Source organism: Brienomyrus brachyistius, chromosome 18 (genome assembly GCF_023856365.1).
Source record: "Brienomyrus brachyistius isolate T26 chromosome 18, BBRACH_0.4, whole genome shotgun sequence".
NCBI classification, from domain to species: Eukaryota; Metazoa; Chordata; class Actinopteri; order Osteoglossiformes; family Mormyridae; genus Brienomyrus; species Brienomyrus brachyistius.
The window spans coordinates 6,953,629-7,024,648 of record NC_064550.1 but is presented as its reverse complement, the minus strand read 5'-3'; the positions used below and the strand labels follow the sequence as shown (position 1 = coordinate 7,024,648).

The 71,020-nt window shown below is 44.5% G+C and overlaps 3 protein-coding genes across 8 annotated transcripts; 2 read left to right on the top strand and 1 right to left on the bottom strand.

Annotated features, from left to right (window-relative positions):
* Positions 1-943: 943 nt before the first annotated feature.
* LOC125713499 (chloride intracellular channel protein 2-like) lies at positions 944-5,379 on the bottom strand. The gene is made up of 6 exons (XM_048984700.1): positions 5,213-5,379; positions 3,896-4,005; positions 3,283-3,408; positions 3,088-3,188; positions 1,928-2,109; positions 944-1,816 (listed from the first exon to the last, which is right to left on the bottom strand). The coding sequence occupies exons 1-6, from the start codon at positions 5,252-5,254 to the stop codon at positions 1,655-1,657; spliced, it is 723 nt and encodes a 240-aa protein (XP_048840657.1). The 5' UTR covers positions 5,255-5,379; the 3' UTR covers positions 944-1,654.
* A 6,862-nt stretch (positions 5,380-12,241) lies between these two features.
* LOC125713496 (inositol polyphosphate 5-phosphatase OCRL-like) lies at positions 12,242-30,696 on the top strand. Of its 6 annotated transcripts, XM_048984691.1 has the most exons (22): positions 12,421-12,816; positions 16,198-16,317; positions 17,809-17,907; positions 18,232-18,421; positions 18,505-18,742; positions 19,551-19,697; positions 19,978-20,079; positions 20,436-20,550; positions 20,941-21,057; positions 21,178-21,359; positions 21,524-21,635; positions 22,060-22,169; positions 22,655-22,790; positions 24,194-24,304; positions 24,590-24,755; positions 24,870-25,105; positions 25,828-25,851; positions 26,701-26,820; positions 26,909-26,993; positions 27,845-27,972; positions 28,208-28,319; positions 28,411-30,696. In XM_048984691.1, exons 4-22 carry the CDS (start codon positions 18,262-18,264, stop codon positions 28,533-28,535), a joined length of 2,526 nt encoding a protein of 841 aa, XP_048840648.1. In that variant the 5' UTR covers positions 12,421-12,816; positions 16,198-16,317; positions 17,809-17,907; positions 18,232-18,261; the 3' UTR covers positions 28,536-30,696. The 6 variants fall into 6 exon arrangements, with proteins under 6 accessions (XP_048840647.1, XP_048840648.1, XP_048840651.1 ...); XM_048984690.1 differs by lacking the exons at positions 12,421-12,816; positions 16,198-16,317 and adding an exon at positions 12,242-12,404; XM_048984694.1 differs by lacking the exon at positions 16,198-16,317 and having other exon boundaries at positions 18,544-18,742.
* Positions 30,697-31,705: 1,009 nt separating this feature from the next.
* Positions 31,706-42,581, top strand: vimr2 (vimentin-related 2). Its single transcript, XM_048984695.1, has 10 exons — positions 31,706-31,955; positions 32,498-32,633; positions 32,822-32,968; positions 33,400-33,519; positions 35,103-35,198; positions 36,124-36,252; positions 36,572-36,706; positions 38,350-38,460; positions 38,630-38,754; positions 40,964-42,581. Exons 1-10 carry the CDS (start codon positions 31,852-31,854, stop codon positions 41,034-41,036), a joined length of 1,176 nt encoding a protein of 391 aa, XP_048840652.1. The 5' UTR covers positions 31,706-31,851; the 3' UTR covers positions 41,037-42,581.
* Positions 42,582-71,020: the final 28,439 nt, after the last annotated feature.

Sequence of the window (71,020 nt, the reverse complement as noted above, 5' to 3'; positions counted from 1 at the left end):
ACAAGATGCTGTCTATCAAATACGAAGTAAACGAATTAAGGGCAGTGTCTGATGCCAAAGTTTTCCAGACACCTTATCATTGAGTTATGGTGCGCTGTGTCAAAAGCCGCACTTAGGTTCAGAAATAATAAGAACAAACAGTTACCAGAGTCTTCTGCTGAAAGTGTATCACTGAACACCTTAAAGAGGGTAGTATCTGTGCTAGGAAGTGACCAAAAACCAGATTGAAAAGGCTCCAAGATGTCATAGCTGAGCAGAAGAGATGATAACTGGTGAAGAACTACCTTTTCTAAAGTTTTGATATAAACATTATTATTTGTGCAGGACAGGGTTCCGCTAACCATTATTTAGTGAAGGTTGTGCACATCTGCCCGGGAGGTCAGCTCTGCCTAAAAGGGCTACGTTTAAGCCACAGCGATCGATGCATGGAGGACCAAGCAAGTTCAGTCCACCCACTTTCTGCTTCCAAAATCCGAAATTCAACTTCATATTCGGCTCCAACAGGATTGCTTTGCCAGATTTCCAGGGATCTGTTGTGCAACATCAATATGGGATATGAATGCCTTTAGAAATAAAAACTTATAGAAAGGTTGGCATCTTGTCCAGGGTATTCTGCTGCCATTTGCCTGATGCTGCCTGGGATGTGATTCAGGCCCCAGTTACCCTGTGCTGGGTAGGTAGTTGGAAAATTGATGTTAGTGTAATTTTACACCAAAAAGCAACTGCCTTGAGACAATGTAGATTTAGAAAAGTAAAGTACTGATTTTAAAGGTTGATACATTAGGAAAAATTGGACACAAAAAAGAGGAAAATTAAATTGAAAGAATATTTTTAAACCCAGAGAAATTAACAAATATCCATGGGTAAAAAATATGCCCCCAACCCTATACTGGATAAGTGATTGGAAGAAGGATGGATGGATGGATGAATGATACTGGGGCAGTAACAGCATTGCCTATGATTTTATTGAAAATTAAATTCAGAATCTTTAACATTAAATCAAACAGGCTGTAATTTAAATATCCCAAAAATATTATTGCAATATAACATGAGAAATTCACAAAGCATTTAAAAAATGTAAAACATGTTTAAGAAAATGTTCATACAAGGTCAACAACTTCATGGTCACTGCCATCATTGTCCAGACCTCCGAAAATACTTTAAAAAAAAAAAAAGGTTTTAAAGTATTTCATCATCTGTCTAAGACCAGACTAAATACTAGGCTTTCGAAAAGCTGCTTATTCGATATTAATTGCAAATCATAATGTGTAAGCATACAAGTAAATATTAAGAGACAAAGATAACTGTCTGTCTACAGCATGGATAGACCATTTTTTCATACAGAAAAATGTGTATCTGTTATGTTGTAATAGTAAAGTATGCTGTTGATGGAGAGCATAAAATAAATGGGAATTGGCTCCTTGCAAATTGTGGGCTCAGGACAGCTACCAACATATGAGAGTTGACACAGAATAAGATTTGCTTTTAACCAGGACAATTGAAATTTATATAGTTTATGTCATGGGGCCACATTTTTTAATATTTCAGTTAACTGTAAATAACATGGCCAATCAAAGAGTCACACCCAAGGTATGGTAGCGGTATATGGTAAGTTGTAATTCTGCTGGCATCTGTAATGGTTTGATAATTCGTATCATTTCTGCTTGCCAGCCACATTCAGATAGGTCATCTCAATCTCGACGTCAGCAGGGCAGGTTTGTGTGAACTCGTCCCTCTCGTAAGCATTCTTCAGGTATCGCCACACGCCTGTGAACTGTGTGGGGATTTCAAAGCCACAGAATTTCTTGGAAGCAATCTGCAAGAGGAAGGTGGTGGGATATTAAGCATTTCTCTATTTATGTTGTTCCTACTCATAGCTGTTCCAATGGGGAATATGAAGAATGCTTTTTGTTCCACGTTGACCCACCTTAATGACATGGAGTTTGGGCAGTAGGTTGCAGTCAGCCAGGGTTAGGCGGTTGCCATCCAGGAACTTCCTGTCGGAGACTACGATGTTCTTGGTGGCATTTTGGTGAATCTCTTCTGGGAGGGGCGTGTTCAGATAGTCGTCCAGTCTCTTGAACTCCCGTAAAAGGGCTGTCTCTTGATCTGGTGGGAAACGAAGAAAAGATTAAGAATGATATCTGAGAATGCGATAATGCTTCTCGTTAACTGCACCTTCACCATGCCTTTATAATGCCTTTGTAGGACATTCAGTGAACCTTCATAATACATTCATAGAACATTCATAGGCAGGACGTAAGTATGGATTACAATGCATTCGTAGAACATTAAGTTAATCTTCATAACGGATTCATAGAACACTCATAAGCACAATGTAAGTACACCTGAATATCTCAAAGAATTGCATTCATAACACACAGTATCACGTTACTTGTGGGGCCACAAATAATGGCCCCTCAAGTAAATGAACAAGACATGACAATTATAAACGTGTTATGAAGATGCACTGAATGGTCTCTGAATGCATCACGAATGCACTATAACAGAAATTTCTGATGCTGGGATGCTTTCAATGATCCTGCCAAATAATTTTTAATGTGTGAAGATTATTAAGATAAACGCACATATTTTTCAGTTCATCATATTTATGCGAACAACCCAGCTAGTACGATGAAACCATTACGCGATATTTGATGTGAACCTCACAATAACAAACAGGGAATTTGCTCCTGTCTGTTTTCCATTCATCACTTTTCAATAGCTATTTATTGCATTGGGTCACTGGTTAAAGCAGAGTACACCTTTCTTTTAATCCCCACACAGTGCGAACCGTCAGACTCTGATGTTACAAACAAGACAGAGGTATAATTACCCTGATTTCACTTAAATATTGAATGTACTTAATGTACTATATATATTGTGTGAACACTCTAACACTGTACACATTGGACAGGTGGAGGATACTATACTTGCCTGTTTTCCCAACCCAGTGCCTGGGGACTCACAGAGAGTACAGGTTTTTGCTCCCTTCCAGCTGAGCGAATCTGAGGACTGTCTGCAGGCCCCCAAGGACTGGGCTAGGAAACACTGCTCTGTAGAATTCTGTCGCTCATTGTCACTCACATTGGTTGCTGGGACTGTTCTTGATATAAGCAGAAAACTTGGCAAAGATGTCTGCGCCTACATCGAAGGATTCCTTGTTCTGGGGGCTGAGGTGCGGGTACCTAACAAGCAGGAGGGTATGATGGGAAAATGAGGTGGGTGCCGTAGAGACCAGAAGGAGGACGTGGACACGTAGCTGCAATGCACCTGTTCTACCTCGGGGGGGCTAGCATTGTCTCCAGGAAGTCCTCGATTTTGATGAAGTCTGTCTTCAGCTCCCCGTTGTACAGCAGAAAGGGTGGGTTCGTCCCGGGGGCCAAGTCTTTCAGTTCTGTGGGCTTCCTACAGGGCAGAGGAGAGGGAAAGAGGTGGGGAGGGGTTGTCTCACTGGCAGCAGAGTGCTAACATGTGACAGTATGCCAGGATGATTAATGATTCCCATTGAGTCACTATATTAATATAAAATATAAAGGCCATGGGTGTAACCATCGTGGCGAAGGGTGTGTATGTAATGCATCACTTTTAAATGCTTTCTGCTTATTTGTTCAGTGACAGAATGGCTCACAATAATGGGGAACAAATACTAGCAGGATTAGATTAGATGAGTATTTATCCAAAACTTCTATGAAGTCTCTATTCTTTTCCAGCAAGGGCTGGTGTTTATCCGAAGCCGTTTTGTTTCGTGTGGAATTGTTAGCCTCGTCGCTTGTTCTTAGGAATATTTTCTGTGGAATTGTCTTTGAGACGGAAAAGGGAACCGTGACGGTCTCTGCGCTGATGTGCAGACCTCATCTCCTCCTCCTTTCCGGTGAGCGGCTCACACGCTTACTTTTTCATGTCGACGGTGGTCACCGTGAACTTGACTCCTTTCAGCCAAAGCACCATGAAAAGCCTTTGGCAAAATGGGCAGTTCCCCACCTTCTGGCCGTCATGCCCAGCCTGGGAAGGAACACAAATGCTTTTACCTCCTGAAGACTATTGTCAGTCTTCCCCGTAGTTCATCTTCACCCATATTAAAAAAAGACCATGTGAGCCATCAATGTTTCTTACGTTTTGAGTTCGACTTGCTGTCATTTGCGGTCTGAATGACTCCTAACCCTAACCTAACCCTAACACTCCCCCATTAGATGTATAGCTGCTGAAACATTTTATGGACAAAAACTGGGGAAGATAAGCAGGGATGTAGCCAGAAATTCTGCCAGGGTATCTGTCCCCCTCCCTGATCATAACACACAGAAACCCCACACTGCCCTATTCCCGCCTCTGGACAGATAACATTGATAAAACTGTGATGCTGCAACTGCAAAGTTAATCATTGCTGAGACGGAGAGGCGGGGAATTCAGATTATGTTTCAAAAAGGGTGTTTTGCTATGGTGTGGAGGATGTAGGGGCTGAAGGGTGGGGCAGGCGTGCGTGTTTGTATCTGTTGGCATGGCAGCGTGTAAAGTGGTCCTTCAGTGTGTCTGTGTGTGTGTGAGTGTGTGTGTAGTGCGCAGCTGCTAAGGCTCATGAAATGTTTACGCCTCTTTCATTTAGGCCTATTACTGCACAAACCTGATAAACATCCGTCCCAATTTAATAAGGCAGATTTCACTGATGCATGTCACATGACAAAATTTTGGGGAAATTCCACAGGCAGGGTTGCCAGATTTCTGGTTTTCACACAACATTTGACTGAATTAGAAAGAAAGTGCTGTGGGTTTTTTTTGGGTGATTTTTGGGCTAGTGCTGGGGACACAGAATAAGATTTGTTTTTAACCAGGACAATCGAAATTTAAAGTAGTTACGGCAAAACCTCATGTCAAGCAAAGGGCAGGGGTAAGTCGTACATAGTATACAGTGTCCCCCCCTAATCATACCAGCTCAGGCTGGAAATTTTGCCATGATCTGGCAATCCAGACGACATCATTCTTAATTCCTGTGTAATCTCTAGCGATCCATTCTGTTATTTGTCTGATAATGTAGCTATTTGTCCTACATTTTTACAGATCATTCACGATAAAAGAACCAGGGAAATTTATGGTGAAATTAAGAAATTAAACAATTCAATAAAAAACATTTTAAGAATAGTAAAACCTTCGGTTAGATTTGCTTCGGGAACTTTTCAATTTCAAAAACTGAAACGACAGATTAGAACAAAGTTACCTTTACGAAGAGCTCAATATTCGGTTCATGTCCCGGGTCCATGGTGTCCTTAGAGATGGTCCGGTAAGTAAGTGCACAGATCGGAGCCCTTGCTCTGGCACCTGGGAGAGAGAGTGAGGTGTTGGGTGTCACTCTGGGGATCTTAGCTGCAGATGGCAGTGGCGGGGGGGGGCGGGGGGGGGGGGGGGGGGGGGCTTCTGGACCGCCTGCGCCTGTGTGTCTGCGTGAGCAGGAGAGCCCAGAGACTTCAGGAAGCACGTGCTTACATCTCGATCGGGGCCACCTCCTTTAACAAGCCGGAGGGGAGGTGCTGGAGAGAGGCGTGGGCCACAGCATATAAACTCACTGCCAGTGTCTAGGGCTGAAAATAGAACCTTTTTAGCAGATATTAATGTCATTCACGACACACAAATGGAAGTTATCGATTCCACTGTGACATGAATCAGATGCAACCCAAACACTTTGTTTGACATGTTTCTTGGGACCTTCAATGCATGTTTTTCAAGGCATTTTTAGCTGGGGACTGAACAAATAGCAAAACTGAAAGGTTAACTTGGTCCTCACGTAACTGAAATAATTATAGTTGGTGATTTCCTAAAATGCAATTGTCTTCCGCTGTACAGGATAAGCAGGTGGAAGCTGGATGGGTGACAGATTGATGTTTATTATCCAAGATAATAAAACAAACTAAAGATAAAACTCTGCAATGAAATAATGCTGAATTGACATGTTTAACCAAATGTTTGTTAGTCAAACAACTTTGAAGAACAAGAAACTATTTGAAATGTATCAATTTACTGAATGATTGATGTAATTTTAAAGAGTTCTACGCCACAATTAAACAATTATAAAATGAATTTGATATCTTTGAAATATTTTAGTATTTCAGAAGAAATAGCTTTCAACCATTTAAAATATTTCTAAATGGGCAACCAGGAATATTGGAGTCAAAATCAATATTGATTAAAACGTATATACTTTATCTTATATTTTATCTTAAAAGGTGGGTTTCTATTTCCAATTAAACTCCACATGAAAATTGCAGTACATTTCCGTAAATCTTTCCTAGATATTTCAGTCTGTTTAAAAATAAAATTAGCAAACGTGAGACCGTTGAAAGATATGATTTTTAACTCCAGTTTCCAATGTGTCTGATTTAACTGCACATATCATTAAAATTCATTGTGAAACATAGATTAAAAGCATTTGTCTCTAAATGCCAGCTCGGCTATCATCATGTTTTCAAAATTTTAAAATTAAAAAATATGCACAGCTAGAAAAGTCAACGTATGCAGTGTTCCAGGCAGGGAATATCCCGTTTAAGGACACTAACGCAACATGGGGTCCACATTATTACTGTTATGCTTGTTTAATCTGAATTTGCTTTTTTCATGTATATGGGAAATTTACAGGGTAATTTTTTTATCATGCGTCTGAGATCAGTCATGGGTGGCAGTGCAAAAAGCATGAAACGCTTGTCTGTGTCCTATGGTTGCCATGTCAAGACTGAGAATTCATCAGTCAATCCATCGTACATCGGCAGACAGCTGAGCCTGGCTCTCACGAGGAAGGCTGCCTTTATATCATGGGAAATGATATAAAGCAGATACTACACCTCATCCTGCAAAGACTGGCTGTGCTGACGCAAACAAAAAAGGATTTACTATGTGAGTGCATTTAAAAAAAAAAGAGTCACTCTTTAAACAGCATAAGTACAGTGTATTTATTAAAACTGACAGTTAATTGTTTCCTATTGCACTCTAGCTTTTTGCATTTACGCTCTGACATAATAATTCTGGTTGTTTTGCTTACATTTTCGTGGGGTGACCAACAACTTTATTTTGAAAACCGAAAGCCAGCACATTCAGAAAATCCTAAAAAATGAGACATCAGGTAGATATTTGTGCAATAAGTCATTAAAAATCTTTGGTAAATACTATTTTCTTATGGGCCCAGATCTGGCACGTAGGTATGGAGTATTTTCCTGTAATCGCACAGCTAGTTTCGGCTGCCTAATAGCAGTTCCATATTAATGTATTTTAATGTTTTATCAAAGCCCCCCAATAACAGGTCTAACGATGCCTCTGGTACTCACCACAGCCCAGTACCTAATAAATGGCTGGAAAGTGGATGGTTGGATGGGGAGGTGGACAGTCAGGGATATCCAAACATCTTCACCTATTGACTGGTTTTAGCTGTGTGTCCAACATTGACAGAGAGCAGAGATGCTGTTTTTGTGTATCATACCAAGTGAACAGATCTGAGCCTTTTTCATTAATGTCCTCAGTGGCCAGCACCAGTTCATGCTTTTATTTACCTCGCCGAGGTGACGCCATGCTTTCATTCAGGCTCGCCTTCTTCCTGACCCTGCTCTACCTCTGTATCTGCACAAGTTGAGTAAAATGATTCCCTGTGACGTTGTTCCTTTTATGAGGTTCACTAGTCATGAAAAGCCCAAACAGACAAAGCAATCTGCTCCAACTGACAAGACCAATCCCACATCTCCATTCATCGCCCTGAAGTACAAACTACTGATTGGTACACGTCTTTCCTGAGAATTTCCTAAGAATGCGAAGCCTATTTTGTTTGAGACAATTGTGCAACATAAGAAAGCAGATAGCTTACAGTGACTCGGTGTCAGCAAATCTCCATCCATCTATCCATCCATGCATCCATCCATCCATCCATTCATCTTCTACCCACTTTATCCTGGTGGAGTGTCTGTTGACGATATTGAACAACCCTGTGTCTGTGCATTTTGAAAAAAAGTACAAAACCACTAAGTGCATGTAATTGTAATTGTAAACTTTTTTTGCGGGCAGCTGTACCTACATAGTAGTGCTATGTAAGTGCTCAGTTTTACGTAGGCATGTTTGTCCTGTTTCATGGACGCCAGCGAGGGGACTGAGCACGGTTACTTTCACAGTGTGGTTTATGCCCAAAAGAAGGACTGGCACAGTGACAAAGCAGAGCAGCCTACAGCATATTGACACACAAGATAAGAGGCGACACAAAGGCATAGGCAGCTCTGCGATGGAAATGTGGTTTGGCTGAAACACCAAGTGCTGCAAAATGCCAGGCGGCACAGGAATAATAAGGCCTTCTGAAGGTCTAGGGCCTCATTTGCTAGTTTATGTTGTTCAAAGACCTTTTAATTCATCCATCCATCCATTTTCCAAATCGCTTATCCTACTGGGTCGCGGGGGGTCTGGAGCCTATCCCGGAAGCAATGGGCACGAGGCAGGGAACAACCCAGGATGGGGGGCCAGCCCATCGCAGGGCACACTCACACACCATTCACACACATGGGCAATTTAGCAACTCCAATTAGCCTCAGCATGTTTTTGGACTGTGGGGGGAAACCGGAGTACCCGGAGGAAACCCCACGATGACATGGGGACAACATGCAAACTCCACACACATGTGATCCAGGCAGAGACTCAAACCCAGGTCCCAGAGGTGTGAGGCAACAGTGCTAACCACTGCACCATCATGCCGCCCCCCTTTTAATTCAATGTCATTTCAACTCATCCATCCATCCATCCATTTTCCAAACCGCTTATCCTACTGGGTCGCGGGGCATTTCAACTCATATTAAAGTAAATAAAAAATGTTAACTAAAAAAGAATGCCAAAGAGGATTGAATTAGAAGCAACTGCAGAATTGGTTGATAAATAATTATTGGTTGATAAATATGAGAGCAGTTGTACTGCAGATGGCATGCTTTAGGATGCGGGCATAGTGGCACAGTGAAGTGTGTTTGGGAACTGCAAGGTTTCAGACTGAAACACAGCTGAGAAGGTCATCGGGGGGCTTCTACCTCCACCGTGGAACATCTACCACAACCACTGCTTCAGCAGCCAGTAACATCATGTAAGACCAATTCCCTCCACTTCAGGATAACAGAATAGCGTTTATACCGATACATGTTTATTATGTGTGTAAAATAAGGTCTTTATTAAAGATTTTTTATAGGAACGAATAACATGTTTGTACTTCCTGTGAGGATTCAAAGCTAAAATCAGACCATTCAGTTTGCGGAATCTTAGGGGGAAGATGAAAGGAGAGGAATCAGCGTTACTTGATTAATTTCATTTTAGAACTTTGTTTAAAATATCACAATTTGCAATATTTGTTTGATTTTGCCCCTTGTGATGGGTTGTTTCCTACTTTACCTGGTGCCCGAAACCCCTGGGTTAGGCTCTCAACCACAAACATTCACCTTATTTTTTTAGAGCCATATCATAAACTGAGAAAAAGTAGTGTTGGGCATGCTGGAGTGAAACCTTATTTCAGCTTAAAAGAAATGACATTGTTTGGCATTGTAACCAATATTAAAATATGTTTATATTAATGAACATCAGCAATTGTTGTCATCGTTTCAGAATACGTACCAATTAACAATATCATACCCTGTGTAGGGGTGCCTGGACGGGATGTGAGTGCATCACAGGACACAAGGCTGGGGGACGCCCTGGACGGGACGTGAGTGCATCACAGGACACAAGGCTGGGGGACGCCCTGGACGGGACGTGAGTGCATCACAGGACACAAGGCTGGGGGACACAAGGCTGGGGGACGCCCTGGACGGGACGTGAGTGCATCACAGGACACAAGGCTGGGGGACGCCCTGGACGGGACGTGAGTGCATCACAGGACACAAAGCTGGGGGACGCCCTGGACGGGACGTGAGTGCATCACAGGACACAAGGCTGGGGGACGCCCTGGACGGGACGTGAGTGCATCACAGGACACAAGGCTGGGGGACGCCCTGGACGGGACGTGAGTGCATCACAGGACACAAGGCTGGGGGACGCCCTGGACGGGACGTGAGTGCATCACAGGACACAAGGCTGGGGGACGCCCTGGACGGGACGTGAGTGCATCACAGGACACAAGGCTGGGGGACACAAGGCTGGGGGACGCCCTGGACGGGACGTGAGTGCATCATAGGACACAAGGCTGGGGGACACAAGGCTGGGGGACGCCCTGGACGGGACGTGAGTGCATCACAGGACACAAGGCTGGGGGACGCCCTGGACGGGACGTGAGTGCATCACAGGACACAAGGCTGGGGGACGCCCTGGACGGGACGTGAGTGCATCACAGGACACAAGGCTGGGGGACACAAGGCTGGGGGACGCCCTGGACGGGATGTGAGTGCATCACAGGACACATACACACTCACAATCATATCATATGGGCAATTTAGAGACACCAGTTAGCTAAATTCATGTCTTTGGACTTTAGGAGGAAACCCATGCAACAGAAGAAAAACTCCAAGAGGAGAGGGATTCAAACGTCCTGCTTCGGAGGCATCAGGTAACAGCACTATCTACTCTTCGGCTGTGTTGCCTATTCTTGATTTAGTGGATGTATTTTTTTGTCAAAAGAACAATGGGGAGGCTTAATGGATGACAGAGTTTGTTGTATGTCTTATATGACTGATGTGAAACCTCAGCGCTTTTGTTTTGCTCTTTCGAACTGGTAAAGCAAGCAGAGTAGGAATTGGATACACATGGCACTGTAATCTTCTTTTAATTATTTTAAAGGAGTGTTTGCCTCTGGTTTTACTTTTACCCAACGTTTACAGTGTATTTGCTTACAGGAACCATCCAGAATTTCATCATGTTTGCACTTTTCTGCTGCGATTCTACCCGTTTGTCTCTTCGACCCGACCGTGCTTCGCAGCGACAGGCCGTAAGATATACTTTGTGCAAGCTGGGTATTGCTGCTGTCAGGATTTCACTTAGAAGAGACACGCATGAATGAACGGGGGCAGCCGTGACCCCTGCCTTTACGGAGAGACGACATGTTGATGGCGACGTGGACAGGATTCCCTCCCAGCACCTCAGTAACCAGTATTTGGCATCTGATGTTTCCAAAGGGAAAGAGAAACTGAGAAACAACAGCATCATCGCATTAGTATTACTACCCATATACTCCGTCCATTGATTGTCTTTACTTCTACTTACTGTTTTGTTGATTAATTCCTGTTATACAGTATTATTTCAAGTCTTTAATTATAGCTTATACTTTAATATATTTTGACCTTCTCATTTTGTTTATTGTATTTTTATTTATTTGTTTGATTTTCTGTTTTTTTTTTTCATTATTAGATCCTTCTTTCTACATTTCTTTGCCCTATACTTTAGTTGTGTATTTTATGCAGCTTCTCTATCTTTGTTTGTTATTTTACTCGCATGTGTAAAGCACTTTGAGCTGCATCTCATGTATGAAAAATGCTATATAACAAAATATTATTATTATTATTATTATTATTATTATTATTATTATTATTATTATTATTATTATTACTGCTAAAAACCAGCTATGTTGACCTCGTGGGGATATTTTTCTGGTACCCACAAGGGGAAAGTAAAAAAAAACTAAGTCAGACAGGCAGCCTGCCAAAGGTGGGTCCCTGTCCTGGAGGCTGAATGTAACATAAAATATGTTTCTGCATTATGAGGCATGTCCTGGTGAGACTGTCAGGATATGGGACACCTTGGACGGGATGTTAGTCAGTCACTTGATGCAAAAACTAAATCACACATACTTTGGGGAACATAAAGGCACCGATCCACCTAATAGGACGTTTCCGGACTATGAGAGGGAGCTGGAATGCCAGCAAGCGGAGCATGGAAACACCACACCCACTGGACTAAAGACTAGGTCAGACTAAAACCCACAGCTTTGGAGACCTGAGGCTACACTTTGAGCCACGCTAGACACATCAGAATGGAGTAGGTTTCATTTCAGTAAAGTAAAAAATAAAAATATATGGAAAACATTGTATACTTGGTGATAATCAAAGGGTAAAAGCCTATAGAATTGTGATGAATTTTACCGCAATATGCTGACCACCAAATATTTCATTTATCTATTTTTGGAAATTCGTTTGGAAACTCTCGTAGTCACAAAAATAACATAGTATTTAACATGTTCACTTTCTCGATGTATTAAAATAATTAAAATACCTTATTATTATTATATAACTGAGTAAGTGGTCGTCCTCACTAGTAGGCGCTGTTTTTCTGCAATACCCTTACACGCTGTCTACGCCTCATGCCAAAGATCGCTGCTTAGCCAAGACCCTTGACTCGTAATTATGTGGCGAGGTCGCCCGTATGCTTGACGACTTGTGAAAGACACGGCGGTGTCTTTTTTTCCAGTATCTCCTTTATACGAGGTAATGAAACGGAGGACCTCGGCAGACGGTCCCAAGGTCAGGTTACGGCAGAAACGCCAAACCCGGAAGTGCGAGTTTAGTCACCGGTCTTGTTTCACGGCAGACTGTCTTTAGTTTGAGTGCGGCGGTTACTACGGCTAACAGGCTAACTGCCTAATGCCGGGCCCTGGGCGGTGCTGTGTGTCTGCGCTGAGAAAAACACGGCGCTAAACAATGTCAGACAAAGCCAAACTGGGCTCCGCTTGACAACTAAAATATGTATGGGTCTTTATTTTAATTTTCACGAGTGACTTATTGATTGCGCCGTCCTTCAGGCTAAGAGCCGCACCGAGGTGTCCGTGTCCACGTCGCCCGAAATCCCTCGCCGCGGCTCCCTTAGTAGCTAACGAGCACTCGGTACTGTGTTGGAAAGGTAGGTTATCGACCAAAATGTTTTTTTTTCGCACCAGCTAGTCAGGACGCCGTCTAATGAAGTTGTTTTGCCCGCATTTAAACTTTTGATTGACGGGCAGCGGTATTGGGACGAGCCCTCAGCGCTGGGGACAGTAACTAGTTTCCGAAAGGCAGTTCACAATTTTAGCTCCCTAACTAGCTAACTAACTAACTAGTATGCCAGCTGTAGCCGAAAGGAGGCTATATTCCAGGGTAGTCATATTTAAAACCACGCAGTAGTCACTTAGCTTAGATGTCATTGTCGACATTGCAGAGTGATGCTGCAGGATAGCTTGTCTGATTTTAAGAGGGTAGCTTTTTGGCCACATCGCTTTCTGTGAACTCGGAGAGCTACTAATGTTCACCATATAATGCACACAAAGTTTGGTAACAAAAATAACATTTAATTTCCCGACATCATTTTGTGTACATTAAAATCTGGCCTTGGTTACATTTTTGTACGAAGTTGCATCGTTTTGCTCTGTACTGCAGTATTTTTTTTCAGTCTTTTATTTTAAAAGACATTAATATGGAAAGACTGCATCTTGTCAACTAGCTGGCAGCGATTTCTTGGGTGACCATGTAAAAGTTGAACAAAAGGAATATTAATATGTGTGTGTTGCTGCTGAGTAAGCATATAAAGTTCATGCTCAGCTCTGTTTACAAGGACACTTTCATTTCATTGTGTTTTTTCAGTTAGAAACTTTCACATGGTGATTGTGCCAGTATAATATAATGGTATTGCTTTGGATGCCTGCATATGCACTGTGTATCTCCATACTGTCATCTACAAGAAAAGTAACAACCAGGGGTACGTTTGCCTCATTAAACATTGCTTTACTGACTCGATACTCTCCAGTCTTAAATCTTGCAAAATATCCAGCCATGCATGCATGCATGCATCCATCCATCCATCCATGCATGCATGCATCCACTGTTTGGTATCAGTGGGTTTGGAGGAGGGGGCAGCAGTCTAAGCAGGGGTGTCCAGACCTCTCTCCCCAGCCAACTCCTACAGCTCCACCTTGGGAATTCCAGGGTTTTCCCTGGCCATCCAAGAGATATTATCTCTCCAGTGTGTCCTGGGTCTGCCCTGGGGCCTCCTCCTGGTTAGACTTGCCCGAAACACCATGGAGAATTCAGGAGGCATCCTAGATAGATGTCTAAACCACCTCAACTGGCTCCTTTCGATGCGGAGGAGCAGCGGCTCTACTTTGAGCCCCTCCCGAATGTCCGAGCTCCTCAGCCTATCTCTAAGCCTGTGCCCAGACACCTGCAAAGAAAACTAATTTCTGCTGGCTCTTTTCTGCAATCTCATTCTTTCGGTCAATCTTCAAAGTTAGTGAGTTTAGGTAAGGGTAGGAATGTAGATCGACCGGTAAATTGAAAGCTTTACCTTCTGGCTCAGTTCTGTTTGCCATGATGGAATGGTACAATGTCTACATTATTGCTGATGCTGCTCCGATTTGTCTGTCAGTGTCCTGCTCTCTTCTTCCCTCACTCCTGAACAAGACCCCAGGTACTTAAACTCTTGCTAAATAATGATACTGTACAGTATTAGTTCAGTCTACCTCAGTGTTTCTTAAAGTTCTTGGGGACCCACAGACAGTCTACGTTTTAGGAAGGAGCAAAAATGTGGCCGGTCTGGGAGGGAGCAAAACCATGGACCGGCTTTGGGTCCCCAAGGACTGGGTTGGGAGACACTGGGTTACCTTAAAGTCTGTTGTAACTACCAATAAAGCTGCAGTCGTGTGATTATTGGTTGTGCCGTCATACTCATACATAGAAATGAGCCCTTCCTGATTAGTGTATTGTGCGTCACATGAGAAATATGTCATTAGTTTTAAGCTTTCATCTTAATTCACTGAGCAGTAGAATGGTGTTTGTGGTTCTTCTGAATGGTGTAGTGTTGGAGTTAACCTGATTTTTTTTTTTCCCCACTTACCTATAGTGTAGACGTAATTTGCCATGTCTGAGTTTAATTTACAGTGGTGTTTTTGCCCAGTACATTGACCAGTTTTCCTGGGCCGGGTGCAGCTATGCGGCCAGCTTATTTAAAATTGAATCAGTCCGGCCTTTTATGTGTTTTAGCGATTTTCTGAACTGGTTCTGAAACTGAAATGCGCGCTGCATTTCAAAATCAGGTGGAGGCAGAAACCCTCTGGTCAAATACTGTTAAGTGCATTTGTGCTAGTAGTTTGTAATGCTCTTACTGTAAAGAATTCTCCATTTTGACTGTTGATTTGAGCTCTGATAAGTTTGAATGTCATCCGAGATGCCTGGTCGATTACTTGGAGCACCTGTTCAGGTGGAGGAAAAAATTGGTTTTTCATGGACTGAATTGTGCCTTGAACCTTGGTGATTTATTCTGAAGCTTTGTGTAGCACCGGGAAAAATAAGATGCCAATGAAATATTTTGGTGACCAGCATCTGAAGGAATGGAAACCTTTTGCTGACTGAGGAATGTGAAGCTCAAAGCTTTGGGGTTTGTTGTTCTCAGGAACGATGATCATGGTTCAGTTGTTAGGGTCATGCTGGCTCAGGTAGGATCCACTGGTTTGCTGACAGCGAATCTCATTGAACTTCTCTCACTTGATCAGTGGTTTTTGCTCCAAGTTTATTAGTTTGTAGGGATTCACCACTGTCAGAAACAAAATGGGACATTCTTATTCTTGTTTGCTATAGGCCAAGTAGAATTTTGGGTCAGTGCTTAAGTATTCACTGTATGGTAGTGTTTTAAATGAAGGAAAATACAGTGACTATATCCACCTCCGTTCTGTGTGCGTGGTGTTTACATGCTTTCCCCTCTGTTGGGTAGGATGACTCTGAATACTCTAGTTTCCACCCACAGTCTACAGACATGCAGTTAGGCTAACTGGGGTCTCCAAATTGCTCAGAATGTTTGTGTATGTTTGACCGTATGCATGCTCCTTGTGATGGTTTGGCATCCCATCCAGGCTGTACTCCAACCTTGTGCCTGGCGCTACTCAGGATAGGCCCCCCTGTGAAATCCAGAAACATGAGGCTAGGTGAAGTGGTCTTTCTATGCTGCCCATAATGTGTGCGTCTTGTGGTTAACTCACATCCTGTCCAGTGTATCCTTATGCTTCCTGGGATACGCTGAGGGCTAAGCATATATTGGCTAAGGAGTTATGGAAAGAGAAAACAGTAAACCTTGAAGAAAATAACTTTAATAGTATTACATACATTGTCCTCACTGTACAGTTTAATACCTCTTGTGGTATAGATTCAGCTCCTGTTTAACGTTGATGTTGTATTGCTGTTTGGCTGCCTCATTAGTCTTGCATTCCACTGACTCACCACAGGACATAATGTCCTTGTCTGGAATGGCTTACCTTAGGAAGGGTTACGCCATGAAGCTGGCTTGAGGTCAATCATGGGTGGGAGTGTCCTGAAACGGCAGCCAGCTGTCCCGAGGAGATCGTTGGATCGGCTGTTTCCTGCTCTATGCTACGTCACTGTGAGTGCCTGATTAGTAGTTGATGTACCTTTTCACTCTGAGAAGCTGCAGCATTCTTATTGGCTCATATTTTGCTCTCTGATAAATTGCGGTGAACAAGCCCTAGGAGTGGTTTGAGGTTTATTCAAGTAGCTCATTAATTTGTACCAGATCCCCCCAACCCCCCAAGGGAAATTACTAGCAAATTAGTTAATAGTTTTTTTTTTTTGCTAACAAAAAATCTTGAACTGTGTTTCCTCCTGGTATATGACATGTTTGTACAAGGGCACTCCCTTCTGCAACTGTTAATATTTTTCAAATTACCTTTTGTTGATAGGAAGTGCTGTTTCCTTGTCCGTTCATCATTGCCTGCAGCCGAAATGTGATATGTGGTCACATCCCAAGTGCCCTTCTGTCATGAACATCCAGACAGATGATATTTAAAAGGAACAAAAGTGGGGTTACTAGTAAAAAAAAAAAAAAGCAGGAATTGCCTGTTGTATAGAAACACAAAAGTAAGAGAAATAAGCCGAGTAGTAAACTTCATAGTAATACACATGTGAACATGAAAAGGTTTTAGGAAGGGCATGTTCTTGCTGATTATCAGGACAAACAAAAATCTATTTGAGATCTTCACAAATAGTCTGTTTGCATATGGAAATGAAGTGCAGGATCAAAGGATGTATGTTAAACATCATGCTTGCTCTTTCATTTTTAGGCTCTGAAGATTTAATCAGCCCCTATGCTTTAGTATAGAAGTCTGAGACATTCGCGTATGGTTCTGCTTTAACTTATTTGCGATGTTTAATAACTCGGAGATGACATTAAAATTGATTGGCAGTCGAAGCAGCATGCACTGCGAAAGTCAGTGAATCGACTGAATGAGAGCTTTCTCTTTGTGGCCGGCGGAGATGGGTAATTCCAGCCATCTCCGTGTGAGTATTTATAAATATTTAATGAAGCTGGTGCTTTGGTCAAAGTGTCAGCTGTCACTCTGGTCGGAATTGGTTTCCTTCCACAGCTACGCAGTGAGCATCCTATCCCTCGCTGTCATTTCCTTTTCTTCCTTCAGCCTGTTTTTTTCCCTACTAATAGGACAGGGTGATTTATCATCTTTTATTGCTTGCAGAGGCTTGTTTAATGTTAAAACGTTGAGCTTCCTTGTGGTGAAAACAGGACTTTGCTATTCTTGTTTGGATTTCGTTATAGTGCACTCAAATTACTGCTGCAGTCTTACTCTCTAATGTTTAGGTTCAAGCAAACTTTTTCAGTCATACTGGAAGGAAAAGCCACTTCTTATGGTCTTTCTGCTTTCTTTATGTACAGCAAAATCAGCTGTTTATTGGTAGAGATGGATTGTCGAAGGCCTTTATCCCTATAGGGGTGTCATCTCAACCTTGGTGCCTTTGTGCTGATTCAGCTGCTGCGAGTCCTGGTGTGATGAACAATGACCCTCTTTTGTCGGAGCTCTCCCAGTAAACGTTGCTCTCCCGCCTCACCTCCTTCCCGCAGGTCCCCTGTTCAGGCACAGGTATGTGGTGAGCACGGAGCTGGACTGCAATGAGCTCGGCATACTTTTCTCCGTTCAGCTGAAGGGGGCCAGGCAACAGTGTGAGTTTTGTGAGTTTTACCAGGAAACTCAACTCTGTTTTAAAGACAGTTTCCTTAAAGTGAATCACATTTGGTAATTGCTGAGTGAGTAGGTTTTGTCACAGTATCGTTACAGCCAACCACATATTGACTGCTGCATAATATCAACCATGTGTGTCTTGTGTGTTTTTAAATATTTGTAGTAGTGATGGGAATGTATATTTGCCCTGTCTTGGGTACACCCTCACAATCCTTTCCTAAGGTGGGTACTCTACTCTAAATACATAACTTGTATTGGATCAGTGACTATTACCTTACAGGACGCCCTCCCCCCTCCCTGTTCAGTTTTCTATGACAGGTAGCCTCTGAGAAAGGATGGATCCTCTGACCCCAGCCCTCCAGAAAGGGCCTTTGCCCCCCGTACCGTTGAGGACTGCCAGCAAACTCCCCAGTGCAGAAGCCCCCCTCACCAAGACTGTCGATGGGCTGCATGTGGCCCAGGACAATAACACAGCAGGAATCAAGTTTTCCTCAGGTGTGCAAAAGTCCAGAAATTGTATAGGTTGTACTTGTTCAGCCAGTGAAGTCTTGCTGCATCGTTTGATGTTCTTTAAATAGATGGTCCAGGACTGACCCTTGCTGTTCTCGGCTTTGAAGACCATTTCAACCATGCAGTGAAGGTGGAGGAGAGCAGAAACCAGCAGAACCGCAGCGCTGCTCCTCGGGAACCTCCTCCACTCCCTCCACTGCCCCCCGGCAAAGGCTCCTGCAATCCCCCCTCCACAGGAGCTGGGGGACTCCTCAAAGACCGGCCGTCGGCGATGCAGGGCAGGAACGGCGTCCCCGCCATCAAAGAGTAAGCGTGTCTGTCTGTGCAGATCGCAGCGGGGAAGAGGAAGGACTGTAATGGTGCATGGTTTAGCTTCTCGCTCTTTAAGTTTTTCTTGCTTTCATTTCATCAGCCATTTTCTGGTCAAATGGATACATTTATTGACATACGCAGAACCTAAATTCACATGTAGAGGTTCCACACGGAATAGATGCTAATTGCGGCTGTGAATTCGTTACGGCCAATGCTGGTTACAGCCAGTCATAATCGCCGGTTTGGGAACCGTTTGGTTTCCCAGTAAATTACACCAGCACCGGAGAGAAAGTAGCTGATAAAACCAAGGCAGTCTGCCGGCCCTGTTATGCCGAGATTGCATATGTTGCTGGAAACGCATCCAACATGCTAACTCATCTGGGGAGTCATCAAGCGAGCGTCTACGACCGGAGCAAAGCAGAATCAGAATCTGCAAGGTGGTCTCCCCGTGGTTTTGTTTGCCTAGAAATTCAAACCAGGCTAAAAAAATAGATGTCATCATACTCTGAAGTAGAAATCTTTGGATTTAGACAGGATTTTAGTTCATTATGATTATGATGTGCAAGCAAGCATCTCTTGGTTTTATTCAGGAACCGTGGACCAAGTTTATAATAAATCGTGGATTTTTCTGTAGCCATACACCCCTAATAACAATGGTATGAGATTCGGCTTTTAACGTAAATCTTTCCTAAGCACAGATATTTTAAAGTTGTATGTAATGAGTTACAGTGTTTGATGAATAGCACCGTGAGGGAAGTGATGAGCTCCTGCTGCACTGATGTAAAAATCTTCTTCCCTCTAGTCAGAGGCCGCCTAACTGGAATTATAGCCCCACCTCCAACACTGTGCGGCAGGCCATGTTCTCCAACCAGGCCGTCCAGAGGGAGGGTCTCATCAAGCACCTCCTCACAAAGAAGGAGAATGACTATGTCGACATACAGAACTTCCGGTGGGCTCTGCTGACCTTCACTTGTATGGTGTTTTGAGTGGAGATTAACTAATTAACTATTAATAAATCATTGGGGAATGCAGCTTATAAATCGTCAGGGAATGTTTAAACTGTAGCCATTGAATCATAGTGAGTGGAGTCTATGAACCTAAGTCAGGAAAATGTAAGGGGTTATTGTATTTTAAAGTTCCATTTTAGCTACCAGGGCATTAGTAGCATTCAGGACATTTTGCAGTTGATTTGCAGCTCAATGGTGAGTTTGTGTGCCTGTGCCGCACAGATTCTTCGTGGGGACGTGGAATGTGAACGGCCAGTCGCCGGACAGCGGCCTGGAGCCGTGGCTGTGCTGTGATGCCGAGCCGCCAGATGTGTATGCTGTGGGGTCAGTATCGGGGGCAGTAGACGGAGGATTGCCGCCTGGGAAAAGCAGCTAAACAGGCAAATTTTTATAAAAAAAAACCAAATAATTTCATTGTCCTGAAATGTTCTGCAGCCTACTTAATTGTCAGTCTTATGGGAAAACAAACTCAACATCTGTGCTTTCTTATTGTAATTCTTTACAGCCTGTGTTATCCAGTTAATGTTATTTCAGTTCACATAAGGCACCGTACTAAGGATTACAGCAAACCGGCCAAATTACGCTTTGAGCCTCGTGTTGTCTAGCATTTCAGTGTACTGGGCTCCTGCTCCTGTAGCCATTTCCGCTCTCATGACTTCCCGGTTCCTCCTCCCCGTCAGTTTCCAGGAGCTCGACTTGAGCACAGAAGCCTTCTTCTACCTGGACTCGGCCCGAGAGCAGCAGTGGATGGAAGCCGTGGAGCGGAGCCTGCACTCCAAGGCCAAGTACAAGCAGGTGACGGCCGTAGCTCAGTGGGGAAAAAAACTGTCAGTTTACGCTTGAAGGATGGGGACCCCACGTCAGTGCCGAGTCGATGACCGTGTCTGTCGTTGTGACATGTATTGACCTCTGGCATGGTGAGCTAAAGGTCCCATATAGTTGAAGCAGAAGATTAACAGCTGCAGACGACTAACAGCTGTTAGTATACAGTCTAAGAATTTTGCAATTTTTGTTTTTTAATTTTTGAGACTAGTTCCAAAGCAAATGTACAAAATTTTCAGTTTCTGAAAAGGTTAGTATCTCTGCTTCATGAATATTTAATCTCATTGTAATCATTTATTTCCTCAATTTCAGTTTAATTACTGCCTAAACTAAAAATCAAGACCCTCCATGTTTGCCCTATAGATCCGTCTGGTCCGGCTAGTGGGCATGATGCTGCTGGTGTACGTCAAGAAGGAGCACAGGAACTACATCAGAGATGTGGCGGCAGAGACCGTGGGTACGGGAATCATGAGCAAAATGGTACGGGCCGGTTGTGGGACTGACCTCGGGAGTCGCCTAACCTCATTGCCCACATCGGGTGCTGGGCCGTCTCCTGCTCTCCTTTCACCAATTAGACCTGAGGTGGCTTTGTGTTTCCAGGGCAACAAAGGAGGTGTGGCTGTGCGCTTCGTGTTCCACAACACCAGCTTCTGCTTCGTCAATTCCCACCTGGCGGCGCACGTGGAGGACTTTGAGCGACGCAATCAGGACTACAAGGACATCTGTGCGCGCATGAGCTTCCACCTACCAGACTGCCCCCCGCTCAGCATCGTCAAGCACGAGTGTGTTGCCCTTACCCTCTTATTCACTTATGTCTCAGACATGACACCTTATCGTACCTCAGCCATGCTGCTGACGACAGAAATATCTTCTGCGCTGCGAATATTATTGCACGATGGAGAAAAAAGCGGTCAGCAGTAGAGATGTTTGTGTTTAACTTTTCCAGCGTAGTAATCTGGCTAGGAGACCTGAACTACCGTCTGTGTATATACGATGCATCTGAAGTCAAGAACCACATCTTCCAGAAGGAACTGAAGAAACTTCAGGAATTTGACCAGGTGAGAAGATTGGTAGGGACATATATTCACCATGCAAGAGACTCTCCAGCAGACCAGGAAGCTGAACGGTGTGGAACAGTGTGCAGGGATGTGCATTTCAGTGGTTATGGGGTGGGGATTGGGTTAGGGATAGGGATAGGCTCTGCACTGGCTCAAAGAGGAGAGCAAACTCATTTCTGAGAGATGGACCAGATTGTCTCGGACAAGCACCTGACCATAGTTGCCTTGAAGCAGAATATCTCACGCTGGTTCCTGCGTCTTGTGGGAATGAGAGGCACATTACCCCGGTCACTTGACTCCCCCAGTTACTGAATTGGAGCATTCACTTCATGGCGACTTTGTGTCAGCAGAGAGATTGAGAAGTCATGCCTACGGGGATGGATTTTGAAGCACAGCTCTCTCTTTGTTTATCTGGCATTCTAAGCTCAACATCCAGAGGCAGACGCGGAGAGCGTTCACCGATTTCATAGAGGGAGAGATCAGTTTCAAACCAACCTACAAATACGACCCTAAAACAGATCGATGGGACTCAAGGTAACCTCTTCAGCTGCATATGACCCTTTCTCCTTTGCCTCTGCCACACAGTAGTGGTTCAGCATTCAAGCACTAATTTCTACTGCGTTCTGCTGTCACCTGGTTGAATTGGGGTCTTTCTAAACGACTTGCGTCTTCCATTTTGTATGGCTAAATGCTTGTAAAATAGGATAGGCTTTAGTATGTCCAAGTATCCTTCTCTACATGGGTATGTTTAAAGTGCTTAGCTTATTTAAATCTTTCACTGTCCATCCATCCATCCATCCATCTTCAATAAGTATTTATTCAAGCAGGACATATAGCTGTTCCAGACCTCTGTACAAAGTACAAAATGCATCTGAGAATCTTTAAAGTGTTAATCAAGCATGTTAAGATGGCCATGATGAAGAGATTGAGGTTGTGGGCGGACTCGTCTTTTCTAAATGCACTCTCCGTCACCCGTCCTACGTTCTTAAATACAGTCTATGTGTTTTGTTTGCTCCTAGCGGAAAGTGCCGGGTCCCAGCCTGGTGCGACCGCATCCTATGGAGGGGCAGCAGCGTGAAGCAGCTGCACTACCGCAGCCACATGGAGCTGCAGACCAGCGACCACAAGCCCGTCAGCTCGCTCTTCAGCGTAGGGGTGAGCCCGCTGACCGCGAAATGCTAATGGATAGCTGCTAACTGCTAATGGCAGTTAGCTGCTAACTGCTAATGTTCCTTTTCCGATTCGATCATTTTTTGGGCAAGAACAAATTAAATTGGATCCTGGGTGTTTTGAAGTTTTCAAAATAGCATAACCTTGTGCGTCCTTTGTTCAAATGCTCTTACCAATTGGTATAACTAAAATAACCTATGGGGCACAGCAGCTAATTGTATTACTGATTTTTTAATACTAATTAATGGGAGATTAGCAGGTCTTGGCTCATGACCTCATCTTGTTCTGCCATTAACCAGACGTCATTCTATTGATTTATGAGGTATTCAATAGCGAAGCTACATCCTCATTACAAACTTAAATATCAACATAATCAACATTTAAAACAAAATTTAAAACTTACTATGAAAGTAGCAGTAAGTCTGCAAACCACACCCCATGTTTCCATCGAAAAATGACACTCTAGGGTGAGAAATAGCTCTTCACTCGCTGCCAAGTTATGCCAGCTAGCCTTTGCATGTGGCGGACGGCGACTTGGCCTCAGTCTCGTGTCTCCTCCTCAGCCTCGGAAATGCTATTCTGTGATCAGTGGGAATGGGAGACCCTCGTCCTACACCCCGTGACTCATGCCCGTTTCGTTTCCTTGGCAGTGGATGACACACACCCTATGAAGTCATTCACCATATGACTGTATAACTTTTTGCAAAATTGCAAGATGCCATTTGTGCTCTGTCATCTCAGTCCTACCCAGCTTCTTTCCCTGGAATTTCATCAGGGGTGGCTCGTTACATTTGATCCTCTTTACGTTGAATATTTGTATGAGGTTGTAAGCTGCGGTATTTAAGGATGGTGTCTGTAGATCCCTTTTGCACTGTGCCGTCTTGCATCAGGTTTTGATAAGATGATGAAACGGCACATTCACCTCCTTAAACTCCAATTCCAGAGCGATTATTCAGATCTACAGTGTCTCCTTTCCAAATCCTTAGTTAGCTTAGGCTACTACGTCATGATGGGTCATGATTAGTCTGTACTATAATGAATATTTCAATTTTATCACTGGAAGTGATAAATGTTGTATTATAAAAATGAATGCCTTTTATAAGGAGTTTCCCAGCCCTACTATGCAACAGGGTCACATCGATATGGAGGCGAGTGACATGCTGTTGCCTTTGCCTTTCTTTGCGAGTGATGCTCTGAGCTCCCACTTTGATGCTCTGCATTCATAAAGTCGCATCTTAGCCCAGTTGTATCTGCTTTCTCTTAAATTTTTAATTTTTTTTTTGCATTAATGCGGCCGGCACAGTGACTCTGCTCGGGCAACGTTAATAGGACCTCGTCCTTTTGCTTGACCCGGTCCTGAGTGTGACCTGCATGATCCCGTCTCCTAGGTGAAGGTGGTGAACGAGCAGCGCTACAAGAAGGTCTTCGAGGAGATTGTCCGCACGATGGACAAGATGGAGAATGACTTCCTGCCGTCCTTATCGCTCTCTCGGAGGGAGGTGAGTGGCATGTCCTCTCTGGCCATATGTTGGGTGCTCGCAGGAGGACTGTGAATCATGCTGCCGTGATTCATAATCGGCTGGGTCACAAAAATAGGGCTTAGCTAGACTGTGCCCTTTTATGTTGGCTTGTCTTGTAGGATACCTCTAAAATTCCGTTTAACTGAACCACACTCGCTGGTTAGACTCTTACTAGGCAGAAGTTGCAGGTGTCTCTTAGCAATACGGGCACTCAGCGTCAGTTTCCGGTGCGACATGCTCTTCGATTTGCTCCCCTTTCTGTAGTTCGCCTTTGAGAACGTGAAGTTCAGGCAGCTTCAGCGCCAGCGCTTTGTGGTCACCAACGACGGGCAGGTCCCCTGCCACTTTGCCTTCATCCCCAAGCTCAACGACTCCCAGTACTGCAAAGCCTGGTTGCGGGCTGAACCCTGCGATGGCTTCCTGGAGCCCTGTGAGTCCGGGATTGCTTAACCGATGAGCAGCATTCGCGTGGATGCTGGTGCTTAATGTTTTTTTACTTGTTCACCATCAAAACCTGAGTGATGCAGTTTCGGCCTCTTTGTAGACGAGAATCTAGAGATCAACCTGGAGGTGTACGTCAGCAAGGACTCCGTCACCCTCCTGAATTCTGGAGAGGACGCCATTGAGGACATTCTGGTGCTGCACTTGGATCGGGGCAAAGACTACTTCATCACCATTTCCGGGAACTACCTGCCCAGCTGCTTCGGAACCTCTCTGGAGGCACTGTGCCGCATGAAGAAGCCCATCCGTGAGATCCCTGTCAGCAAGCTCATCGACCTGGTGAGTGTTAGGGTTAGGAAGCCAACGTAGACATTTTGGGGGGAGGTCTCCAGGCACAGATTGGCTTATTTCTTCTTGAACCATAGCAATATATGCAACCCACAATTAGAAATCAATGCTCCATATCTGCTGCTCTTAAGCAAACGATGACTAGAAGGCTTGGCCAATGTGCCCTTTACCATTGTCTCTGTAGGCTAGAAGTAGACATATTCTGCTGCCATACTTTGTTCTTTTGGCCTGCTGAAAGGAAGTGGGTCTGTTTTTAGGAAGCTGTGGCTAAGTTTTGACTGACGCATCTTTTCTCTCTGACTTCCAACACACTTATTGATCTGAGGAGCTTTTTCCTGAGTGGGGAGTTAAGCATGAAGTCAGGCTGCGCTGAGTCTTGGCTGATCTTCGTCTGCCATGCCTTGAAGCACAGTGGAGAACATATTGCAAAACTGGTTTATTTCATTCGTGACATTCCAGAGCAGCTCACCAACGATGGCCTGTAAAGGCATTTTCAAAGACAGCATCAGATCTCTGCTTTTTTCCCACCTACATCTTTCTTCCTTGTGGTTCTTTTACTGTAATTTAGTGTCAGGGGCTCAAGTTCTGCAGCTGACTTTCTCTGTGGTACTTGATTGTCAGTGACTTTCTTTTCTCTTTTTCCTCGATTTCTTTTCGCTTCCTTTTCCTGTCATGATCACTCTCTCTCACTGTTTGGCCTACGTGGTGCTCAGGGAGAAGACAGCTTCTCAGAGAAGGTAAACAATTTGGTGCAATCCAGTCTAGCTCTGAGTTTTCTATGAACATAAACCTTTTCCGCAGAGCTGAAATAAAATATGTTTGCACATTAGAATTCTATAGACAGGATCATGATGTTCTTTGGAAATGGGTTATTCATGTTACAGGAAATCACCATCGCACTTCTGTTTAGTTCGTTGACCTCTGTCCTCGTTTTTAACTCACAGATATTGATTTTAGGTCTATATATTTTTGCTTAGGTGTAAGCAGGCCTGTTGTAGGTTACACTTTTTATTTCACATAATTGCTGTAGTTTTTGTAGTTGTAAAATAGCTATTCCTTCAGTTTTGGATGGAAAATATTGTATTATATATTTGGTTTTTAAATACAAGAATGGAAACACTTTCTTAGAAGATAGGGTTAGCAGGTGCATTGACTGGCTTAGGAAACGAGGTCAGGAAGTGAGTGAGCCAGCACGTTACATTAGCCCTGACTAGCTATTAGAGTTTCCTTCTATCGGGTTTCTCCTGTGTCTGGGCGGTGGTGCTCCTGGAGTTTATTTTTAGCTCATGCTGTGTTAGCACTCCACTTACAAAATCTGGCAGAATGTGATACTGTGATGTGGTTCTTCTCCAGTGGGCGGTGGTGTGGTCCCTGCATTTAACACTAGCTCTTTGTACTGGCAGTAAAACCTTAACGTTTTTTATATATATATATATATATATATATATATATATATATATATATATATCTCAGTGCAAGCATCCTGCAGAAATATTGCATGCTTTATAATTGCTTTGTAACTGTACGTGGTTAGTTTGGGTCTGGTTTGCATATTCATGATCAAATTTGGAACTCTTTGAAACTAGGAGAGGACCAGGATGAACTCCCTCCTGGTAGACCCCGGTGGGTCCGAGGATAGGCCCCTGAAGATCCCCAAGGAGGTGTGGCTGCTGGTGGACCACCTGTTCACTAAGTCCTGCAACCAGGTGAGCTACAGGGATGAGGCTGACCTTCCAGCACAGAGGGAAGTAGTTTTAAGTTCTTACCTCTGTTCACCGTGCCACCTGCTTCCAGGAGGACCTCTTCCAGACGCCTGGTATGCAGGGCGAGCTTCAGAATATCATTGACTGCCTGGACACCAGCATTCCTGAAACCATCCGTATCCTTTCCAGCCTGAATCTGCTTTCTGTTTGTTTTTGCTAGTGTAGACACATCTACAGATGACTGTGGGGACTTGCAAAGGAAATGTCCTTATCGCTTTATTTCTTAACCTTATTTTACTGAAGCACTATTTAACGTAATACAGAACTATTCCTCTTTCTGTAAGACGGAGAAGAATCCCTGTTTCCAACTTGACCCATTCTTAGTCCATTATATCTGACAGAGAGAGTTGTGTGCAGAAAATGCTTTAATCCAACCGCATGTTCCTTTTTTAAATGGGGTGTGTTTGTAGCACTTTAGGGCTTCCTTATCACCCATCGTGACAGTATGCTGACAATATGGTGGTCTTGTTCTGTGTATTCATAAAGTGCTGTGGTCTTCTGCAGAAAGAGCACCACCAGGATACTATCTATCTGAGCAGCAAATGGCTGCAAAGAGAGAGCTAATCGTTTTGGCATTATAGCTAAGCTCTGAAGCAAACTGCAGTGTATTTAGATGTTGGGTGTTTTGCAAGCATGTTGGGGCTTTTTTGACTGAGAGTGTCTGAGCCTTGAATGCGGCTGCCTCGTTAGCCCCTTGAATGCGGCTGCCTCGTTAGCCCCTTGAATGCGGCTGCCTCGTTAGCCCCTTGAATGCGGCCGCCCCGTTAGCCCCTTGAATGCGGCCGCCCCGTTAGCCCCTTGAATGCGGCCGCCCCGTTAGCCCCTTGAATGCGGCCGCCCCGTTAGCCCCTTGAATGCGGCCGCCCCGTTAGCCCCTTGAATTTACTCCTGCCTCCTTTCTCTCACTCTGTCGGTCATGGCTATGGCTCCTCTGTGGTGCGTTTGCTCCCTGACTAGCTGACCTCAGCCGGCAGTAACCACTCTGTGGCCGAGGCCTTGCTGATCTACTTGGAGGCCCTGCCGGAGCCCGTGGTCTGTTACGAGCTCTACCAGCGCTGCCTGGAATGCTCTCACGACATCCGTCTCTGCAAACAGGTGTGTGGATCCCTGGTCCTCCTCCTCCACACTTCTCTAATGGAAGATCTTTCATATCTTTTAGTGATGTGTGCCACAGGTTAGCCTTTCATCCTATTTTGTGTAGTTCAATGGCATTTTTAAAATACAGCAGCCACTCTGTGTCATTAAAGCTCTCTAAGTGATTGTAGTTTTACTTTGGAAGCGTTCAGTGCTCAGCACTGCTAGCAGATCTGATGGTTGTGTGCCCTGACAGCTGATTTCACAGCTGCCTCGCGCGCACCGTAACATGTTCCGGTACCTCATGGCCTTCCTGCGGGAGCTGCTCCGCTGCTCCCATAGCAACAACCTCACAGCCAGCCTCGTAGGTTAGTGCTCACTTCCCCCCCGCTCTTCTTGAAGGCCCTGTGCGCATGTTCAGAAGTGTCATTAACTCTGGCTCTTCCTGTACCTCTTCAGCAACACTCTTCGCCAGCCTTCTTATACGGCCCCCGCCGAATTTCGTGAGCAGGCAGACATCACAGGACCGCCAGAAAGCCATCAACTTCATCCTGACCTTCCTCATGGGTGGCGATGAAGAGTGAGGGCTCCCTGGGCGGGGCTCTGAGGTCCCTCCCACTTCTCCAGCGGTCAGGACTCCCTCAACTCCACGGAGGGTCAGATGTCCTACTGGTACTTACAACAACGCTCTAGGAAACATTCACATCATATGGATTTTCTGTGCCAAAAAGAAAAACTTTATCATTTGGCCTGGATGTGTGAATGTGCCCTTCATCGATGATGATGATGATTACTATTATTATTATTATTATTATGATAATGATAGTCATTTGTTGAAGCACTAGTGATGAATGACACTAACGACTATGTATAGGGCACTGGTAAGACTTTTTATACTCATGTAATGCATAAACTCAGAATTCCTCATGTATGGACATCAATGTCGAATCACATATCGAACTGCTTACTGAGGTCCATTTGAGGTGAACCAGACAATCCTAAGTCATGTAATGAGTGAAGATCATCAGCGGATGCTGGGATTCTACTTGCCGTTACTTCTCCCTTCTCCTCAAGGGGATGTCATATTTCACTCCTATCTGTAGCATCTTTGTTGCTCTTCTTGCAATGAGAGGAGCAGTTCACCCTTTCAACTTAGTTTTTAACAAGCCAGTTTTAAGAGTATATTTATTTTGATTTGCTTTGTGCGTGTTGGTGTAACACATACCCCTTCATGTTTTATATCTTCAAGAAGTGTAGCCATTGCAGTCGTGTGTTCGTGCATTCGACTGTTTTGCTCTGTGTCGTTGCATCTCTGCGTGAATCCTAACATCACCACGGAAACCCTTCATCACAGTGGCCGTCGAGTGTGTCCACGTACCACTGGCTTTGGCCCTGCTGCTTGTCACAGCGCATGAGATGCGAAGAACAGGAAGCTGCTATTTATCCACCACGATCTGATTACTTATCTATGATTTGTAGAAGTGAGCTCACTTCACCTCTGCCTTCTACATTTGAAAAACCGATCATGCGCACTACAGTCTTGGTGCCGCATAGAGCTGATGTCTCACCTTTCAGAGCAGGTTCTGTGGCCGGTGCCTGTCAGTATAGTGTCTACTGTCATCTCCTAGCTACTGGTGCACGAATGACGTTCTCCCTTCTGTGTATATTTGTATGTAGGATCATGTATTATGTACACTAAGCTCTTTGTTCAAAATGCATTCTTAAGTATTTGCTTTTCAAGTATGACATCACAGAATGCACAAGAAATTCCCAGAATTCTAGCACGTTAGAGCAGCAAAAAAAAAAAAGCTTCCTCTTTCACAGAACAGATGAATATGATTATTGTGCAGACTGGTTGTTGGCCCTGAAGTATATCTTTCTGTAAACATTAATGACAGCTGCATGGCTGTTGCTATACTTGTCATCTCCAGCTTTCAGATGCAGAGAGGGCTACAACCTTGCAGAAGTGTTCCTTGTCTATGTAAAGCAGTCGTGTTTGGAATGTCCCCACAAAAGACTATCAGCGACTCCTGTCCACTCCTCAGAAGCGCTTATGCAATACCCTACTCTGTTGTCATGGCAGCACGCTCCTCACCACAATATTTGAATCTGAGGTGGGACTGTGCCCCATTCTGAAAGCTGTGCGAATCTAAGACGACGGGCTGGTTTGTATCCTGGCAAATGGGGAACCGTGCTCTGCTTATAATCCATAACCTCTGGCGCTTGCTGTCTGCCAAAACAGATTTGCCAAACGGTGACTTCGGTGAAAATAATGGTTTGCTACAGCCACTGCCTGTCTACAGCCTGGAGCCCTGCTTCTATTCAGTCTTTTTCCACAACACTACTCTTCGTAGATGAGATCAATATTGTCCACGTTCCCAGAGACGTTCAGTATGTTGTGTTTCGGTAGTCCTGGCTGTTCAGTGTTAATCCCCTCCATCCATGGTGACGTGCTGCTGGCTGACAGGACCAGTGTTGAAAACAGCCTCTGTTTATGAATCTTTTGGATCGTCGCAAATATCCTTAAGCAGGATGGGAATAATTGTTAAATCAGTTATTACACTGAGATTATCTTTAATACGTCACTAATTTTTTTCTAGGGCTCTTTAGGACCTGTCCTAGCCTACGATTCGCTCTTATGGTACGTCTGCGGTATGTTCTCAATACACACCTATTCAAAAATTTGTCCCAGTTTTGGTAACTTTAATTTATTAAATAGAAATAAAGATTTGTTGCTTTTGCTGAGTTGTTTTCTCTTTACTACCTAACTCACCAGTGAAGTTTCTTCAGGGAAATGCAGAAGGAAATTGATTCCTTTCCTCTTCCTGGAGACAGAGGGCGCACATACTATGGCTATTGTAGAGACACCAAATCACTTAATTCATTGGTGTAGAACAGTGGTCTCCACACTTTTCTGCAGTGAGAGTAAGAAAATGTACAACAGTATATTTGCCAGCCGGAACTTTCTTTGGATCTTGGAGGTTGGAGGGTAGTGAAGGTTCCTGTGGCTTCCATCATAGTCAGGAGTGAGGGACATTCAAGCAGAGGGACGTCCAGGAGATTTGTGGAGAGATCTGGACAGTGGTTTTCAATTTGACAGAAACATAAATGGGAGGTACTGACCAAGTCCAGATGTGTAACAGGTAAAAGGTTACCTGAGAAGACTTGTAGCAATAATCTGTTAAAGGAGTGTGAACGGGTCTGAATACTTAGGAAAATGAGTCATTTCACTTGGTATTTTTAATACATTTACTGAAAAATATTTTTTATGAATGTTTCTGTCTTTTGGGTGGTGTGCTGATGCTAAAAGAGAACCAGTACAATTCTTTATAATTGGGTCTGCAAGATAAAATGTGGAAGAATTTGAGGTGTCTTTTTAAACACGCTGCATATCTCTCGAAATCAAGTTTATTTGACATTATTTACGCTGGGGATTGAAAGCTTTCCAAAATTTATCGAGTACCCATGTTTAGGAATCGGACATGAATTAATATGTAAATATGTTTCTGTTTTGAGTTCTTTACGAGGCGCCCAAAAACAGCCTCACCTGCATGAAGAATACTTGCATAAGTGGTCAATGATGGGCAAAGATTAGTCGGGTTAGAATAAGTAAGGGATCAATGGCATGCGAAATTAAGTCCTGTTGGGCAGTCTCATCGCTGAGAGCTGTCTTTGTCTTTGGACATTTCGCAACTAGCTTTAGCATCATCTATGCATGATGCACTTTGCTTCGTGTGAAATCCCTGTGGGCTGATGCCTGTCCTATAGTTGGCTCTGTCAGCAGTCCGTGAGGCATCCCTCAGCTACATGCGAGATTGCTGCTTCCCTGCTACAAAAACACCCGTCCCACCCAGAACACCTTAGTTTTCCTTGCGGCCAGCTTGTCCTCCACCTACGGCCATGCTGAGGGTGTCTTCCTACCGCCGGCTCTTTGAAGAAGAGCAGTGGACCGGGGCAGGTGTGATCAGCCGGCGCTGTGCAGAGCAATACGGCCCATCTGCCAGGTCGGTGTCCCGCTCTCCCTCTGTCCCCCTTGTCATTGTCTGCGTATCTTGTGATTAAGGACGTGAACCTTCATTTGCCAGTAAAATCATACACGGGACAATAATCTTTATTAACCAAATGAGTAACGTAAAAAATGCCTTTATTTAAGTGGTTTTTTGTCTTCTTACGTGAACTTTGAGGAACTTAGGTTTTCCAGGAAGGTTAGTTTGCAAAGGGAAAACAAAGTCAATACACTGGTATATACAGTACTTGGTATATACTATGCAAGAAGGATATATTTGTCTAAGGAGGTTATCCCAGAATTTATGCAGTGCATGACTCTTGTTGACATGGAAAACACGTAAGTAACAGACGGAACGATCTGCTTGATTGATGAGAGACTGAGCACGTAACTTCGCTTTCATGGATCCTGTTCCGTATTTTTAAGCAAACGCAAGAAATAACTGACAAGGCAAAAATGTTTTTCTGTTATTTTGCAAGCCACTTTTTCATGGTCTAAGTTCCTCCTATCAGCTCACTGACTCTCTCTGTGGTCTGGTAGGGCCTTAGATGGCCCCTGGGGGGAGCCGGACTTTGAAGAGGCATGCAGGCAGATCAAAGAGGCCATGTCTAGATTTGTGCAGGAACGTGGTGTCATTGCTGCACTCAATGACCGGCTGGCTGTTCTCGTTGAAATGGTGAGCTTACCACTCATTACTTACATCACTGTTGACATAGCCTTGCAAAATATCATGTAATATTTCCCTCACTTAGTGTTGGAGCCGGTGAAGCGTCTAATTACACTTGCAATGTAGCATTACGTCGCTAGCTGCTGATGTGGAGATCTTCTGCGAGGAAAGTGCGACTGTGGTCACTGCATTTCTAGGTGAGGTTTCTGGAGGAGGAGAATAATTCCCTAGAGTGTGAGATTCTGGAACTAGAGGGGAAGCAGAGCGGGGATGGGACAGTCGACCACAGAGGACTTCCTGACTACAGCTTGGAGGCCGTGATGGAGAAGCTGAGAAGAGAGAAGGTAGTGCTGCATTGCTCAAAATATGCAAACACACAGGAGAATCCCCATCCTTTGATAACCATCAGGCTTGTAAGTCTTCTTGAAATATTCCATTGCTACAGTTAGCTTGGGTGAGCAGGAATATGAAGACCTATGTTACTGCAGTTCCCTAACTGACCTACAGGTGACACTGCCACACAGTTAATCCACTTTTCACCACAGTTATGCTGACAGAACTTGGACTGCGTGCCAATTTCTAGCCCTGTTTGACATGAGGGACATTTCCTTGCGATGAAAAAAAAATCCAGTGGCATGAAGGGAACAGGATTAGCACCGTATGTTTACTGCCTTCTCATAGGACGATACTTTATTGGACTAATGGATTGTGATATTGATCAAGGTGTGGTGTGAAGATGGAGTGTGAGAAGGCCTCTGCCTGGTCTTGCCTGCAGGGGGAGACTCTGCGCGATGTCACTGAGCTGAAACGAGAGTTAGAGCATTTGCAAGCGAAGCAAGCAGAAGTGGCTGCTCAAAGGTCCCTCATCCATAAAGCCAGGGAGGATGTCGCTTTGGTAATGTGGTTTCACCTCATATTTTCCTTTTGTTGATCTCCTCCAGACAGCTTCCTGTTTATGGTTCAGACATAAAACCTCATTTTTTTCTACTTTCCAAAATGTGATTTAAGTTTAACATAAAGCACACTATTTCCACTGAAGTATCTGAAATAGTTTTACTAACAAATATCCAAAGCAAAAGAATTACTGAACTAAATACATGCGGGCATGCCTTAATGGGTTGCAGGGACTTACTCTATCCACCAGATGTCACTGTTAGTCAAGCGCTGGGCCATTGCTGCTCCCTCACGTAGTTGACTTCGCAGCAGTGTAAATGTGGGAAATTGTGAAGGTGCTAGAAGGGGAGGACATTTTGCACATATGGAAATACTGGCCATAATTTATGGATTAATTTCTGATGTGTTTAATTATATGCTGTTTAAATTTGAACTATATGGTGTTTAACCACAGTTGTTTCCTGGCTAGCTTCGCTCATTGCTGGCCCAGTGGCTGTCATCAGTACTTTTTATTGCAGACCTCATCTCAGGCTGATCAAGTGCCCTCCATCAAAGGTAGCTGGAGTGGCTGAAGCTGCTAAGGACATTGGTGTTCAGGGTGATGGTCAAGGTGATATCCAGGGTGGTGTTCAGGGTGATGTTTGTGGTGATGTTCAGGTTGTAGTTTGGGGTGATGTTCAGGTTGGTGTTCAGGGTGACGTTCAGGGTGGTGTTCGGGGTGATGTTCAGGTTGGTTTTTGGGGTGATGTTCAGGTTGGTGTTCGGAGGGATGTTCAGGTTGGTGTTTGGGGTGACGTTCGGGGTGGTGTTCGGGGTGATGTTCGGGTTGGTGTTTGGGGTGATGTTCAGGTTGGTGTTCGGGGTGCTGTTCAGGGTGGTGTTCGGGGTGATGCTCAGGTCGATTTTTGGGGTGATGTTCAGGTTGGTATTTGGGGTGATGTTCAGGTTGGTGTTCAGGGTGATGCTCAGGTCGATTTTTGGGGTGATGTTCAGGTTGGTATTTGGGGTGACGTTCAGAGTGGTGTTCGGGGTGACGTTCAGAGTGGTGTTTGGGGTGATGTTCAGGTTGGTGTTCAATGCTTGGTATCATGACTGCTTCACAATGAGCCCACGGCAGCTCAGAGACATGGGAGGCAGGTGCTGCAGGCTATTGCTGGTGTCCAGGAGCCTCCCTGTAAACAGCACTGCCTGAAGCTTGATTCTAAAGCTTCTTCACAACACTCAGCAAACCCGCCTCCCTCATTTATTGGTTGGTGTTTTTTTGCATAGACTGCATGCCTGTTACATGCATGAGGGGCCCATATGTTTGGCTATTAAGCGGGACCCATAAGCTTTGTAGACTCCCTAATACAATCGAATGCAAATTCAAGTCTAGGGTTATTACAGTCATTATTAATTTGTCAAATTACTTACAAGACTGGGTGAGCTAACCGTACCCTGCTGTTAAAAGGATTGCGGTTTGCAATATTAGCAGTGACCCTGTTAACCTTTCTTCTTCATTGCCGTGGCTACCGGAGAATGGCCGGGATGCCATGGGCTGTGCTCCCTGCCTGCTTTTGATGCATCCCATTCTGCCCCCTGCAGGATGTGGACGCAGTGACCGCGGAGTGCCTGGCCCTGAGGGACCAGCTGAACATCTTCGAGCAGCAGCTTGCTGCCATGCAGGAAGCACATGAGGTGGTGAGAAACTTTGGGGGGTTGGGCCTTTGTCTCCAGTCTGCTGAGCCTAAACGAAGGCCTGCTTGTCCCAGCAGTAAGTAGAAGAGCCAGGATGTATCGCAGGACTTGAGGTGCGGTGACCCTAGCTGCCACCCCATTTAGGACCAGCCGCGATGTGCTAGGTTTTGTTACAAGGCTGTGTGGGAGATGGCAGGGGTCATTGGCTGGGGACAACTCACGGAAAAGCCAGATGGTGCAGATTTCTTGGGCAATGGAACCGGCTAACAGTCCTCACTACCGCATCCCCTAACTGTTCCCTTTCCCCCACTTCTAACAGTCCTCACTACCGCGTCCCCTAACTGTTCCCTTTCCCCCACTTCTAACAGTCCTCACTACCGCGTCCCCCTGCCTGTTCCCTTTCCCCCACTTCTAACAGTCCTCACTACTGCGTCCCCTTGCCTGTTCCCTTTCCCCGCTTCATCACTTCATGACTCTGCTGCCCGTGACTCTCCCAACTTTCCTTCTTTTGCGTCCACGACAGACATGCTTGTATCAGATCGGTGGGCCGGGTGCATAAACACAATGGGAGGGCATCGGAAATAGCTGTAGTACCGCTCGCGCTCAACCTTTCTTCCAAGCCTCACTGCACCGCGATTAGCGGACTCCCGTTCAGATATGGCCTTCAACCTCGGGCTGTCAAAGCATGTCGAAGCAAAATGAAAACGGCCGTCTGCTTTGCTAGGTCACCTCCTGTTATCACCAATAATATATATTTTAGATGCCTCATACTTGTATGATACCTTTGCAACGGTCTCCATAAGTCATCAAACTGATAAATGATTTATGTTTTGTTTGTAATAAAGCATCTGCTCATTTATGTTTCTTTATGAATCAAGACCTGAAAACAAACATGTTGCGTCTCCCAATTTTGTGTCTTTCCCCCCAGATGGTTGAGAACTTGGTAGAGCCTGGAGAAAACATTGTTGCGCTCGCCCTGGAGTTCCCCAGGCCTGATGTTGCCCCTGCCATCCAGGAGATCAAGGAGTACTACCACGAGCTTGCAGAGAGCCTGCAGGTATCCTGCTGGTCTCTGGTACCGTTCAGTCATTTCTGAGCTCAATTAGTGTACTGCAAGGTGCGGTTGTTTCAAACACATTTGATTGTAAGTGGGATTGGATTATAATCATGATCACAGGCCAGACTTAGCACACCTGCACGGCCAGCAGCGTTTCATGTGAGTGATTATTCCAGAAGTCTGCGATGGGACAGAGGCGAGCTGAACCGCGCTTGACCTCCATCTCACCTCTGTACTGGTGCATGAGGGGAATGTTGGAGAGCTCATAGTTGCCAACCGAAAGCTTCCCGTCCCAATTTTGCGTGTTTTGTGCCTCCAGTACGACCTGAAATTGGCAGCACCCTCTCCAGTGCTGGCAGGGAGGGAGGCAGCCGCCGTCTCTGCCAGAGCACTCGATGCTGGCAAAGTGGCTGACGTCACTGAGGCGATAGACACCGGAGAGGTGAGGAGGCAGGTGAGCGATGCGCCTCCTCTAAATCAGCAAACAGCTGCTCTCTTGATTTTGACGCTCCTCTATCTATCTCTCCATTAATTCACTTCCTGGCTTTAATTGGGCTGCCCCATAGCCTTCTTCGCTGGCATGGTTATCGAAAATGACCCCGAAAATGATTCCGTCAGCCAGAAACGTTATCGTGGGGATGTTAGGTGGTGGCACGTTTAAATATTTAGTAGCCAATTAGAGCAACGCAGAAGCTGATTTCTTGGCGACCGGATTGTTTATGTTGAGAGACTTAGCCTGCTGTTTCCATGCAACCCTGTTTCTAGAGCAGGAATTATACGTTCTTCTGTTTTGTCCTCACTGCCAATGAACACCACATGCTTAGAGCTGCGGTTTAATATACTTTAGAAAAATCTTTGGTTTAGTGATTTGTTGGAAGAAAAATCTTCTCGAACTGAAAAATAAACCAATAATGAATCTTTGGTGGTCACTTGTCATCTCAACGGTTCTAACTGAAACAGGCAAATGTGGGCGGCGTGGACCAGACAGTTGGAGGTCATTGAAGCTCAGGAGCATTAAGGAGACGGCAAAAGGCATTCGGTATAAATCAGTGATTTCACTGTCATCCTGTCAGAGCGAAAGAGCCCAAGCTGGTGCGTGTCCACAAGCTATACCAGGTGCATTTTTGCGTCTCATTATCCTGGACACCTCTATAAAGTAACCCCCCCTCCCACACACACACACACACACAATTCTGAATTCTGACAGCAGTCTGTTCGATGCAGAAAGCATTTAGTGGGAAGTTCTGGTTACCTTCCAGCCAAGGACTGGGAAACAATTGGGATTGTCATTGATCCGTTAAGAAAGTGTTCATGCATCTTACCTGAATAGGAGTCACATTCCGGAAATATCATCATTCTGAGACTGGTAATTGTTTAAGGCACTTGATTACTGTAATTATTCACAGGAGGGACTGCATTTACCCTAGTTGACTGAAATCTGCCCCCTTTTTGTTGTGGCTAAAGTGCATTGCGCCCTGTTGTTAAACATCCTTTGTGGTTAAACTGGATTAGTACAAGAGTAAATAATATCAGAAACATTCTTTTTGGGTTCTTTGAGGTTTCTCCCAGTTTGTGCCTATTTTCATACTTCCTGTCTGCCTTTTAATCCACTGCATTTGCTGTGTGCTGTGTTGCTATGTACCGATCACCCATGGCATGGTTTCTCCTGGATTTGTGCCTATTTTCAAACTTCCTGTCTGCATTTTAATCCGCTGCATTTGCTGTGTGCTGTGCTGCTATGTACCGAGCGCCCATGGCATGGTTTCTCCTGGATTTGTGCCTATTTTCAAACTTCCTGTCTGCGTTTTAATCCACTGCATTTGCTGCGTGCTGCGCTGCTATGTGCCAATCGCCCATGGCATGGTTTCTCCTGGATTTGTGCCTATTTTCAAACTTCCTGTCTGCGTTTTAATCCACTGCATTTGCTGCGTGCTGCGCTGCTATGTACCGATCGCCCATGGCATGGTTTCTCCTGGATTTGTGCCTATTTTCAAACTTCCTGTCTGCGTTTTAATCCACTGCATTTGCTGCGTGCTGCGCTGCTATGTACCGATCGCCCATGGCATGGTTTCTCCCGAAGTCTTTGCTTCTGCTCAGGTTGAAACCTTGCGGAGGGAGCTGGCCCAGCTGGAGCAGTGTGGCGGCCAGCTGGAGGGCGAGATCGAGCAGAGGGGGGAGGCCCATCTGCAGGAGATTGAGGATCTAGAGGTGAGGATGTGGCCTGACCACATCTAAGTAACAAAGCAGGTGGTAGGGCAGCCCCATCACCAGTGACGGCCCTCCTCTGCTGACGTCACATTGGCTAATTCCTTCAGATTTAATGTCACTTTGGCTCCGTTGCCAAAAAAAGCATCAGCTGCCTGCACTTGTGCCCTAGTGCTATGCTGCAGACCTGAAGACCATTCAGCAGGACCTGGAGACTGAGATGAGGGAGCACTGTGGGTGCTATGATGAGCTGCTGAATGAGAAAATGGCCCTGGACATAGAAATCTGCGCCTATAGGTAAATCATACCACAGCCTAGTGCTCACACTAAGGGAGAGAGTGTGTAAAATTTAAACCTGTATTCTTAATAGAACATGAAGGGATTATCGATTCTAAGAGGATTTAGGTAGATCTTTTAATGTGTCCCAGTTCCGTGATCAAACCACCAAACATCGCGACTCTCGGTTGACGAGCAGCGTTAAGATTCTTCCTACGCATGTCTGATAAGTGAGGCTTGGCAAGGAACGTCAGAGAGGTTGGCAGGAAGCCCAAGACAGGAAGTATGACGTCCTGATGGGGACTCAACAGGAAGCAGGTTGAGGAAACTTGACCTGCACTGGCCATCCTGGGCTGAACCGGGTCAGATTCATTCAGGACATGTGTCATGTGTCATGTCTACTAATGTTGGTGCACTTCATCAACCTCATCCGGTCTTCTCCTGGACTTGCGCATGTCTGCGATTCCTGGCCTCCCTTTCTATACCTCAGGAATGCTGTAAGCTCCCCCAGGGACACCACAAAGCTGTTTTAGGAAGTGCCGGGCACTCGAGAGGCTAATCGGAGGTGTAGCACGGGAAAATCTCTGCGGCTTATTCTTTTTGGTGAGGCTCCAACATTTTCCAGCTTTTAAATTTCTGAGCAGTTACTCAACCAACATCAAAATCTTGGATGTCGGAAATGAGGATGACTTTCATTTTTTTATACGCCTTTGTGTCTTACGGTAATGAGACCTGAATGGTTTATTGAGCCCTGCTTTCTGGAGGAGTGGCTGAGGTCTGGAAGTTGGGAAAGCAAGCATGAGTCTTTGAAGACTGCAAATCATTTTACCAAAGATTTGAATCCTCCCTTAAAGCTGCAGGGAGTGGGGGATACGACATCTACGATTATGTAAACCAGGGGAGTAAATCTACATGAGCACACTTACTAGCTGGTATATTATTTTATACAAAGACACTAATGGTGGTAGGCAGCATGGTGGTGCAGTGATTAGCACTGGGGTTCAGGTCTCCACCAGGGGTCCAAGTGTGTGGGGTTTGTATGCTTTTCTTGCTTGTTCAACCCATCCTGGGTAGTTTCCTGCCATACACACAGCAAACTCTATAAGCTCTGTACCCTCCATGACCCTGAATAGGATAAGTAGTTACAGAAGATGGATGGATGGATACCAACAGTAGTCCTTCAATATTTCCACAAAGGCATCCATTAATTAGGTAGTAAAACAGCATTACTGTAGAAAGCAAATATTTCTTAGGAATCCTGAAGAGAACCTTGGAGGAGAGGACATATTTCCGTTACCCGCTAAAGTACCCAGTGACGACACAGGAACCACAGTTTGAAAACTGCTGTTTCATCGCGGGATGGTGATGATTGCAGCCTTGTTGACGGGCACCACTGAACAACTCTATGCATAAGCTGTGTTGCGGTAACTACAGCCAGTGGTCAAAGTCGATCCTGCTGTGTGCTGTGTTCAGTCTTACTGCTACCACCCGCCTGCAATGTGGCTAAAAGTAGGTGGACACTATTACCGGAATCAGCTTATTAAGCTGTACCCATTGCTGACAGAAGTGTATACTGTAGTTAAGCACAGCCATATGATTTCCAGCCACAAACACTGACATCAGAATGACTGGTCGTGCAGAAAAGGCTGGTGACGTTCAACGTGGCGCCGTCTTAGCTTGTGATCTTCCAACAAATCACTACACCACATTTCTGCCCTGCGAGAGCTGCCCGGTTCAACAAGTAAAGTGATTGTGAAAACACCTGGGATTTCAGCTGTGAAATGGTCAGTCATGCAAGCTCACAGAAAGGGAGCTGATCACCCAACGTCAACTGCCAACCCGATCAGCAGCAAATCCCACCGGCAACGTTCCCAAAATCTAATGTAAGGCCTTCCTAGAAGAGAAGAGGCTATTATAACAGAAATGGGCGGACCGACTTCGTATTAATACCCCTGGTTTCAGAATGAGGTGACAGGCTGGTGTCCACATACTTTTTTTTTTACCAGATAGTGTATCATTAGACGTCTGAGACATTAATATTTAATGGGTCACTTGCAGGGGATATTCTGTACATTCTCATGTTTCCTCCTGTTATTCTTTGACGAAAGAATTCAATTACATCAAGCGCAATTTATGCAGATTGGAAAAATCACACCTTTATGTGATCACAGTGGGTGCTACATCATCTTGGTGCTGTGTTTGTGATTGTGATGTTCTTGTTGCTTTTCAGGGGTTTAGTGCAGCAGGAAGAAGAGCGATTGTGTTACCTGCGACACCAATCGGAGATCGGATTTGCAGGCTGACAGAGAGGCACGTGCACCAATGATTAGTTAGCTTCTTAGAGCGGTTAACACTAACACACATGCAAAGCCAATGCTTGTGACATCGTGGTTGTGCAAAATCTGGCCGTTTTCTTTAGCTCGCCGGTCAGGGCCAGGTAAGACTTATCCAACAAGAATGATGGCTGTTGTCTGTCAGCAAAGTGGGAGCGGGAAGCAGTGTCCTTGGATTACAGCATGACTGGGGGCTGGTTAGGGAAGGTCATGACGTCCCTTCTCGAGTTTCCATAGCCCCCCCACTCCTTACCACGATCGCAGCCACAGCCACTGATATCCCTCCCCTGTGTTTCCGTCCAGCCCAGTCTTCACAGACAGTGTGTTGCTGAGGCACTGAACTGCCGACTCTAGAGTGGCAGGTAAAATAAATCGCCCTCTTGTGCAAACACAGGCTGATTACGGCCACTTAACCTCTGCTTCGTCCTGAAGTCGCCGGATATCGTTCATGCTCAGATAAGATACCTTGAAGCCATGAATCAAGCAAGTGATGCTAATTACCTTGGTTTGTTTCACAAAGCTTCTCTTAAGATGCCTAATCGTCCATCAAGTCATGCGTGTGATATTTCACTCTGTGTCTCTGTAAAGGGTTAATGAACCCCTAAAGCTCTTAATCAAACATAAATTTACTTATGATAAGTTTCCTGGTACAGGGCGGCATCGCAATCAAATTTTGGCTGGGGTGTCAGTTTATGAGTGGATTTTCATAGTTATTATGACTGTACTCCAGCTGCAAATGCTGAAAAAGCCACCGCGGAATTCATGCCACAGATTTCTACTGTATTGCCTTTTGCAATGAAATTTAAATCCCTGTAAATCCTGTCAGGACAGCCAGAAAACGGAGTATGACTATCGTAAAAAAACATGACCTCGGAAAAATAAAGATTACTTCACCTCAGGCCTCTCACAGATATTATGGTGATTAAACACTGACTACGTGACCGACAGCATGAATGAATCCTCTACTACGAGTACCGGCTCTGACTGAGCCTCTGACTGTCACACGAGCACTGAGGACGGGGGCAATGCAGCACAAACTTCTGCTGGATTCTGCCGATGCCCTTGGCAACGTTATTGGAGGACTGGAGAATGCTGAAGGGTCCATGTGACGTCTTTATTGGTGAGCAGGAGAGGAGGCTGTCTCAGGATGAAGACTCTTTGTTCTGTGCTCCTCTTCAGTAGATTGAACCCTCTGGGCTTGTCTCCAGACTCTCTGTGGACTGCGCCATTTCTGTGAACCCCCCCGAGACTGGACACGGGCAGTGGTGCTGGGAGGGGGAAGTGGAAGAGCTGGATATGTAATAGAAGCATGGATGGGGGAGGGAGTGATCATCACAGGGTTAGATCCAGCTTCTGTTCCCCTTTAGGGGGTTTAATTTAAGGCACTGCATTCCTCAAAAGTCAGACCTTAGCATTTCGTATAGAAGGTAATTCAGATTTATTTCTTGTCTCACTTTAGCAGAGCTTAACAGCAGAGCTATTAACAGCGAATAAAGTTTGTGGACAAAACTATAATGACTTGAATTCTGTTTTAGGGGAATCATGAAGGGATCAGTGCCTGTGGATGTTCCACATGCTTCTTTTGTCAGTGAAATTGAAAGTGTTCCGATGGAAAAACCAATAGCTCTTGCAACTGATAATTCTCTGGCACCATGAAAGACTGAGTATAGAGTAAAGAGCTTAAATGTGCAGCTGTTGCTGTTCGTAGCTGCCTTGCGTTTCCTGATGTCCTTTTCAGAAAGACTCTGACGCGCAGTGCATCGCTAAATCCAGGGCCTGATCACCTTCCCTTATGGCATCCCAGCCCAATCTTGGTTTGGCTGTGAGTTGTCAGGGCCGTAGTCGTGGGTCACTGGCCAGTGACTGGGACGACCTTTTATCCCGCTGTCCTAGGTGCATATTAAGAGTCGGATATGGGAGGCCGGTGCAATCTAGTGACACAAGGGATTTCACCTTTCAGTCTGTTATCTCAGCTGCAGCGCCTGCTAATTATTATATATCAAAGCACAAAAACACTCCCCTCAGGCACAGATGTGTTTACTGTCAGGGTGCAGCGCTAAATGCAGAATTCTCATTCACACAGCAGAATGAAATAATTGCTTTATGTTTGCTAGGTAATAATACAGCGTTTAGTATGCAGCAGATTCTCTGCATTTACATAACACATATTGCGTATGTGTGGTATTTGTAATTTTCATGCTTTACATGTTTTATCTAGACTTCGAGGTTAACGTCAGTGAGCTGTGCAGTAGATTTCCACGTTAAATGAATGAACAGGATTAATTGAGTCTTCTTTAAAACTGGTTGTCACTGTGCGACTGGGAGGGTTTGCGTAGAAAGGAAACCGCCCTTGTCCACGTCTGCTTTTTGGGGACTCTCTCCTAATGGTGACAATCAAAATAAATGAAACACGTTGCCTGAAGCCTTCGAGCAGTACATCTCCTCCTTTGACAGCTTTCACTGTCTGATGGGTCCTTCAGTGCGATATCAACCAGACACACGAAGTCAACATGCAACCTCCTCTGGCCAATAACATTTGTATAAGTATTTTGGAGTTTAAAGTCATTTTTCCTGACCACAGCAGCTGTGACCTGGGGATAGACCCAGTGTTTATATAGGGGAAAAAAATGGAAAATCAGGAAAGGAGAAAAAAAAAAAACTATGAAAACATACTTAATAGAGTGGCAATTGAAAAAGTGTTTCCTTCTCAAGTGGGGGCACATAATAAATGGTGCCCTAGTGGTGGGGCTGGCAGGGTCAGGGAGCTGGGAAATGGACATGGGGGGGGTCACGGTCTCCCCTCCTCCGTGGGAGGAAGACCCAGAGCGTGCCCCCCCAAAAACGGCACCTCGAAATTCCACGCCCACCCCACCAGTCCTCATGCACCCTGTATCTCCCACGGAGGTGGGGGAGGCTCAGCTTCATGGCCTCCACACTTTTTCCTTCGTGTTTTTCTTCATCCACGTCCTCTGACGTCTCTTCTCGTCCCCCTTCAAGTCTGTATTAAGTGCTGTCACCATAACCATCGCTGTGACATTAATCTGTGATTTGCTGAGGTAGATCGTCAGAGCTGCTTCTGAGTGCATTTTAATTCCTTCAGATGACAAAAAGCATTTGACATTTTTGTTGTCTTTTGTCCTTTTTTTTTTTACCACATTAAAAGGATTTTATATTCATTTTGAAAATATTTGTAGGGCTCGTCTCACTCAAAACTCCTGAGGAATTATGGCGATGGGACAGCAAATACCCAATTTTCTCATATCTATCCTTTATTTATGATATATATTTTTTGTTTTCTTAGCGTCGTTTTTCAGAAATTCACAAACATGCTCAATAAACTGCAGCCCCCATTGTGTATCTGGAGTTTCATTATTCTAATGTGCCAGAAAATTGAGCGGATAAAGAGATCAGCTATTACATTCTGTGCTTCCCACTCACTGCTCTTTCTTGTCAGTACGGTATCAGGCTCTCTGTCAGTAACTCGTGGCAGACAGTGAGACTGTGAGCCTGGTCTCCCTGTCTCTGAGGACCCAGACACCCAGAATGGTCCCAAGGTGCCATTTTGAAAACAAATTTGTTGTTCGTTTTGGTGTTCAACTCTACCTTTTCAAATGTGTTTTCAATTCCATTGAAAAAAAATATATATTCATGTTTTATATATATATATATATATATATATATATATATATATATATATATATATATATATAAACTATAAAACCGTTTCAACCCATAAAACAAAGCCTCTCCCTTGTAGAAAAATGTCTCACATTTTCTCTGGTGTTATAACTGATAGATGAAACAAAGATATGCAATTTTTCTGCTAATAAAAGTACTCAAATGGTGAACATACTGTCAATTCCTTTGTTAGCAAAGTTTATTGAGTATTTTTAGATCATCTTAAGTGAGTAATATGCAAATGTAGAAAATGCGTGGGCAAAAACTTTTGACTGGTAGTGTGTACACACACACACACACACACACACACACACACACACACACAACTCGGCTCATCACTTCATTAGCTAGTTAACAGACTTATTTGACAAGGAAAGTAAAAAAAAAAGTCTCCTTAGAGGTTAGTTATTGTTACTAACTAAAATGCACATCTTCCATGGAAGTTTAAGGTCAAGTACTAATAACCTTTCACAGTATGAGCTTCGGGACCCCGTGAATGTTAACAAGGGCAGTATGTGCAATGTTAGCGTAGCATGTCATGACGCTGTAAGCTGACAGCACAGACGCCTCAACAATTTACCCTAAAGGCTTGTCATTCATTTTGGCTTTCAGCTTGGGTCTGTTCAGCATCAGCCATGACAGGATATGCAGGTAAACAGGAACACCAGGTAACCGAAAGTCCACATCTTTGGAAAATCCCATCTCGACTGGGAGTCAGACTTGAGAAGGCTGTTTATTTTCCATGTCTCCTAAAACCAGAAAAAAAACAAACGAAAATAAAGTATCTTCAGAAGGAAACAAACCTTGCTGGGAAATGACTTTTCCTGATCGGTTTATTTGCCAATCACCTATGAAGTGACTGTTAAACGTCCGCCTAAGTACACTGCCAGTCACACTGCTAGTCACACTCCTTTACATCGGCCACCGTACCCCAGCTTCGTTTTGCAGTTTGATGCCGATGCTATCGATTCTGTGTTATTTTGCTGCTTGGTCTGCAGATAAAACCGTGCTCGAACAAAGCCACACATCTGCTGTTAATTTAGGGAACATTCCTGCAGTCAGCACTGTTCAATATTCCGGAGGCTGGGAATTAGCACTGGCATGGGGACTGGGGAGGGGTGGCAAAGAGAAGTCCCTCTGTAGGACACAAAACAGTGCTGAAAATGGGGTTAAACTAGAGGAGAGCGTAGGGGGGGGGGGGGGGGGGGGGGGGGGGGTGGGGGGGGGTGGCTGGTTCATCTGAGCCAATTTCCCAGTAAAATAAATGACTCACTTCTCCAGCCCTGTAGGTGCAAACATACAAAACACAGATCTGAACTTGTGCTAAAAGGGAAGTTTATCTGATGGCCCCTGTGAATCAACATGCATTTAATCTTTGCAGCACATGGCCAAAAGCCATTAAATATGAATCGCAGCGTTACTGTGTTTGTATTATCATGCTTGCGCATTGTGTCAACATGATGCTGACCTGGATGATTGCAGGAGAAGGTCTGCAGGAAGAGATCAATATTCTTTTTTGGTAAGGAAACACTCTCCAGACTCCATGTCTTCACCACTGGTGGCTATTCTTGCAGATCCGTCATTACATTGTCACTCTCAAGGTTTACATTGGGCCTTCTGGGGTGATGCGCTCAACTCTCAATAAATGCACAGCGTACAGAATGATACCCTAAACTGCCTTCTACAGATGTACATTCCACTGGTGAATTAATGAAGATGTGCCAAGTATAAGAACTGTGCTAGTAGAAGAACAAACCTATTTAAGACCTCAAATCTTAAACAGCCATAACAAATGATATGATTATTTGTCCTCGTTTCTGGACACCAATGAAGGACTTTTTTTCTTGGCAAAAGTTCTAGTGCAAAAAAAAACCTCCGACATTCTTTTTTTGTTCTGATTTTGAAATTTCACCCCTTGAGTCAATATTGGAAAAATATCATTTCAAAACAGTGTTGTGTTTCTTTATTGTATATAGCTCCATATTTAACTGGAGCAATCAAGCTAAGCACCAGGCTCAAGGCTATAAAAGCAGGGGTATAAAAGCAAGGATATAAGAGTGGAGTATAAAAGCAGAGGTATAAGAGTGGGGTATAAGAGTGGAATATAAAAGCAGAGGTATAAGAGTGGGGTATAAAAGCAAGGGTATCAGAGTGGGGTATAAGAGCAGGGGCATAAGAGTGGGGGTAAAAGCAGGGGTATAATAGCAGGGGTGCAGTATAAGAGCAGGGCTGTACTGGCAGAGTACTTCTAACACTGTATGCCACCTGCTCCCCTAAGATTAATTACAGGGTATGAAAGCAGGGGTATAGGAGCGGAGGTAAAAGAGTGGGGTATAAGAGCAGAGGTATAAGAGTGGGGTATAAGAGCATATGTATAAGAGTGGGCTATAATAGCAGGGGAATAAGAGCAGGGGTATATGAGTAGGGATATAAGAGAAGGGTATAAGAGCAGAGATATAAGAGTAGGGTATAATAGGAGGGGAATAAGAGCAGGGGTATAAGAGTGGGGTATAAGAACGGGGTATAATAGCAGGGGTACAGTATAAGTGCAGGGCTGTACTGGCAAGGTGCTTCTAGGACTTACTTACACTGCCACCTGCTCCCCTAAGATCAATTACAGGGTATGAAAGCAGGGGTATAAGAGCGGAGGTAAAAGAGTGGGGTATAATAGCAGGGTAATAAGAGCAGGGGTATAAGAGTGGAGTATAAGAGCGGGGGAATAAAAGAGATATAAGAGTGGGGTACAATAGCAGGGGAATAAGAGCAGGGGTATAAGAGTAGGGATATAAGAATGGGGTATAAAAGCGGGGGTATACGATTGGGTATAATAGCAGGAGTATAAGAGTGGGGGTAAAAGAGCAGGGGCATAAGAGCAGGGGTGTAAGAGTAGGGGTATAAGAGTGGGGTACAAGAACAGGGGTATAAGAGTGGGGGTAAAAGCAAGGGTATAATAGCAGGAGTATAAGAGGGGGTAAAAGAGCAGGGGCGTAAGAGCAGGGGTATAAGAGTGGGGGTAAAAGCAAGGGGTATAATAGCAGGAGTATAAGAGCAGGGCTGTACTGGCAGGGCTTCTAGGACTTACACTGTATGCCACCTGCTGCCCTAGGATCACTTACAGGGTCTCCAGCAGCTGTTTTATTTTCTTCAGTGATTTATTCTGATTTTGCTTATGGTTGGTTTTTCACAGCATCCCCCAATGAGACCTAATTGATTTATTAGATAACCTTACATTTCAGCGGGGGAAAAAAAAAAACATTTTCTTTTGTAATAAATTGTGGAAATTAGCAGCCTAGCCTAAGCAGGGTGAGAGAAGGTGATTCAGTGTGAGCGGCCACAAATCACAGTCAAGAAAGGCTGGCCTTAAATTCTCAGGCACCCTTAGGTCTCCCTGTCTCTTACTCACGGTTTACTCTCTCTGTTGCTAGGAGCGGGTAGCTTGCTACAAACGATTGGACTTGGACTGTTATAATGAAAAGCATCACATGGCCAATGTGAAGACGAAAAAGCCAATGAGATGCTTGCATCCTATTCACTGCAAACCAGTCTGCAAATAAGTAAGGAGTAAGAATCATTTTTACTTGTGGAATGCTGTTCTCTGCATTTGAATCGTCAAGGAGCCCACGACCCAAAGAGCTCCTCAAACCGTACACCCCCCCCCCCTCCCCCATGCTAAAAGCTCGTTGACTATCAGCCGCTGGACCGCAGAGCAGGATGGACACCTTTTAAAATTGGCGCCGCACTGTAAACCGTGGACGGAGTCATCAATCACTAGGGCTACTGCCCCTACATTCCCAGATAAGGCCCGAAGGGTGTAACTTCAATCAGGAGGTCAGAGGAGGTTCCTGACAGCACAGACATGAGACACCATCTATTTTCCAGTTGGCTCCTCCTTTTTGACGGGGGGGGGGAGTTACAGACGAGAGATACTGCAAATGTGCTATTGGCAAAGGATTGTTTATCGCTGTCGAGACGGACAGATATGTGGGATTCAGGAAAGCACTTCATGTCCCCCTGCTTGTGTGTGTGCTGCTTTCGGTTTGCAGCACAGAGCAGTGATATTACATATGACTGGATCTACTTTAAAAGAAATCCTAACTGTTTTACAATCGACATCAGATGCACTGTAACTCATAGCATGTTTTTCTTTAGAAATGTTGGCTGGAATTTTCAAGACAGTAAAAGGTGATGACCTTGCCTTTGGGAGCAACCCCTGTTTACTGTGTAACGTCTGGTTTTGGAGCTCTAAAGGCCTTCTATTAGCCCCCCCCCCCCCCCCCCCCCCAAAGCACTGCTTATACCCCCACCACGCCCTATGACCGCGCTGTCACCTGTAGATAATGCTAAGAATACATATAGAGGCTGAGCACAAACGCAGTCAAAAACAACCTTTACTATCTAGAGTTTAGTTTCATCTTTGGTAACACTTTCTCTGAATGTCATGTCTGTAAGAATCTATGAAAACATTCTTACATTATAATGCATTCATAAGGAATTATAAATTATAATTATTTATATAGACACACAACACATTATAGCCATGTGTATTATGCATTATGAATGCTTTATGAAGTACTCATCTATAATGCACTATAACTACCTTTGTAATGCAGTACAAAACATCTTTAATGCTTATACTGATCATTACAAGGGCTACAAAACAATTTTTTTCAAGTGCCAAGGTTTTTTGAATGGATTTAGGGTATTTTGTAGGTGCTGAATTCAAACATCCCATTACTTCTGCTGAATTGGTTGTAGTTTTTGAGATAATGGACATCCGTGAAAATAACGCATCCCCCAGTGCGACTTGTGTGTGATAACAAATGCAATAGCTTTTGATCTGGCTTTTGACTCTTTAACAGTGTCTTAGGTAATGAAATATCCCAGATAATTATTCTGTATTTCAGTTTGTGGGCCTGCAGTGCTGTAAAGGCGACTTTTTAAGCCAGAATTCAACTGTGAATTTGCAGAGGAAAGAAGTCGGCTACAGTGCAGTATAAGTTTGTCCACCCAGTCGGGTTTATACCCAAAAAGTTCTGTCTTGATAAGTATATATCATATTATGTAAAAATGATGACTTCATCAAGAAGAGCCTGTATTTACCAAATGCATGAATGACACTGAGGCTTCGACCTCAAAGAGTTTTGTCTCCGTTGTGAAGAACTACTTGGGTAATCACAGAGCAGACAATAATGAAGAACTGGTGCAAGATATGCTTGGTAACTTAAGAAATTTCTCAGTTATCAGCATAGGGGGGGTGGCATGGTGGTGCAGTGGTTAGCACTGTTACTTCACACCTCTGGGACCCGGGTTCGAATCTCCGCCTGGGTCACATGTGTGCGGAGTTTGCATGTTCTCTCCATGTCATCGTGGGGTTTCCTCCAGGTACTCCGGTTTCCCCCCACAGTCCAAAAACATGCTGAGGCTAATAGATTTGCTAAATTGCCCATAGGTGTGCATGTGTGAGCGAATGGTTTGTGAGTGTGCCCTGCGATGGGCTGGCCCCCCATCCTGGGTTGTTCCCTGCCTCGTGCCCATTGCTTCCGGGATAGGCTCCGGACCCCCCATGACCCAGTAGGATAAGCAGTTTGGAAAATGGATGGATGAAGGTATCTTTAATGCATTATAGATGACAGCTTTAAATAAAGTGTTACTGAACCTTTTATTTGTACTGTGGTTATTCTTGGGTCTCACTTTTCCCCCAGCCTCATTCCATTTTGAGTTGTACATGGTCTGGCCAGTTTTACTCCAATAAAACAGGTCATTTTATAAGACCAAGCAGCTCTGAGTGTGGATCTTATTGACAGGCGCCCTTGACATTTGAGATCGGGAACATCTGCTAAATGGTCTCACTTGAGCAAGACTCTTATCCCTGAGCTTGTGTACACCTGACTTGCTTTATTTGCTCGTGCTGTGATTGGCTGAGCCACAGCTGGTTAGGGAGCTCAGTGATGCAGCCCTCTGACCTTGGGTGTGACAGTGTTTGCCTTTGATAGGACGGCGACCTTCTGCAATCTCAGGGCGGCGTTAAAGCATCCCAGTGGGTTTCTCTCAAACTGCCCTGCGTTTGTGCCCCCTATGCTCCTCCTACTCCTCCTCCTAACAGTGCCTTTTAATAAACTGTGGTTAGATGACACCAGTAGTTCCAGTAAAGGGCTTCATGGTTTGTTTAAGACTGCAGAAATTATCCATGGACATTATTGTTGAGCGGTGTATAGTGGCGTAAGAATTTAAGGTTGACGCTGCATGTGTCATGCAGGTACATTGCTTGTTGTTATTATGGGCTATTTATGTCCTTTTTTTTATCTAACCTTGTGAAACTGAAAAGAGGAAAGTGATTCACATTGCATACCGTTCTATTTACATGTGTAAAAACTGTGGAAAGTGCTCAGGACAAAAATCTAGCAGTTTCTGCTTATTGGACCCTGAGAGAAAAGTCACACAACCGGCTCCTTCTAATCTCTGTTTTGTTGGACCCAGAGGTGCTTGTGATTGTCCTTTCATCCCTCTGAAATGGCAAAACAAGCAGAGTGGCTTAAAAAGGGCATTGATATGCGTGTGGCTCCACCAGCTCGGCTAATGTAAGATAAGCGTGAGTGAGTGAGTCGATTCCTACATAAACCAGCTGCTCTGCTCGGTCCGATGCGCCACCTGGGGCTCTTGCTGCGGTAGACCTGCGCTAAGCCATCGCATGCTAGAATATTTTGGCAGCATTTTAGGAAGTTAGACTCTATTTCCTTTTAAGAGCTTTCATTTTGGCCTGGTTCATGTGGCTGAACTGCCCAGGGAGCTGCTACACTGTGGTCAGTCCCCTCTCTCTATATGCATTATATGTCCAAGAGCTTCTTAAAAAATTCATACAAGAAATGTCATAGTTCTTTTTATTTTTACTAATAGTCATGTAAAAGTGCATGCACACTAAAATAAAGTTTACTCTTAAAAATTCAGTTCCTCGATAAGTGTATCCTTCTGTGCTACACTTGTTGGTGGCTCTGTGGTCTCACAGCTCCAGTGTCTGGTCTCTAATCCTGTGTCATGTGACTTTCCTCCCCGCATCCAGTGAAAGGCGGCTCAGCTGACTGGTATCTCTGAATTGCCTGCAGCATGCATGTTTGTCTGTGACCTGGGATGAACTGCATGCATCCATGCAGCAGGGTCTCACATATTGCTGACCAGGATAAGTAGCTGGCAGATGGATGGGGGGGGGGGGGCTGTTACTCACAGTACCAGCGCTGTTAATTTGCAGATACCATGAATGTAGATTTAAGTCACAGTGCAATTCAGGCAGATTAGGCTGGTCAAAAAACAGTATGGAAATGATTTCTGTTCCCCAAAATGAGCGTCACTAGAGATGTATGGAAAGGCGGGCAAAGACTTTACTAGTGGGGCTATTTTAATGAAAATGAGAGAAAATATGCTATTTAAATTAATTAGTGAACATTTATTTGTGGGGTAAAAGCCCCCCCTAAAAGGTCCCTAATGATGCTCTGAAATCTTGTCTTGCAAGTGAAAATGCAATTGCAATATTCACTGTAAATTTGTGCCTATTTAGCACAAGCTAAATGCTCAATATGTGGCTGAGACATCAGCGTACATCTGACAATGATCATGAGTAATTTTGGGATGATTCTCACCCTGAGTCCCCCGCTGCCCCTCCCTGCTCCCCCCTGGCTGGCCAACTTGCAAAGCTGCCAGCAATTATAGGTCAACATCTGTGTCGGCGTCATTGTTTCACATTTTAATTGCTTGTATATCCAGTTCCCCTGCAGTCTGTATTTTATGAATATTCTCCATTTCCATACTGTTTAGAGTGTTATCATGGCCATTCGCCAGTTAATTTCTTCACCCATTACATTTGGGCACTGAGAAGGAGCTCTGCATATCAGGAACTATACAAAATATGTGGATATTTGGATTTTAGCCACTTTTGCTGTTTGTTTCACCCTGGTAGGTCTTTCCAGCGTCGCTTCCAAAGGGAAGTCATCTTCACAAGATGAAATATCCTGAGAATGAGGTCTATCTGCCACCATACACAGCCCAGTGAGGTCCTCCTGGATGCCTGACGACTGCGTTCCACAACGCCCTAAGCAGGACAACTTCCTAAATGTTATAGGAGGACTAAAACTTACATTCTACACACCCCCCCCCAGGCTGAAAGGAGATATGGGTTTCCCACTTGAAAGAGCAGAGGAATAGCTCGAGGGTGACCAGTCATGGTGCTACATGTCTGTGGGGGCCAGCTGTTAGGACCAGCCTGGCTTGGCCGCCCGCAGACCCCTACGCTTCCTGAGAGCACCCTCCCCCGCCCCCCCCAGCCTTTGAGGCGCTATCCTAAACGACCTTAACTAGATAATAACACTTGAAAGCAAGCTTGATTAGCGGCAAATTGTTCCGTTAAATGTTTTGGGTTTACCAAAGTGACCCCGAATGGAATCCATCAGTGTTCCTGTCAGGGTCCGGATGCCTCATTGTCAGGTATCAGGCCGTAATCTTCCCTTTATACCTTGTTCACCGCAAACCTCACTTGTGTAACACCTTCTATCTTCACTCCCTCAGGGTAAGATATGCATGAATTCTTATGCATGGGAATTTCACATAAAAACTATTCAATTGGTATATCAACCAGTATTATCCTGGGCTTCCAGAGTAAGTTATTAACTCTGTTTAGCTGATACTGTTATCCAAAGCAACGTACGATTGATTGCCTGGAGATATTGCAATTAAGGGCCTCACCCAAGGGGCCAACAGTGAAGCCACTCTGTCAACCACAGGATCCGAACCAGCAATCTTCCAATCACAGACGCAGTTTTTAACCCACTGAACCAGACACTGCCCTTTAACAAACCACAAAAAAGGTTGAGGTTGTTTCCTCAACAAGGGACGTCGTCAAGTTCATTTTCAGCTTGTATTGAGAGTCGGTGAAGTAGAAAGCACAGTGTCTGCAAAAATGATCAGTCTACTTCTGGTATCAGTGTAAAGAACCACGACACGTGTTCTGATTATCTTCAGTCTGCCTTGCTTGTTTCCATGTTGTAGTACACAGTGAATATTTACATCCATCTTCTATCTACGTATCTTGGTCAGGGTCACACAACCATCAATATTTATTAATATTAAACATGAAAGAGCAGCAACAGTAAAGAAAAAAAATCCTCGCTGGTAATTGAAGGAACTTGCCGCTTACCGGCCATGATCTGTGCATCAGGAAACCTGAACAGGTTTTTATTACTCATGGAGCTCACATGATTTAATGCAGGTACTTCCCACAATACGTTTCGGAGGCAGAATTTGAATAATGCAGTTAATTTTGGTGGGATATCTTCGTAAGACATGGGATATTAGGTAAAGCGATTCCTACGTCAAAGATTTTTATGACAGCTGGGACTTAAAGGAATATATGTAGCTTAGTCCGCTTCCTGCAAGCAGAAAATAAAAGACCCTCTCCCTTTGACTGACACGTAAGTTAATTTTCATACATGAATGAGTCTTAGTTTGTGGGATAAAAGGCTGGAAGATGAATGAATGCATGAGACTCGGTTTCCAGGAGAAGTGCAATAAACAATTTCATAATGCATCACATGATGAAGTGTCTACAACAATACAGTACAGAATTAAACAAATTACCATGAATATACAATAAATAAATGTAGAATATCAGCTGGCGTACACATAGGGATAATTATTAAAAATAATAATAACTGGAGGATGTTAATGTCCTACAGTTAGAAAAACAATTTGGGAGCGATTGTCAGGGGGTCCAGCTATCGCTGCAACATTCAGGTGGCTGACAATTAAAATTTAATGAAGCCAAACCCAATTAGCACTAGCAGCTGTGGCTGGTGAGGTGCTTTGTAACTGCTCTTGAAAGAGGACTTATGGCCATGTTGGTGGAGCACTGGCTTCTCGTCAATATCTTGCTACAGGTTGCTACTTGAAATAAAAAAACAATCATCTTTACATATTAGGGGAAAAAAATTGAAACCTATGCAAATAGTTTTTCCCCCCATTGGCTAAAAGGTTTCTCTTCAATCCCTTAAACCTGTCGCTCTTTGGTTTCCAAAGTGGGTACCTGACTGTCCTGGAGTAATTCTTTTGGGAAATTTGTAGTAATAGCTGCAATCTTATCAAAAAGATTCATGTGACTTTAGAATAAGCATTCATAAGACATATCTTAATAGTCTGAGCTGCGCCTTATGCAATGTACCTAAAAGCTGTGCAACAGTTTGCATAGTTGTCAAATGTAACAGAGATGACACCCATACCTTTACTGCCACAAAACCAGTTGTTTTCACATAGTGAACATGTGAAAAATAAGTAACATTATATCTACTACACAGCCATCACAATCACTAAACCAGACCAGGCAATGATAGCTACTTGCTAAATGGCTTCATCTCGCAGAGAAGGAATAGTATAAGCAACCTGTGGGGAAATCTCAAAAGCACAGAAAAGTGCCCATTGATCTCTATGACTCCAAACCTAACCAAAGTTTTCGGTCAGGCTGTGAAAATTGTAAATTCCACCAGGTCCCGCCCACTGAATATGAAATTGTTCAGTATACTGTGCAGTCAAGTGGAGTACCAATGTCTGCCTCAGCATAGAGAGGTGCATGGCACTCTCTCATCTATGGCAAGAACTTCTATTATTAGCAAATGATCATAACCACATTGATTGGCTGAAATTGCTTATTGACATTTTGGCTATACGAGTAAAAACACACAAGAAAGGCAAGAATGATCTCCTGATACCAACAGTCAACATCAGTGAGGTCCAAATCAAATTACAATTTTTCTTGACAGCTGTGCATCTCACTATGTTGAAAAGAGTTTTGAGACAAGAATATGATTGGGTCCAAGACTTATTACATTCTCTTTCCACAGGATCAAGATGTTTGATTGCAAAACTTATGAAACTTCAAGTGGAGCACACGCTGAAATTAAAACACGATGAACTACCTTTGGATGCCTTGTTTTAGGGACAGGACTGTTCTTGCCTTTCTGAGAATACACTCCTGCTTCTTTTAACGTTCCCCACCTCCTACCGATGGGAGCTGGCTTTCTCCCCTCTCTCATGTCAAGAATGAAATGAGACAGTGTCTGTCAGTAGAACAGGGCCTCCACATGGCAATGTCTGCAATCCCCCTTTGCATTAAATCACCCTGTTCTCAAAGGATTCATCTTTTGGGGCTCATCAGACCAAGGAAATATTTTTCCAGTCCCCTAATGTCCAATGTTCCTTAGCCCACTGCAGCTGCTGTTTTCTTCTGTTTTCTTTCTGCTCAAAGAAGCGTATTCTTTGGTCATTCACTGCCATGACCCTTTCACGCCAAGATGTGATGAATTGCACAGTTTGTTTTTGATCTTTTGGCACCAGAGTTGTACTGTTGACTAACTGTAGAATACATCAATGAATCAAACACTGGCCAGCTGGGTGGTGAACCATCCCAGATACATAAGGCAGAGTTCAGAGGCACTTAGCACTGTATTCTTACATATTCTCTGATTCACTATCAATGCCTCTCTGTTAATTTTTTTCTAGTATGTCTGTGGCAGTTTTTCCTGATCCAAGCTACAGTAGCTATTGCTGTGAACAAAAGCAGTAGGACTGATACAAGCTTCTGATTTGCTGTCCAGTTATTCTTTCCGAATGCGCTCTTGAACTTTATGGCTTTACATAACAGACTGTGGTGTGTTTTAGGACCGGGCTACAAATCAGTTTAATGGGTTGTTAGAAAAGTTAGAAAAATAGCAAGTACCTTGTCTTTAACTTCCATCTCAAGAGGCAGATGCTCTCCTGTGCATGCACTGCATTGCCACGTTGTGACACATTAGACAGTAGAGAGTCATGATATCATAGAGAAAGTTTGTATTTGTTTTTGCTTGGACAAATTTGCATATTATAGTTCACTGTTTCCTGTTTTTAACTGCTAATTAAACTTTAAATAAAAGAAAGCGGTTCTTTTATGACGCTAATAAAATCTAGTTATGTTTTTTTACTGGTAGTGCTTTGTAAACCAAAGAATGCTATATATTGGTTTTACACTTTTGAAATAGAAATAGCCTTTTCACAATCCCTCCATCCTTGTAACCCTACATCTACTTTAAAAGGTAGGTTTTCTGAACTAAAATATGCGGTTGACTGGCAGAGTTTCTAGGAGCTTTCAATGTGGATTTCAATGGAGAATTCCTAAAGTATTCAGCCAGGTAGTTCTTCTAATATTTCACAAAAGGAATCATGTATTTCGGAAAAGTAGATAAAACTTAAACTCCGGATTGCTCTCTGCTGCCGCGCCCACTCGCCCTGTCACCTTCTCTGCGTTATTGACAGCTGTTCCGCATCCTGCCTTGTCATTAACCTACATAGCTGGTGGAACCGGTTTAGTCACCGTGAAGAATTGTTGAGGTATGCCCACTTTCCCCTGTGTGCCTCACTTTCCTCTTATGTGCTTTAGAGTGTGTGTAGCTCCCGGTCCCCAAGCATGTGGAATGAGTGTGTGCGTGCCGAGCCCCATCTCAGTGAGCCTACTTCTGCCCCCATCCCCGCATCTGCATGAGGGTCTGCCTGTCCCTTCACTCTCCGAGACAGACCCCCGCCTTTTTTTTTTTTTTGACCTTACCATCTATCCCCGACTCTGATTCTCGTCTCGCGTATCAGCTACCCGTTTGCTCCGCATTTGGGTCCCCCATTCCTGATGTCGCCCGTCACATGTACAGGGAATTAAAAGCTGAAAGACCTACGTCGTCCTATTGCGTGAATTCTTCTGTAATCGTGATTTTAAAAATGTTTCTAAATGTAGCAGTTTTCATATATAAGAACACATAGACATTCATTTGGATATTTGAAGGGCTTCATGGACGCATGAATCAATCTCTGAAAAAAGCTATCAAATGCCCCCCCTCCCAAACCAAATCTACCAGTAATATGTAAATAAATTGAGTTTAGAATATACGTATTCAAATGAACTACGCTGTTGTGTCGAGAGACATTTTACTATAATTTGTGATTATTATCTGGGGGAATCCCAGTGTGAAAATAAGGTTTCAGCACCCATCACCCCCCCCCCCCCAGATAGACCCTGCTCACACTCAGTCAATAAAACCAAGCACCCATCTGCCAAAATCCCCCATGATCAGTTGGAAGCTTGTCTGTGTCTCTCAGCCGGGACCAGGAAGCCACATCTATATACTGGCCTCATTCTGGCAGGAGACATGTTTTCCAAGTCAGGTGGTACATTGCAGGCCGTGAATATCCAGTAATAAGTGTCAGCAGCATCAGAACATGAATAATACAGTATGTACAAGCAAAGCAAGCACCTAATAAGACAGCTGTTCAAATCAAAAGACAAACTGCAACACTAAGAGCTTTCAGCATACAGTGGCCAACTGAGGGATCATAGAGCAGGACACAAATGTAGGGCTATTATAGAGGTATTCCCACAGAGGATAGGTTTTGAGTTGTTTTTTTTTGAAGATTGAGAGGGAATTGGATGACTGGATGTGGTTTAGTAGCTCACAGAGTGAGACTTCCCTCAAGGTGGAGGGATCTCCAAGTGGCACTGGTTTGCTACGTGAAGAGGGCGAGATGGGATGCAGGTTTTGATGAGAATCTTTATGGAGATGGGTGTCTGTCTATTAATGGCTCTGAAAGCCAGCACCAAGGCCTCGAATGTGATGCAAGCACCTATAGGGAGCCAATGAAGCAAGACAAGGAAGGTCTAACATAATAGAACTTTGGCTATCTGTATATCAGATGTGTTGCTGCATTACAAACATCCACTTTGAGAGTACAAGCTGGTAGCCCTGTCAGTGCAGAGTAGCAGTAGTCTAGTCATGAGATGAGCTGCATATTCAAATAAGGCTACGTGATCAGCAATGGTGGGTGGGTGGTAGGAGATGGTACAACCGGCAGGGAAGACAAGCAGTTTGGTCTATGAAATTCAGCTGGAAATTATGATCCCTCAACTGAGCAGAAGCGGTGGTATCGTCAAGCTAGAAGATCAGGTACAGCTGGATATCATCAATGTAGGAGACAGAGGGGAAGCTATGTGACTGGATGCCTGGACCTACAGGTGATGGGGTACAGAGAGAGGAGGAGGGCACCAAAGGATGAGCGGTGGGGGACACCAGTTGTTACCTGATGTGGCTTGGACTCCTCTGTACCTCCGTACGCCCCCCCCCCCCCCCCCCCCCCGCTAGCTGGTCATTACTCCCCGTTAACCTTTTTTCCACAATACTTACTTCTCCCACTCACATTTTGGCATGGCTGTAAAACCATGGAATCTGAAGTGTAGAGCGGGGCATGTTAGCCTGAGGAAACCTGCAGCTGAATGTCACAGCTCACTCTCACACACATTTTATTTTGTTCCATTTGATCTTTTTATTTTCTCCGGATCATGTGACACGCTCATTGTATGGTATAATTTAATTTGTCCAAAAGGATGTTTGATAAAGTTCCTCTTGAAGCACTAACAGTAGAATTAAGAGGAGGAGGAATTCATTGAGGAGTGTTTGAAGCATCAAGCAGTTTGAGGAGGCAGAGCCTTGGGTTATGCTGATGTAATCAGTGTGTGACCCATTACTCCTGGTTTATGTAAATATTCACCAGTGTATAACAATGTATCACAGAACATAGAAGCAAAATGCTACAAATGCTCAACACTCAAGGATTTTATACGAAATCTAGCAGGACTAGTGCAAAGTATTTTTATCCAGAACGTGAACTGGAAGTAATATGCTGTGGAATTGAAAAACATGTAATAATCATTTATTTTACCATTTGTACAAGCATGTGGAAATTCTTCAGTTTTCACAGACAAGAGTGAGGGTCAGAGTCCTGGACCAGCCATTTCTGTCAGGCCTAAGGGTCCTGCTTCATGGCCCAGTGCTGACATGCTTACTCTGCCGGCTGTGGGATCACAGAATCAATCACAGAAACATCCTAAGTGTCCTCCCTCACTAGCTACACACCACCCCATATTTACATGCAGATGTTCAGAAGTGCAAAGAACTTATTTGGGTGGAATACTCAATTATTTTTGTACTCAATTATTTTTCCCCGAGGTCAAAAATTCATCAGCCGCAAAAAGCCAAGGTCCACAGTGGGGGGGTTGGAGGGGAGAGGGTGGCGGTAGGAGAATCGGGGACTTTGGCCGCCTGGGGAGGGGAGCCGATTATGCAGTGCAGATTACATAGTGTTTCAGTCCAGATTACATAGTGTTTCAGTCCAGATGTGGATGGGATTTAGCCATTTGAGTACCACTGCTATAGAGATAGCAAAAAAGACACACCTAGTTTTTACAGTGAAAAGCAAAACAAGCAAACAAGTTTGATTTCTAATAGCGAAATAGTGGTTCAGCCATTCCAAGTAGTTTCTCTTTAATCAGCGAATATTAACTATTTCACAAAAAAAATGAGTGCTTAAAGTAAGTAGTTGAATGAGGTATTTTGAATGACTGGGGGTTCTGCAGAAATGTTTGAGAAATAACTCTGTCAGTCTTACAGGGATGCCAGACAAGAACAACTTCAGGCTGAATAAAGGAACGCGCACATTCCAAGTGCAGTGTAGAATGCTGAGGGACACAGGTATGGCCGTCTTACCAAATCAACAGCTCAAGAGCGCGAAGAGCCACTTAGACAGGGCCCGCGAGTCTCACTCGTTGACCATCAGACACACGCATTTCAACCCGTTCACACACTCACACGCCACACGTTGTGTTTCTCATGCCGAGGAGTAAAAGACGACGCCATCCAAGGTGTCCCGTCATATAGAATTAATGGATGAGGCACAAGCATATGGGGTGGAGTTTTCCGATGACGTCATAGCTGTCCCGCTGGAGTTAATAGCCACCTACCAGCCAATCAGAAAATAACACTTGTTGCAGGTTATTACATGAATGTGTGCAGATATGGAGTGCAGACAAGGTGGAAGTGGCAGAGCAAGATCCAATGACTGCAGTAGGGACATATGCTGTTCCCTTTACAAATGTGATCTCACTCCAAACTTCTGATGAAACTTGGGAAGATAGTAGCCTAAAACATACTGTTGAGTGGATTAATGCATGTTTTAGCTTCCTACATCCACTGAAATGGTACTGCTAAGGCTACGTTCTGGTACTGGTGAGCCTTTCCTTCCTGGGGGATTTCTCAGAACTGGGTTCAAGAATTTTTTTGCCCAGCAACAAACTAGACCATAAAAAACGTAATGACTGGTAAGAACTGGCAGACGCAGGATCTGTCTGCTCCTCCGCCATGATTAAACAACCTCATCTGGAAAGATCGCCTCTCCAAACACCAGCAGCACATGTTCGTTGTTTTAATGTCCCTCGTGGAGAGCTGTATGCATACCTGTAATGGCTAAGCTAAGCTAAGCTTAGATAAGCTAAGCTAAGCTAAGCTAACTGCTGCATTCACTGCTCACTGCAGTCGTTGCCTTTTCATCTCTTGCTGTCAGCGTATGTCACTGCTGTGACACACTTCAGCGGTCCTTGTCCTGCTCCTGAGCACATTCTCAGGATTCCTGCCACTGTGTCTGACCTCAGTCGGCTGCCATTATCACACCTCTGTTTCACTCACTCCATAGCTGGTTGTTATTTCACTTAAAAGCAGCTTATTTGTCATCGCTCATTCCACAGGCCACCCCAGGAGTAAATGGCCACAGTCTCCAGAGCACCGGAGTATGTGCTGGTTTCCCTGCTGTCTGAGGCTGTCATTTACTGGCTTTGATGGAGATTTTGACAGAATTCATTGTGTAGCAGTGCTTGAAGGAGCTGTCACTCTGTATTGCATGAGCAATTATGACAACAAGGGTCCAATTTTCCGCACGGCTCTATGTGTATGGAGTTTGAATACCCCCCACCCCCCCCCCCCCTCCTCCGTGTTGTCGTGGGGTTTCCTCTGGGTTGTCCAGTTTCCCCCCCACAGTCCAAAAACACACTGAAGTTAATTGGAGATGCCAACTTGTCTATCAGTGTCGATGGCATGTAAGCCTGTGATGGGTTGGCACCCTGTCCTGGGCTATTCCCAGCTTTGTGCCCATAGCCTCCGGGACAGGCTCTGAACTCCCCCCACAATCCCTAAATAGGACACACGGTATAGAAGATGAATGAGTGAATATTGGATGGATATCTATGGGACACCTCTGCCTCTTCCATCCTGCCTATTATGCTGCCTGATGAAGCAACAACAAACTCCCCAGTGCCAAAGTACGCAAATATCATAAGGATCTTTTTGGGATGTTCAGCTTCAAAGCATGTGACCTTAACTGTGCTTCTACATGCTATGCTGCATTCATCCATGCTCTTGGGAACCTGCAAACCACATTCTACAGTTGAGGATCAGGAATACGAGCCGGCTACGCTACCCTTCTGTGCTGAGGCAGCTGATTAAATCCAAGTCCCTTCTGCCTTTGGGCCTCTAGGGACTTTCTGAGTCTATGTTCTGTTCTGTGCCAGAGGCGATGAAGGTGTCACTAGAGGAGTTTGTTGGGACTTCACAGCCCGTTGGGTGAGCAAGAAGAAAAGGCAGTTCTTGTAGCGTGCCTCACTCTCCACATGAGGAAATGATCAATTATTAAGAAGGCTACCTGTGAGTCTGCTGTTCGCAACCTGCAGCCTGACTGCTGAGTGACTCATCCCCTTGTTATGCACTATGAGAGCTTTCCTTTCCATTTCTCTGTATCTTTTAGCAAAACCTTTTACGCCTTGACATTTATGACATGTGTGAGTAAGAAGACCATCACCATCCCTGGGCTGCCACATCCAGAAAGATATAAAAGATGCAATTATAGAAGTAACATTGTCACAATGTAACCATTTTAATTACAATGGAGGAATATTACAATACTCCGCCATAAAATGCATGAACTGTGGAGAATATGATATTAACAGTGCAAACTCAGTTATAGAGGCTTAATGAAAGACTGCATTTTTTATTATTTATTAGATACAATTAAATGCATTGTGAGGTGGGTTATTCTCAGTGTCAGATAAGAGCCTGCATACATTATATGATATTCTCACTCTCTGTTGACTTTTGTAGCTTTAACTCCCAATTCAGTAAATTCCCCAAACCCCGCTTTTGCTGCTGTGTACGAAGGCACTAGAGGTCTGTGTATCCTGGCTTGTTTTTCGTTTATACTTGAGGAAAAAGGGGACGAGGACGTTATTGGCGAACCGGAACCAAGCCGCACCCGGGCCCTACCCAGGCCCTACCTGAGCCCTACCTGAGCCACACCCGGGCCCTACCTGAGCCTTACCTGAGCCCTACCTGAGCCCTACCTGAGCCCTACCTGAGCCTTACCTGAGCCCTACCTGAGCCTTACCTGAGCCCTACCTGAGCTCTACCCAGGCCCTACCTGAGCCCTACCTGAGCCCTACCTGAGCCACACCCGGGCCCTACCTGAGCCCTACCTGAGCCCTACCTGAGCCACACCCGGGCCCTACCTGAGCCCTACCTGAGCCCTACCTGAGCCCTACCTGAGCCTTACCTGAGCCCTACCTGAGCCCTACCTGAGCCCTACCTGAGCCGCACTCGAGTCGCAACGAGTCATGATTTACTATGTGGAAATTTCTGCTTGCACATCTGTGAGACTTGCCGTCTTGTGATAGCATCAAACGCAAGCGGATTAATGTTCACTCGCGTACATTTGCGTTACAGATCCATTCCTTTCAGCTGTTCAATAGTACTTTTTAAGTAGGAGGTTGGAAATTTTCAAGTGCAATTTTCAGTTATCAGGAATGCATAAATACACCGCGATGTGCAATATTACTAATAATGTTTAATATATAATATATACCCTTTTTTCTTCCCATATGCATGTGTATCCAAGCGCTTCGACCAATAAAGTGCTGGCAATCCAACCAGCTGGGTTCGGTCACACTTTCGGCCCTGCTAGTACACAGGGACATGTCAGTACGGGTATTGCTCAGGTACGGCTCGGATAAGTTCCAATGGAAAACCGACGGTTCTCGGTACGGCTCGGTTCTTGGTGACAGTGGAAAAACACCATATGGCATATTGTGCCTTGTGTCCTTGGGTTCTCTTTAGACTCCTTGTCTGCATTGGAGGTTTGTGGTTTCTCCATGCATCAGTAAACTTATTTTGCTTGACTGGTCTCTTATTATAAGGTGGAATTCTTTATGATTGTCATCTGTATGATGTGTGGGATGGAGTCACTGGCATTAATGCCCTGGCGCAGACTCCACCATCTATTCATTAACGGGAGTACCCTCCGGATGGTGAATTCCAGGAGAGCCTCCTCAGTTTGGTCCAGTAAGAAGAAGTGGTGAGATGTGAAATTACCTGGGTAACCCTCGAGGTTGCCCAAATCCTTCTGTACCACTGTATTGGTACATTCTCATTCCCGGATATGTGGCAGGGAAAGTGTGGCTGCCTGCAGTATAATGGCTGTCAGTGTTAATACTCTTGCTGTTTGCTAAAATAATAAACCTATTATTCTTAATTAATTGCCTGCTGGTTGAAATGATGAGGCATGTCATCAAAGCCTGGGTGTGCGGCTGGTGGGGAAGGAATCCGCATTTGCTCAGTTTCTGATGTGAGTTGGGTTTGTTCGGTGGTCGGCGGACCTGTTCTTGGGGTGGGGGGGGGGGGGCAGTTGATTTTATGTTTGAACAACGTTCAGCACCTCTCTCTGACTCACCAGGGGCAATCTGGCCTCTAGGCTCATAAAATCAATGCAAGCAACCAACATATCATATGAAAATTACATTGCCCATTTTCATGAAATAGATAACAAACACTTGGCTTTCTTAAAATAACATTTTTAATATTACTTATCATAAAGATATATTTACACACTTTACAGAAATTGGAAATAAAAACACAAAGCTACAACATGAAAGAAGAAAAGTACTTCAGGAGCTAAAGCTGATCAATTTATAAATTAGAAGCCAAAATTTCAAATATATACACAGTATTTCAACCATTTTGACTTTTGATTTTTTCTTGTTCTCATTTTGTATTTTCTCTTTTGTTTTCTACTCTTTGTTTATATATTTTCACCATTTTTGCCCAGTTTAACATCGAAACAGAGACTGTACATTTGGCCTGATGGTTTGTATGAACACACGCCGTCAACAGGAGAAATCACAGATCAATAGTGATGCGACGATGTCTTTGATTAAGTGTGTGGCACAGTGATGCTTATCAAAACGCAGTTTGACTTAGAAGCAGTTCTCTTTGCTCTGACCTGTGGACTGTAGGTAGGGGGCAGGACTTGAGTGTCCTTTCTATTCTGGGTCTTAATTCCATTTAAACCTGCTGGAGTTAATGACGGATAATTTTCAGTGCTTTGGTATTCCTCCAGGCCATCAAATCAAGTTATCCTGATGACTGCTCGCTAAGTGGATCCACGTGAACGGTGGGGAAAGGCTTTCAGCCACTCGATCTGCTTGAGACCTCACTGAACATGTGGTTTGACTAGCTTATTATTCACCAGTAAATCCGACGTGCCCCATCCCCTCTTCTGTGCAGAAAATGCAGGCATATCTTTTGTAAAGAAAAAATTAAAATGAATCAAAATGAAAACACTAAAAAGCAACATCAGCTTATTCATGGCTAAAATACTGTTATAAGACAACAAAAAAATGATTCCTTCCATGACCCTAATGTTGTTTTGAACCTCTGTTTGTCTGAGGAAAAATCGTGTTTCCTTCCAGTTTCAGGCCGAGTCGGTTATATGTGTGAATCGCTAAGAGGTAAACACGTGTGTTATATATCTTTGAAGCATATCAGCAGACACGTGTTAAGAAGTGCTTGTACATAAGGTCGCCTAGGTCTTGACGCGATACAGAGGTGAGAAAAGCAGAAGGCCTTTGTTTTCCTATCATAAGCTTTTTCGAAAGAGGCCATTAAGGAAAATGGTCTGCTCGTCACGTATAATACACCGGCTTATCGCCTCACTTAGAGCCTCGACGAGTTTGTCCTTTGGAGACCCAAGCCCCATTAACCTGCTCATTAGGGGACACATCATACAGGAAAAAGCTCACACGGGCACTTAATGAAGCCACAGTATGCTGCGTTAACACTCCGTGCTCTATATGTTAGCATAGCACAGTTTTCCATGCAGGACTGGAAAGCGGCTTCAGGTGACAGTTCAGACAGGAAATGGGCGAAAGGAGTCGCAGAACAATGAAAAACTCATATATCAAGAGCTCTGGGGTTCATTTCTGTAGCAGCGTAGTGGAAATGGAGAAAAACAGCCCTGGATGCCCATATGGCGTGGGGGCTAACTGGGGCCGGGCTGCCCATTTTGCATGCACCATTAATGGGCTCATTTTTGCGTCTGTGGGTCATTAAGTTTGCGCTTGTAATATCTGATTTCGGTTTGTGACTGTCAAAAATAAGGCGCGTCGATTTTCTATTATAACAGGGTAGAGCTTTTCGAATGGATTGTTTTAGTCCTGTCATTCCTGGGGACACTGTCCTCAGCTCTCTATACGGGTGACTTAGCCGGTGCCGATGGTTAAATACATTCATGAGACACAGAGTGAATATCATAAGGACAATAGAGGGAACCTTCCCTTAGCCCTGAAAGTGAAAGTAAACCTCTCAGTGGGGCTGCTTACCACAGAGAGGGGCTGCAATCTCCTCTTACAAAATCACCTTACTAACACCCCGGTCCGGCCCCCGTTAAACAGACGAAGCCTCATTTCTGGGGGGTGTTAATGGTATCTCCTTCTTACTTTTTGGATGGTAGGTGAAGACCAGCACTTCGGTTGTTAGTATTCATGCTGCTCTCAGATTTAATACATTTTTAATCAAGGTGAGCTTTGCTGGGATGTATTACTGCTGAGATTTCAGGCTCTGCTTTAATAAAACTCTCTTCCTGCCAGGGGCTATGGGCAATGAAGAAAACAGCTTTTCATCGTAATTAAACAAAAAAAAAAAAGTAAGGGAAAGAGCGATGCATAAGCGGTGTTTTCGGGTCGTGTTTATCGCTCCCTGAACCCAGCGTCTCTGGCTTGTACACGGCTCGTTATTTTGGCTTTTAGCCCCGAAGCTGTTCTCGTTTTTTTTTTTGAAGACCTAAGTTCCACAGCACCCTGCGCCCAAGTTACAGATAACACCTCGAATACTGATAGCGTATCGCCTGGCCTGCAGATTGCATTCCGCTCTCTTACTCAGTTGCATAATCAAGCAGAGGAACGGTGAGTGTGGCTTCTCTGCAAGCCATTCTCATGTAACAAAAAAAAAAGTAAAAATATCCCATTCTGCGGTCATGTGTGGAAAAGCCGTATAAAAGGGAATAGCTCTTTAATTCAATGATTTTAATTATCAAAGTCATGGCCACCTGTGCTTGGGAGACTGACAGTAAACGGCAGTTCTACTGGAGCCATAAAAGTGTTTAGCGAAAGTATCTGTATGTAAAGCTGGCAGTGTGTATGTGGGTAGGAACACGGTTAACTGTAAGGTATATGTTTATATACACATATATGCATGTTACGCGAGTAAATGCGCTGATCTGGCTGATCACAAAACCCTGAGAACAAATAAAATGATGTAGCTGAATGGGAAAACATTCCAGTATGATATAAAGGCAAAGCACCCCCTCAGCTCATATGTGGGGGGGGGGGGCAGCCACATGCAGGTCAGCAGAGGAAAGTGCATTATCGTTAGGCTAAACTCACTGCCCTATTCATACAGCTGTTTGGTGACTCCCAGATTGTCCCTCTTCGTTTAGCTATGATTGTGTCCCAGACAGCACTGTTGAGTAGATAACATGATCGTTTGGCACTTCACTGGTACTGTAGGTGAGGGAAGTCTGTTAATGTGTCAGATGGCCCCAGCCAGTTAACAGTCATAGAGCTGCGGTTTGGGGGAGGAGCTAATGACTACAGGATCAGCCAATAGCAGGGCTAGATTTTAAGGGATTCCAGAATGTCGGTATCGCTCTGGATCAAGGCATCCACCCAATGACTGCACGTGCACTATGGCAGTTTTAGGACAAGCATTGAAATGTCTTGCATGGCTTACATTTAACAGAATAGAATTGTTGCCTTTTGAGAACAATAACAAAATTTGCTACCGGAAAAATCATGCCGTGTATCTAGATAATATCAGATTTTCTCTTGGAACTAGTTTTAAAAGGTAAGTTAATGTTTCCAGAATACACCTTGAAGAGTCTTTCTGAACACTCTGCAGCTGACTATAATAATAATAATAATAATAATAATAATAATAAAATAATAATAACCTAAGGGTCCCCAGGCCCAGCCTATTCCTGCTACAGCCTGTTCTTTCACCTCCAAGGCCCCAAACAGCCACATAGGCACACAAGACAAGTCGGTTATTGCGTTTGACTGATGTGAATGGGAGACAGCAGACCCTTGGAGAAGCGTCTACTTTAAGACTAAAACTGGTCAGACATTGGCGCCCCCTAGAGTAACAGGTCATGCGGAGGATGCGATGCCGAGGAGACGGTAACAGAACGGCGGTGGAAAGCAGGTGAGATAAACAGAGAGAGACAGAGAATGTGAAGCTTAATCTGGCCGCCTCCCTTCCTCCCCTGCCCCTCCGCAGCCGAGGGCCACTCGCATTTTTCCTTCTTTTTGGGCAGACAGAGGTGTGCTAGGAGAACCCAGAGGTATGGTGCTGGATGTCCCTCTTCAGGCTGGCCTAGCGTGTGCCCCCGTCGCCCGGGAGAGCGTAGAGATCCGAACACGGGGGAGGCAGGGTGACCTCGGCGATGACTGCAAGAGAGAGGAGAACGCTTAAGAGCAAGGGTACACTGTAAACACGAGCATTGACACGAGCAGTCACACGAGCATTCACAAGAACAGTCACACGAGCATTCACACGAGCATTCACAAGAACAGTCACACGAGCAGTCACACGAGCATTCACACGAGCATTCATATAAGCAGACACATGAGCATTCACATGAGCATTCACACAAGCGTTCACACGAGCAGTCACACGAGCATTCACATGAGCAGTCACACGAGCATTCACACAAGCATTGACACGAGCAGTCACACGAGCATTGACACGAGCATTGACACGAGTATTGACACGAGCATTCACACGAGCATTGACAAGAACAGTCACACGAGCAGTCACACGAGCAGTCACATGAGCATTGACATGAGCATTGACACGAGCATTGACACGAGTATTGACACGAGCATTCACAGGAACAGTCACACGAGCAGTCACACGAGCATTGACACGAGCAGTCACATGAGCATTGACACGAGCATTGACATGAGTATTGACATGAGCATTCACACGAGCATTCACAGGAACAGTCACACGAGCATTCACACGAGCAGTCACACGAGCATTCACACGAGCAGTCACACGAGCATTGACACGAGCATTGACACGAGTATTGACACGAGCATTCACACGAGCATTCATATGAGCAGACACACAAGCATTCACACGAGCATTCACACGAGCATTCACACGAGCATTCAGAAGAACAGTCACACGAGCATTCATATGAGCAGACACATGTGCATTCACACGAGCATTCACAAGAACAGTCACACGAGCAGTCACACGAGCATTCACAAGAACAGTCACACGAGCATTCATATCAGCAGACACATGTGCATTCACACGAGCATTCACAAGAACAGTCACACGAGCAGTCACACGAGCATTCATATGAGCAGACACATGTGCATTCATATGAGCATTCACACAAGCATTCACAGGAGCATTCACACATGCTGAACGTGCTGCGATAATCTAAAGCGGTTATAATGAGAAGCATGAAAAGAGTTTCATATTCACAAGGGCAGTCATCTATCAGGTCTATTCCACTTTTTAGACAAGTATATTTATACACAATTGATGAACCACGTCATGTATACAAAGACCAGCCAAATGCGATGTAATTGTTTCGATTCTGTGTGCAGTATTCAGTCTGTCAGTGATATAATTGTGCAGTTCTCCTTGTGGGAATTACACGCTCAGAGCTAGAATAATTTATTTGAAATTTTTAAATCCTTCTGTTTAATGAAGAACATTCATTTTGCATTTACATTGTGTAGCTGAATGACTGTAAGCACCAAGAAAGCTAATCTAATGGTATGTTCTGATACCACGGTAATTACACTGAATGATCCCTCATTTTTTCTGTGTATCACATAGACAAATGCACAACATGTAGATATAAAGCAGATGATTTCTGATGACGATTTTAGTGTTTCCTGTCCCTGACACACAGACAGGTGAAATATTTCAACCTGCTGCGCCAATAGTTCATTAGCCAGGATGGTGCCCCAGTTATCTCCCACTTCCCGAAAGTCCCCAGGCCCAAGCAGCCCCCCCCACTCCTGATTAACACTAATCCCCCCTGAGGCCTTATCCGTTGCTGAGGTATACATCTGCTGAAGCCGAGAGCGCTGCCATAATCCCACAGAGCCTCACCAAGCCTGGAAGTTTACAGAGGGTGAAATTGAGCGAGTAAATCATCGGCCATCACCATGTTTGCGTGGGCCAAACGCCCCCCCCCCCCCCCCAAGAGATTACGACATGGTGGATGTATTTATTGTTCTGCAATATGTCTTTGTACAAGAATCACTCTGAAATCCCTCCCCTGACTCATTTTAAATGAATATATATTTTTAAAAATCTGAATTCATTGTTATCAGTCTTCTTGACAGGAAAGAATGGAATTCATACTGAGACTGAATCTCTCAGTTTGTGCTGCGAGTCTGGGGGAGACACTGGGCATGATAGGAGCTAACTGATGACTGGGAGTGCTCAGTGCAGTGCGAATGCTCAGTATAGAGGGAGTGTTCAGTGCAGTGTGAGTGCTCAGTATAGAGGGAGTGTTCAGTGCAGTGTGAGTGCTCAGTATACAGGGCGTGCTTAGTGTAGTGTGAGTGCTCAGTATAGAGGGAGTGCTCAGTGCAGTGTGAGTGCTCAGTATAGAGGGAGTGCTCAGTGCAGTATGATTGCTCAATACACAGGGTGTGCTCAATGCAGTGGGAGTGCTCAGTATAGAGGGAGTGCTCAGTGCAGTATTAGTGCTCAGTATACAGGGTGTGCTCAGTCCAGTGGGAGTGCTCAGTATAGAGGGAGTCCTCAGTGCAGTGTGAGTGCTCAGCATAGAGGGAGTGCTCAGTGCAGTATGAGTGCTCAGTATACAGGGTGTGCTCAGTGCAGTATGAGTGCTCAGTATACAGGGTGTGCTCAGTGCAGTGGGAGTGCTCAGTATAGAGGGAGTGCTCAGTGCAGTGTGAGTGCTCAGTATAGAGGGCGGTGCTCAGTGCAGTGGGAGTGCCCAGTACAGTGAGGGTGCTCTGT

Coding starts and splice junctions, on each gene's coding strand:
- LOC125713499 (XM_048984700.1), bottom strand. CDS start 5,254: ATGGACCCGGGACATGAACCGAATATTGAGCTCTTCGTAAAG. Junction 4,006..5,212: donor ATATTGAGCTCTTCGTAAAG/GTAACTTTGTTC, acceptor GTTCCTTCCCAG/GCTGGGCATGACGGCCAGAA. Junction 1,817..1,927: donor CCAAACTCCATGTCATTAAG/GTGGGTCAACGT, acceptor TTCCTCTTGCAG/ATTGCTTCCAAGAAATTCTG.
- LOC125713496 (XM_048984690.1), top strand. CDS start 18,262: ATGGATCCTCTGACCCCAGCCCTCCAGAAAGGGCCTTTGCCCCCCGTA. Junction 21,360..21,523: donor CTCAGCATCGTCAAGCACGA/GTGTGTTGCCCT, acceptor TAACTTTTCCAG/CGTAGTAATCTGGCTAGGAG. Junction 28,320..28,410: donor CCTCACAGCCAGCCTCGTAG/GTTAGTGCTCAC, acceptor GTACCTCTTCAG/CAACACTCTTCGCCAGCCTT.
- vimr2 (XM_048984695.1), top strand. CDS start 31,852: ATGCTGAGGGTGTCTTCCTACCGCCGGCTCTTTGAAGAAGAGCAGTGG. Junction 36,707..38,349: donor CCGGAGAGGTGAGGAGGCAG/GTGAGCGATGCG, acceptor GCTTCTGCTCAG/GTTGAAACCTTGCGGAGGGA. Junction 38,461..38,629: donor AGGAGATTGAGGATCTAGAG/GTGAGGATGTGG, acceptor CTTGTGCCCTAG/TGCTATGCTGCAGACCTGAA.